This window comes from Narcine bancroftii, chromosome 3 (assembly GCF_036971445.1).
Source record: "Narcine bancroftii isolate sNarBan1 chromosome 3, sNarBan1.hap1, whole genome shotgun sequence".
Classification (NCBI taxonomy): domain Eukaryota; kingdom Metazoa; phylum Chordata; class Chondrichthyes; order Torpediniformes; family Narcinidae; genus Narcine; species Narcine bancroftii.
The window spans coordinates 103,123,526-103,195,614 of record NC_091471.1 but is presented as its reverse complement, the minus strand read 5'-3'; the positions used below and the strand labels follow the sequence as shown (position 1 = coordinate 103,195,614).

At 39.7% G+C, this 72,089-nt stretch overlaps 3 protein-coding genes and 1 long non-coding RNA gene across 8 annotated transcripts in view; 2 read left to right on the top strand and 2 right to left on the bottom strand.

Annotated features, from left to right (window-relative positions):
* The window catches only part of dcun1d4 (DCN1, defective in cullin neddylation 1, domain containing 4 (S. cerevisiae)), a 108,423-nt gene extending 108,312 nt beyond the window's left edge, over window positions 1-111 (top strand). For all 5 annotated transcript variants that reach the window (XR_011353589.1, XM_069924681.1, XM_069924679.1 and 2 more), the window contains one exon: window positions 1-111. This exon is cut by the window's left edge. The gene's annotated coding sequence lies outside the window, so the exon portion shown is untranslated.
* A 16,458-nt stretch (window positions 112-16,569) lies between these two features.
* LOC138756181 (uncharacterized) lies at window positions 16,570-28,204 on the bottom strand. Its single transcript, XR_011352833.1, has 2 exons — window positions 27,820-28,204; window positions 16,570-16,772 (listed from the first exon to the last, which is right to left on the bottom strand). It is a non-coding gene; the product is annotated as an uncharacterized lncRNA (long non-coding RNA).
* Window positions 28,205-37,570: 9,366 nt separating this feature from the next.
* On the bottom strand, window positions 37,571-55,738 carry sgcb (sarcoglycan, beta (dystrophin-associated glycoprotein)). Its single transcript, XM_069924676.1, has 6 exons — window positions 55,667-55,738; window positions 48,466-48,672; window positions 46,860-47,045; window positions 44,005-44,196; window positions 38,438-38,569; window positions 37,571-37,945 (listed from the first exon to the last, which is right to left on the bottom strand). Exons 1-6 carry the CDS (start codon window positions 55,688-55,690, stop codon window positions 37,742-37,744), a joined length of 945 nt encoding a protein of 314 aa, XP_069780777.1. The 5' UTR covers window positions 55,691-55,738; the 3' UTR covers window positions 37,571-37,741.
* A 15,215-nt stretch (window positions 55,739-70,953) lies between these two features.
* The window catches only part of spata18 (spermatogenesis associated 18), a 72,469-nt gene continuing 71,333 nt past the window's right edge, over window positions 70,954-72,089 (top strand). Inside the window, exons 1-2 of the mRNA XM_069923090.1 lie at window positions 70,954-71,040; window positions 71,179-71,233. Coding sequence (XP_069779191.1) covers window positions 70,954-71,040; window positions 71,179-71,233 — 142 coding nt within the window. The remainder of the gene's footprint in view (window positions 71,041-71,178; window positions 71,234-72,089) is intronic.

The following is a 72,089-nucleotide window of genomic DNA, read 5'->3' as shown; positions in this document are numbered from 1 at the left end:
GCTGCTTCGCTGCACGAATGTAATGTGGCTTTGATTTGGACATTGGATTGAGATTATTGTAAACTGTAACATGATGGTGCCATTAAAGCTCATTTTTGACCATGTCAGCAATCTGTGCATCTAAAGCAGGTATTTTTCATTTGCCTTAGAAAACTTCTACCAAAGTTGATGATTATTGCTTATCTAACCAGATGCAGAAAAGAAATAAAATCTGGAGACGTTGAACTGCAATTTTCCTATAACAATTGATTATAATATGCCTTAGTAACTGCATTGTAATTTTTTTTCATCTTGTGCATTTGAAAAGTGATTTTTAAAATATGTGGGGGATTGAGAATGCATTATTTGTAGTGATTTAAATATAAATAGTAAGTCGCCCAAAATTTAAATATTTTATTAAGAGTATAATTTGAAATGTGTAAGGACTGGCCTTTTCCAAAGTAGCGAATGTCAACAGTGATATTCTACAAAAAAATCAATCAATCTAGTTAAATCAGTTATAGTACACCAAGTTCTTTACTTTCAGTCTAATTTTATAAACAGGATGGTTAATATACTTTCCTCAAATGAATATTACCTTATTTGGTCAATAAATAGTACAGTACAGTCTTGTGAAGCTTTTTGGTATTAAAAGTATCCTTCTAATTAATGCATTGTCTTGGTTTTGAAATTTGATAAAATGTATATCAAATTGCAGTCTTTTAATAGGAGCTTTGTGAAGCACTACTTATTTTTGTTATCGACTTTCTCTTCCAAAAGCATATAAATGGAAAATTAAGTTTCACTAATTTATAACATGAAACAAAGGCTATATAGTTTCTGATTTGAAATAAAAATATTGCTAAGATCAACAAGTAATGCATCTTTTTCAAAATTGTTATATGAAAATGCAGTTTAGTAAGAAAACATTTTTGGTTTTTTTTCTCACTTTTTTTTGGACTGGATCTATAATGAAGATGAATTTTGCTTCATGCATCTTTAGATTGTAGTTAACTTTACCAGTTTAGTTTTCTTTCCACTCTTTCAATAAAATATAATCTACCACTCATTGCTGTCTTGGGACATGCTCATGAAGTTAAATATGTGGATTTTAAAGGTTTTATGTCAGTATTGAATTGTGTAGAGTGTGCAGAAACACAGCTGAAATAAATACCCTCCATAATGTTTGGGACAAAGACACTTTTTTCCCCCTTTATTTGCCCCTGTGCTCCACAGTTTTCAAATTGTAATCAAACAATTCACATGTAATTGTAGTGCACATTCCAGATTTTATTCTAGGTTATTTGGATACATTTTTGTTTGACCATGTAGGAATTACAGCATAGTCCCCTCATTTCAGAGCACCATAATATTTAGGATATTTGGCTTCACAGGTTTTTTGTGAGTACTCAGGTATGTTTACTTGCTTCATTGATGCAGGTATAAGTGAGCTAGGCTTGCTTTTAAGCTTTTGACCATTTTTGGAGTTGAGTTGCCATTTTTCAATACGAGGACCAGAGTTGTGCCAACAGTTTGGGACACATTAAGAAGAATGAGGATACTTCGGAGCTCAGTAATTACAAAGGGACTGGTATTCCCAGGAAGACTTCCACTGCTTATAACAGAAGAATTCTCATTGTCATGAAGAAAATTCCTCAAATGCATGTCTGACAGATCAGAAATACTCTTCAAGAGGCAGGTGTAGACATGTCGATGATTACTGTCAGCAGATGATTCCCAATGATCACTAGTTCATACACATCTGGTTTTTCCCCTCCTGAAGTCAACAATAAGCTCCTTGGTTTTGGTGACATTGCATGTGAGGTTATTGTTGTGCACCATTCTGCCAAGATTTCAATGTTCCTTCTGTATGCTGACTCATTGTCCCTTTTTATATAACCCACAACTGTAATCAGCGAATTTATAATTTGTGTTGAAAGATGCTCAGTGGAAAGAGACTGGCCACGGAATGTAGATAAATAAGTGTTTTTTTTTAAAGGGGAAAGGTGTCAGAATGTAAATAAGAACTACATTTTTCAGCATGCAATGTGCACGGGTGGGAAGTCAGTTGAAGCAGCTCAAGGAAAATTAAATTGGTGCTAAACCCACATAAAGTCATTCTTCTTGTAAGAACAAGCATCAGTTATTAATGACAGGTTTCTGGTTGGTGCAATACAACATACTGCATCAACTGTACCTCACACCACAAAAAATTATATAAATCTAAATCTGAAATCTTAGATATGTGCTTTAGGTGAAGTGTGGAGATTAGAACTTTTATCCATTCAACCTGCCTACAAGATCTTCTCAATGGAAACACTAGAGACATCTGCCCATTTGTAAAAAATTTAACTTGGGTTTTATGGTAAAGTGTCCTAACCTAATTAATAAATGTTTGTTCCAGACCAAATTTCTCCAATACCTTGAACAAAAATTCCTACTCCAATCTGACAAAGACTTTTTTCTGCATCCAGAGCTATGGCCACTACTGGATCCACCCCTGACTGTGCCAGATGTACTATATTAAGCAATCTAACTATGTTGTTTGCTGATTGCCTCTTTTCTACAAATCCAGCTTGATTGGATTTGTTCATTTTGGCAAATATATCACCAACCTATTGGCCAATGCTTTTGCTATGATTTTGTAATCTGCATTCAATAACGAGATAGGCCTATAAGAAAGGATTCAATGGGTCCCTGTCTTTTTTCAGGATCTTCGTGATGATTGCTGTTGAGAAAGACTTTGGGAGGGTATGTGTCCCCGCTGCCTGATTGACCACCTTCATAACAAGGGGCATTAAGAGATCTTTGAACTCTTTAAAATTTCACAATGAAACCATCCTCCCCCAATGATTTGTTAGCCTGCAATAAGCCCAAGGTTTTCAATCTTCTCTCTGGAGAAGAAGGTATTCAGCCCCTCCCAATCTTCCTGATCCAAATTTAGTAGTTCCAGTGTAAGCAAGAAATCATGTGTTTTAGTGAAGTTCTTCTCTCCCCCCCCCCCCCCCCCCCCGACTCTGATTTATACAACCTTTTATAGAAATTTGTAAATGTTTCATTTATTTCCTTTGGTTTATGTTGTTCTGTAATAGGTTAATAAAATTATGATAAAATATATCTTAAAAAGATATAGATTGTGGGAGTTTAGCCTACACTTCACAAACAGATCTCTTAGTTGCATTTCAAATGAGATGTTTTGTTTGTGAAATGTAAAAAACCTGTGAAGTTGGAACCTTCATGTCTCCTATTGACTTTACAGAAACCACAAAGAGTGCCTGTGAAGACTTCACAAGTAGGTGTTAATTGAATTTATGTGGTAGAATTGAAACGGACTATTGTCATGAAAGGAACAGCATGAATGAACAGATATTAAGGCTCAGAAACTGATTAATCTTTTATTGCTAAATTGGTGCCAGTGATAAAAGCTTTGGAATTTTATTTTTCACATTTTTTGGGTTATCTAAAGAGATCCAGAGTGATCAACGAAGTAAATTCATGTCAAGATTGTTTCAGCTGTTGATTTTGAGCTAGGAATTAAAAAGATCACTTCACCTGCATACCACCCTGAATCTCAGGGAACTTTGGAAAGATTTCATTCTACTCTTAAAAATATGATGAAGATTGACTGGAGAATAGAAAACATTGGGATAAAGGTATTCATTTATTGTTATTTGCAGCAAGGGAGGTTGTGCAGGATTCATTAGGTTTCAGCCCTTTTGAAATTGTGTTTGGACATCAGGTTAGAGGACCTTTAATGTTGTTAAAAGAACAGTGGGTTAATGAGGATTTACAGTGGGTCTTGTTGGATTATGTTTCTAAGTTTAAAGATCGATTTAAAAGAGAAGTTAAAAATGACTCAGGGTAAAATGAAGTGATTATTTGACAGGAAGACTCAAGTGAGGAATTTTAAGCCAGGAAATAAAGTGTTCATATTTTTCCCAACACATGACAATCCTCTTAGAGCAAAATTTTATGGACCATACGAAATAAAATCAAAGCTGAATAATGTAACTATGTGATTAAACACTCCAGATCGTAGGAATAAATCTTGGGTTTGTCTTATCAATATGTTAAAACCTTATGAGAAAAAAAGTACTGGAGAACAGTCTGTATCAGAGGTGTTAGTGTTGACAGGGTTGAGAAAGTTATGGATCATAAGATTATGGAAACAGAATCTTGTGAGGTAACTTTAAAGAAATCAGAGTTCCTGTATGCCTGTCTAACGCCACAATTTTGGAAAATCTTAATTACCAAAACAAAAGCAGTTGCTTTTGAAATGTGCAAATTTATTTCATAATGTGTCAAAAAGGATATCAGTGATATGTCATGATGTGGGAGAGACAAGCCCCATAAAACAACACCACAGTCAGAAGAGTAAAATCATGGATCAGGAGGTGAAATATATGTTGAAAAATGAAATTATTAGACCTTCAAACTCATTGAGTTCTCCTTGTATTCTGGAACCTAAAATAGATAGAACTGTTAGGTTCTGTACAGATTACAGGAAGGTTAATACAGTAACCAAAACAGATGCTTATTCTATTCCTAGAATTGATGATTATATTTATAAAATTGGGAAAGCTAAATTTCTTAAAGTGGATCTGTTGAAGGGTTACTGGTGAGTGCCTCTAACAGAGAGAGAGGAAGGGATATTTCTGCATTTGTGACACCATCAGACTTGTACGAATATAATGTGTTACTTTTGGCATGAAAAATTCCCGTGATGTTCCAAAGGATGATAAATTTGGTAATCCAAGGATTAAAACATGCAGATGCTTATATAGATGACTTTGTCACAAAAAAAGTGACAATGGGAAGAGCATCTGATGGAATTGGAAAAATTATTTACCAGATTATCCAAAGTAAACTTAACTGTCAACTTAGCTAAAAGTGAATTTGGACATGCTGCTGTGACATGCTTGGGACATGTAGTTGGTCCAGGCAAAGTTGCACCAATTCAAGCAAAAGTGCATGTGATTTCTGAATTTCCTACTCCCAATGGCAAGAAAACAGTGAGAAGGTTTTTAAGAATGGCAGGATATTATAGGAAGTTTTGCAAGAATTTTGCAGAAGTTGCTTTTCCTTTAAACAATCTTGAAGAAAAAGAAGAAATGTTTGCAGATGAAATTTTGTCAGAGCTTTAGAGAATTTAAAGGAGATACTATGCCATTACCCAGTTTTAAAGCCCTCTGATTTTGACAGACCATTTTCTTTAGCAGTGGATGCCAGTGAGTGCAGTTTTGTTACAAAAACATGATGATGAAATTGACCATCCAGTTACCTACTTTTCAAAGAAGTTCAATGTCATCAAAGGAAATATTCCACTAATGAGAAGGAATTGTGTCTCTAATACTCACTCTGCAGAATTTTGATATGTACCTGGGTACCACTAATGAACCAGTAATGATATTTACTGACCACAATCCTCTGGTGTTTTTAAATAAAATGAAGAATAAAAATAGAAGATTATTAAACTAGAGTTTGATCTTGCAAGAATATAATCTGCAAATTAATCATATCAAAGTACAAATAATTTGATAGTAGATTGCTTGTCTAGATGTTAAAAAGGTCATGTAAAATAAAAACTCATGATTGGAATTCATTGATGTAACATGTTACATATTGTGTATTGTTATCACTGAAGTGATTGTAACAATAGAAATTAGTTTAGTTGTAAAAGAATTTTAACTTGAGTTAAATTCCTTTGTGGGGGAGAGTGTTACAGAATGGGTTAATAAAATTATGATCAAATATATCTTGGAAAGGTATAGATTGCGTGAGTTTAGGTTGCACTTCACAAACAGACATCTCATTTGGAATGCAAAAATCAGTGCAGGTGGTGCCTTCATTCTGCCATTGACTTTACAGAAACCATGAAGAATGCCCGTGAAGACTTCACAAGTAGGTGTTAATTGGATTGATGTTGTAGAATTGAAATGGACTATTGTCTTTAAAGCGTTCTAGGAGCCTAGAACGCTTCCACCAGCGTTGTCTCCGCTCCATCCTCAACATCCATTGGAGCACTTACACCCCTAACGTCGAAGTACTCGAGATGGCAGAGGTCGACAGCATCGAGTCCACGCTGCTGAAGATCCAGCTGCGCTGGATGGGTCATGTCTCCAGAATGGAGGACCATCGCCTTCCCAAGATCCTGTTATATGGCGAGCTCTCCACTGGCCACCGTGACAGAGGTGCACCAAAGAAAAGGTACAAGGACTGCCTAAAGAAATCTCTTGGTGCCTGCCACATTGACCACCGCCAGTGGGCTGATAACGCCTCAAACCGTGCATCTTGGCGCCTCACAGTTTGGCGGGCAGCAACCTCCTTTGAAGAAGACCGCAGAGCCCACCTCACTTATAAAAGGCAAAGGAGGAAAAACCCAACACCCAACCCCAACCAACCAATTTTCCCTTGCAACTGCTGCAATCGTGTCTGCCTGTCCCGCATCGGACTTGTCAGCCACAAACGAGCCTGCAGCTGACGTGGACTTTTTACCCCCTCCATAAATCTTCGTCCGCGAAGCCAAGCCAAAGAAGATTGTCTTTAAAGGAACAGCATGTTTGAACAGATATCCAGGCTCAGAAACTAATTAATCTTTTATTGCTCAACTGGTGCCCACAATCCAAATTTCTGGTTGAAGTGAAGTCTGCTGCTCTAAGAGGGGTCATGTTTTTCCAAAAGATAACCTCTTCTCCCAGATGACCTCACAGAGTTTTTCTTTCCCCTATTTCAGGAGAAATATGTTAACCAGCCTCTTGTAATTGACTACAAGGATTTAGAACACAAAAAATGGATTTGAAATGGAGTCTTGCAGCAGGTCTACAAACATCTATATGCAGTGGCTTGCTTATCTAGCATTATGATGGAACATAGGAAGTAGGAACAGGAGTAGGCCAAAAATGGCCCATCGAGCCTGCGCTGCCATTCAATACGATCATGGCTGATCTAATTTATGACCTAACTCCACCTACCTGCCTTCTCCCCATATCCCCTAATTCCTCTATCATGTAAAAATGTATCTAACCGAATTTTAAATATGTTTAATGAGGCAGTCTCAACCACTTTCCTGTATAGAGAATTCCAAACATTCACTACTCTCTGGGAAAACTATTTTTCCTCATCTCTGTCCTAAATCTACTCCCCCGAATCTTGAGACTGTGTCGTCTCATTTTAGTTTCCCTGGCCAGCTCAGAAAACCTTCCTACATCTATTCTATCCATGCCCTTCATAATCCTATATGTTTTTATAAGATCTCCTCTCATTCTGAACTCAAGCGAATACAATCCTAGATGATTTAATCTTTCATCATAAGTCAACCCCTTCATCCCAGGGATCAACCTAGTAAACCTCCTCTGGACCGTCTCCAAAGCCAGTATATCCTTCCTCAAATATGGAGACCAGAACTGGACACAGAACTCCAGGTGTGGTCTCACCAGTACTTTATACAGTTGCAACATTACCTCCCTACTCCTGAATTCAATTCAATTCCTCTAGCGATGAAGGCCAACATTCCATTTGCCTTCTTAATAACCTGCTGCACCTGCAACCTAACTTTTTGCGATTCATGCACAAGCACTCCCAAGTCCATCTGCACAACAGCATGCTGTAGTTTTTCACCCTTTAAATAAATGATGGACAAAGTAGAGGGTGAAAGGTCTGACAGCAATTGAGCCATGCACTCAGTCTCCGTTATCCTATCTCTAACTGGGCTGATGCCAAAAAAAAAATCAATTCTGGTGTAGGAATAGTGTTGTTTCGAGTAAAAGAAATAATCCCTTTGTCTGAGATTCTGTCATCTCCAGACATGTATTAAATTTAGCTCTTTCATGAAGGCCAGGGTAGACTTAGCCACCTTGGCCCTCATTACTTTCTTTGCTGACTTCTCCATGACTGGATCCAAACAAAAATTGAAATCCCTCCAATCAAGACATTCCTGCACCTCTCTTATCTTCAAGAATGTCTTGTGGTGGTTGAGGGGGTGGGGGTGGGGGTGTGTTGTGACAGTATAGGTAGAAGATGTTGGAAGACACCTCTGCCTGGCAGAACTATTCAAAACCCATTTTAAAGTTTTAAAAATCTTTTTAAAATCTGTTGATTATATTGTTGAAGTACTCTGCAAGCAACTATGAGGAAAACTAAACATTAACCAGCAAAGAAAACGGCTATTAAACAGTTAACAATTACTGAAGAATCTCAGCCTATCTTGCAAGTGGAGCCTCTGGACTCCATTTCTTCTCAGCCTAGATTGCAATGGCAGTCCTTTGGTAAGGTGCATACTACACCGACGTGGACTTCACCCATTGCTGTGGAAGAGGCCGACATCGACTTCCTCCTGATCAGAACTAACAACTGCGCATGCGCAAAACTTCATGCATGCACGTTAACCTGATATGGCCCGGGCTACGGGGGGACCCGACCTCCCTCGGTCCAGTGATCCTGGACTGATGGGGGGGAGGGGAGTCTGTACCTGTAGTCAGGTCGAGGTGACCTCCATATCGACGGAGGAGGAAGAAGTGGTTATTACTGGATTGGAGGAGTAGGAGGAACAACCTATGGAGGAGAAGAATACAGTTCTATACAATGGTAGGCCTATGGTGAGGCACACTTTAAAGTTTAAGTTTGACCCTCACCATTCAGAACCAACTTTATCTATTGATCTGTCTAAACAAATGGAGAACTTGGCTGTTCAAATGAGTCAAGGATTTTCAGTTATGAAGGAACATTTTGATGAAATGAAGGGGGAAATATCTTCTATTAAAATGGAAGTGGCAAAATGTTTGAAAGCAGTGAATAAGGTTCAAGATAAATTTAAGTAGATTGAAGAAGAATTTATTGATTGTAAAGATGATATGGACCAATGTAAAGAAAGGATGGGTCACAGGGAAGATTCGTTTACAGGTTAGGAAATTCAGAAAAGTGACTTATTGAAGAAGATTGATGCTTTGGAGAATCAGAGTCGGAGAAATAATATTAAAATTGTTGGTCTTCCGAAAGATTTTGAAGGTCCGGTTCAGATTTTTTTAGAAGTAGATTCCCAAGGTTTTGAGAACAGCTTATTTCCAGAATGGTCTGGAATTGGAAAGATCTCATTGAGCAATAAGAAGGAAGCTGCTTCCTGGTCAAGCTTCAAGTTCTATTTTGTTGTTTGCATTATCATGATAGATAATTGATTTTAGGACTCTCTTCACAGAATGTGAGAAATGATCAGGACCCTTGTTAAAAATAATAGGGTATTTTTCTATGCTGATTTGAGTCAAGCTGTAATTAAACATCGTAAAGAATTTACTTCTGCTAAAGCTGTTTGATGAAAGAAAGGATATAAGTTTGCCTTTTGCTATCCTGCTATGCTTAAAGTCTTTTATGGAGATTATCAATCTCTTTTTTTTTTACTGATGATGCTGAAGCTCTTACATTTGCTAATTCTTGGTGCAAAGTCAAGAAAGGTTCCCTCAACAGCTTTTTTTGGTTCCAAAAGGGAAGAATGGAAAGTGAGAGATGGAATCTCAACAGTTGATTGATATTGGAATTGATGATGAGCAGGTTAATTGAGACTTGGAAGAAGCATTTCACACTTGTGTTACAGCGTTCTGTGTTGTGATTTGACCTATGTGTTGTGTGGTTTTATGTTAAAAAGTGACAGTTTGCCTTAGAGAGCCAAGGTGAAGGTGGACTGCTCAGAGAGTGGGAGACAGACTGAGGATGTGCAGAAAATAATTAAAAATTTCTGGACTTGAACGATAAACCACCACTGGGGGTGCGGTGGAGTGGAAGAAGGCCCAGAGCATGAGTCATGGTCTGGAGAACAGTTTAGAATGTTGGGATTTCAGAAAGGATGAACATTCCGAAGGCAGCCAGAAGGATCCGGACCAAGCCAGTTGTTCCTCTCTGCAAGCAACACAAGACAACTTTGAAATTTGTGCTCTCTCTCAAAGATCTTTTAGCCCCAGTTTACCAAACAAACTCAATTTTGTTTATGATCTTTGCTTTGGTTGAGATCGAAGTTTTGTGAGTCTTATGTGTTTTGTGTATAAGTTTTTTTTTTGTGGGCTGATTGGAAATATAACTTAGACTTTAATTACATATGTTATATTTAGGCTGGGGAATCTATTAGTTTTACACTGTTATCAAAATTTGCATAGTACACTGTTAATAAAGTAATTGTTCATCTTTACCCCTGTGTGATATGCCTTCTTTGTGGTTGCTGGTTTAATCTTGTAACACTTGAAATGATTTTCATGTCTTAATTTTTGTTGTTCTGTTTGGGGGAGGTGATTCAACTACCAATTCTTCTGAAGTGTTTTTTATTTCTTCTTTTCTTTGAGGAGATCTTTGGTTTTGTTTGTGTTGGAGCCATGGGGAGGTGCTTTGCCATTTATGGTGGGGTGTTTATAGATGTGATTTCATGTCTAATTCAAATTTTGCTACTTTTAATATTAACATGCTTAATAATCCAATTAAGAGAAAAAGAGTATTAGCATATATTAAAAATTGAAGGTTGATTTTTTTTGCAAGACACATATTTAAAAAGTAACATCAGAAATTAAAAAAAGAGATTGGGTTGGACAAGTTATAGCATCTTTTAATTCTAAAGCAAGTGGAGTCGCTATTTTGATTAATAAATAGTTACCTTTTAAATTGGATTCCATTTTTGAGTCAGCTGGTAGGCTTTTTATTGCTAATTGTTAAATCTTTTCCGAATCTTGGACTTTAATAAATGTTTATCCTCATAATATAGATGATGATTTATGAAAATTGATAATTAGAACAATAATGGCTAAACAGTTAATGATGTTAATGAAAGATATGAATTTTGTAGATATATGAAAAAAGCTAAATCCTAAGGAGAAAGATTTCTCATTTTATTCATTCCGTCATGATTCTTATTCAAGAATAGATTTATTTTTAGTATCCGCACAATTACAATGTCAACTTTTGAAGGCTGAATAATAAGAGTAGGATTTTGTCTGATTATTCTTTGTTTTTAATTGTGTGTACAGGTTCCGAGACAGTGGACAATGTTTATCATTGGAGATTTAATTCTTTATTGTTTAAAAAAATTCCTGAATTTAGTAAATTTATAAGGGATCAAATACAGTTTTTTAAAAAACATAAATATAGGCTCAGTTGATAGTAAATTCGTTCTGTGGGATGCTTTGAAAGCTTATTTACAAGGACAAATTATTAGTTATACTACTAAAATTAAGACACAATATATGGCTGAGATTAGTAAATTCGAGGAGATAGAGATTTTGGAAAAGGATTTACAACAAAATTTTATGGAAGTTAAGAAAGCACAGTTAGTTTATATGAAATTACATTATAATTACAAACATATAAGTTTGGAAATTATTATAGAGAACTAAACTGCAATATTGTGAGTTGGGTGAGAGAGCTCATAAAGTTTAAGCTTGGCAGTTAAAGATGGAGCACGCTTCTGGAACAATAAATGATATTAGACATGATTCAATGATTACATATAATCCTTAAAATTAATGATGAGTTTCATACATTTTATGAGAAATTGTATATTTCTGAAGTATTGGAAGATGAAGCTAAAATTGACGATTTTTTTTGCCTGATTTAGTCTTAACTTTGAAGGATATGGATATTAAGGATCTAGATGTTTCTTTTACTGTTAAAGAAGTGATGGAAGCACTTCGATCTATGCCTGGTTTTACTTCTGAATTTTATAAAGAATTTCAGGATTTATTAATCCCTTTATTGATGGATGTATTGAAAGAGGTGTTGGAGATTGGTTCTTTTCCGGATTCTTTTTCTAAAGCAATTATTACAGCATTTCTTAAGAAGGATAGGGACCCATTAAATGGAGGATCTTATGGACCTGTTTCATTATTGAATGTAGATAATAAAATTGTTGCCAAGGTTCTGGCTAATAGATTAGCTAAATATTTACTAGATTTAATTCATGTAGATCAGGCAGGTTTTATTAAAAATCGATACTCAGCAGATAATATTGTAAAGTTGATTTCTTTAATTAATATTTCTCGGAAGCAATCTGACCAAACAATGGTCATTTCTCTCGACGCAGAGAAGGCTTTTGATAGAGTGGTATGGAGTTTTTTGTTTAAGGTTTTGGAGAAATTTAATTTTGGGCCTTTTTTTAATTGGTTGGATTAGGCCTTTACATAAAAGTCCTACTGCTAGAGTTGTGACAAATGGACAGGTATCTTTACCTTTTATGTTATCTAGATCGACTAGGCAAGGCTGTCCTTTGTCACCAGCTCTATTTGCATTGGTTATTGAACCTTTGTCTCAGATGATTAGACAAAGTAGTAATTATGGCAGGCTGCACCAAAGGAGAACAGGCACATACTGTTTGGGGCATCACAGCTTTATTCCACTCACATAAATATTGAATTGGCTGCTAGCTGTGCTTACAGTGATCTTGGGGGGGAAGAGAGAGAGAGAGAGAGAGAGAGAGCACACAGTCGGGACCTTGGCTTTATACCATGGGCCCCTTTGGCCCGCCTGGTGGTCGTATGTCATTAGGCCAGGTGCCGTGTCTCTAGGCCACCTGTTGGCTGAGTGATGTACCACAGTGTATCATCACATTCACTCCTTTTTAAAAAAAGGTCCTGGTATTGTGGTATTGCTCACAAGTCCAGGCATACTGTTGGTTTCTGCACCCTCTGGGACCCCCTAGGGAGGGTGTGTGGTTTGGGCCCCCCAGACAGTCATTCAGCCAGGTTTTGTGGGTTTACTGGGTGGGTTGGGGGTCCCCAGAGGGTGGCATTTGTCCTCCACAGTGCAGCTGTGTGGGGGGGGGGGGGTTGTGGGTGCTTGGAGGGGTGTCGACGGTATGTCCATTGGGTCAGGCTGGGGTTCTTCTGGTTCTTCCTCTTTTTCTTCTGCCAGTGCCAGGTCCCTCATGGAGATGAAGTCCTCCCTCCCATCGAGGAATGTCACCAACGCGTAGTTCTGGTTTGCGTGGATCAGCTTTCCCCTCTCGACCATCAGGTCTGTCTTATGCATTCAGCCATGTTTCTTGATCAGCACTTGGCCCGGTGAGATCATCCAACGTATCACCTCCGAGCTCGGGGTCAATTTCCTTTTGAAAGAGAAAAATCTGTCATATGGGGTCACGTTCGTGGCAGTACACAATAACAAGCGTATCGCGTCTAATGCCTCAGCTAACACTTCCAGCCACCTAGATACCGGGAGGTCCTTTGACTTAAGTATCAGAAAGACTGTCTTCCAAATGGTACCATTCTCCCTCTCTACTTGCCTATTCCCTTGGGGGTTGTAGCTTATGGTAGCAATCCCCCTCTCTCGGTAGCATTGCTGCAGCTCAGCACTCATGAAGGCTTACCCCCTGTCTGTGTGGACATAGGTAGGGTATCCACACATTCTGAAGATGGGTTTCAGGCACTTAATTACTGTTGCTGTGGACACATCTGCATAGGGGATGGCAAAGGGGAACCGGGAGAACTCATCTATCACAGTGAGGAAGTAACAGTTGTTATTGGTGGCCTTTAAAATCGACGCTGAAACGCTCTAATGGCTGGGTGGATTTGATAAGGGCTGCCTCAGGCAGGCGGTAAAACTGTGGTTTGCACTCTGTGCATATATGACAACCCCTCGTAGTAGTCCTTACCTCTTCTGCCAAGAACAGCAGGTTGGCATTCTTAATGAAATGGAACATCCTGGTCACTCTGGGATGCTCCAGCACACTGTGGATGTTCTGCAGCTGGGACATGTGTTGAGTGGCCACGCAAACACCTCTGGACAGTGCGTCTGGGGGTTCGTTGAATTTACCGGGCGGTATCGGATGTCATACGAGTAAGTAGACAGTTCGATCCTCCAACGTAAGATTTTAATCATTCTTAATTTTCCCCCTGTTCTGGTTGTCAAACATGAAAGCTACCGACTGTTGGTCTGTAACTAGTGTAAAGCGGCTGCCCGCCAGGTAGTGCTTCCAGTGCCTTACTGTCTCCACTATGGCTTGGGCCTCTTTCTCCACTGCTGAGTGCATGGTTTCTGAGTCCTGCAGCGTTTGAGAAAAGAAAGCCACTGGGCATCCCTCCTGGTTCAGGGTGGCTGCTATGGCTACATCTGAGGCATGGCTACAGTGAGTAAATAAGGGGGAGGGCTCAATATTAAGGACCAATAGTGCACAGCACTTTTGGCTCGTAAGCACTAGTGGGGGCTGTGGGCCGTTGTGGATGACTGTGATGCTCTCCAGCTGGCACTGGATGTCTAATCCCAACAGCACAGGGGTGCGGAGCTGTTCAAGACCAGCAGATGGAAGTCCTTGTATTCCCTCCCTTTAATTTCTAATGTCACCACACAGTACTCCTTTACTTCCACTGACTGGTTGTTGGATGCTTGGAGAATCTGCCTATTGCTGTGGTATATGGGGAACCTGTGATCTTTGGCTAATTTCAGCAATTTGAAATTAGGGGGGGGGAGAGGGAGGGGGGAGAGGGGGGGGGGGAGGGAGGGGGGGAGGGAGTGGGGGGAGGGCGAGGGGGGGAGGGTGGGGGAGAGGGCGAGGGGGGGGGGAAAATTACACAGTCGGTACCTCTGCTTGATACCATGGGCCATTTGGCCCCTTGGTGGTCGGATGTCTGGAGGCCAGATGCTGTGTCTCTAGGCCACCTGTTGGCTGAGTAATGTACCACAGCTAATCATCACATGAATATAAAATAAATTTGTTTGCAGATGACATTTTGATATATTTCACACAACCTTTGAAATCTTTGGGGAGTCTGGATGATAGATTGAAGCAGTATGATGAAGTATCAGGTTATAAAATTAACTGGGAAAAGAGTGAAATTATGCCTTTAGCTGAAATTGATTATACACTTTGTTAAATATTGTTAAATTTAAGTGGTCAGATCAGATTAAGTATTTAGATATTAAGATAGATAGTAATTATAATCATTTAGATGAATTAATTATCGATCTTTATTGTCTAAAATTAAATGATTTGGATCGATGGAAGGATTTACCAATAACATTAATAGGACATGTTAATTGTATTAACATGAATATCTTTCCTCGAATTCAATATCTTTTTCAATCTATTCCTTGCAAGATTCCTCAAAATTTTTTTTTAAGGACTGTATGTTTTGGTGAGGGGGTTTCTGTGGAAAGGTAAAATGGTAAGGGTGTCATTTCGGTAGTTAGCTTGGAAGGATGCATTAGGAGATTTGCAACTTACTAATTTTCAGAATTATTATGAATCAGCACAGTTGAGATTTATTAACAGGATATTTGAAGTGGATGACCCTCTGATATGGGCTAATATTGAATTATCTCAGATTGATGAAAAGAGGATGGATCAGTTTATTTATAGATGGAATTCTCAGTTATTAAGTAATTATAATTTGCCTGTGTTGAAACATTTAATGGAACTATGGAATAAAAAGAATGATATAGGTACTCAAGGTAAAATTTTGGCTAAAACTCCTTTGTTTCAAAATAAGCTTTTTCCTTTACACTTAATAATCAACTTTTGAAGTTGTGGGAACAGAAAGAAGATTGTTATGAAGCAGGATATTTTGTTTCAAAGAATGAAAGAGAAATATTAAATTTCTCCAAATACTCCTTTTTCATACTATCAAGTTAAAACATTATGGATAATTTTGGGCATATGTTACAGCTACCTAGGCAGTCTAAATTTGAAATTTTACTTACTGATGGTGGTAAGAAAGGATTTGTATCCGAGATGTATGCTTTATTGCGGAATAAAATGCTTAAGCCCGATATTTATATATCTAAATTAAAATGGGAAAAATATTTGTCTGTATCTATTTCTCAGGATGATTGGATGAACTTATGTGAGGATAGTATGACTAAAATTGTAAATATAGGGTATAGATTGGTTCATTATAACTTTCTCCATCAGTTATACTTAACTCCAGAGAAATTAAGGAAATAATAAGTTTATTTCATCTGATTTATATTTCAGAGGTCATAAGGAAGTTGGTTCTTTTTTACATTCTACTTGGTTATGTGAGATGGTGAAACCTTTTTGGGGTAGGTTTAAGGAATTTTTAGAAGCTATTTTTAAATTGAAAATTTCACTTGACCCTTTGGTATTTTTATTGGGTTATATTAAGAAATTGAGCTTGGAGTTAAAATTAAATAAGTTTCAAATTGCTTTTTTGAGATTGGCTCTTGTTGTGGCTAGAAGATGTTTGGCAATTACTTGGAAAAATTAGACTAATTTGAGTATTCAGAAATGGCATTTGGAAATTAGATCTTGTATCCCATTGGAAAAGGTAACATAATTTATGTAATAATTATTCTTGTTAAAACCTGGAGCCCGTATCTGGAATATATGGGGTGGAACTATTAATCTTTTTCCCACATATTGATGATGTTGCTCCGAACCATGGCAAATAATTGATCTCCTCTTCTTTCTTTCCTCTTTCTCTTTTCTTCCTTTTCTTTTGGGGTAGTTTAGAGGGGGGTTGGGAGGGGTGGGGGGCTGAAGGGGTAAAAATATCATGTATGTTTTATTTGTTTGTATCTATTTATTTATTAATCCATGATTAATAAATAAAAAGTTCCAAAAAAATGTCTTGTATAAATTGTTTCTCATCAAAATTCAAGGCATATATATTCATGTGTCCATGATTTGGAGTATATTTAATAAAGCATCATCAGAAATTCTCCTGGCTGCATAGGTGATCACACCTCAGACCCTGGAACATTCTTCCTTAACAGGATAGCCACTTCCCTGGCTCTGGAACAAAAGGAGGATGGTACCATCTCGCCCACCCCCTCTTTAACTTTATATGTTCTTGATTTGTTTGGTGGATTTCCTGTAAAAAAAAAATACTTTATCTGCCTGGATTTTTTTTAAGGTGTGCCAAAACTCTTTCTCTTTAACAGTCCATTCATCACAATCACATTGAAATTTACAAATTTTATTCTTTTATCCTTGACCCCAAAGCCCCTCCATCATTTTCCTCTCCTTCTTTCTTTTATCTTCTGTCCTCCTTATCTGCCATAGATCTCTGGCGCAGATGACCAAACTCTAAACAAAACCTAAACAATTTTTTTTTTTAAAATGAAAACCAACAATTCATTAAAAAGATTTTTAAAAATACTCCCAAATAGGCACCCAACCCACAAAACCTTTGCGCCATCTCTCTCCATATCCTGGAGCATGCTCATTGCACACATCTACCCACTTCACAGGCTTCCTAACTGCCCCAGAGCTCCCAACAAATTCTTATTTAGTTTTTAAATAAGGTGTGATAGTACAGGATACTATCACCAATATATATATATTTGTATATATTTACAAATAGTGATTGGCTAAGAGCCGTAGTCACACCTACTGACAGGTCAAAGGGCTACTCCTAACCAGACCCACATCAGTTTGGACAGGTCAACCTCGATGTAATAAGTTCCAGTCTTCTGTTAATAAAAACCTTGCTTTAAGTCAACAAGTCTGAGTCATTTGATGCACTACAAAAGTAACATAATTTTTTTTGTTGTCTATAATATTTACAGGCAGATCATCCTTCATCTTTAACTTCCTCCTCAGTGGCTTTCTTCAGGGATTGTCTTAGCAGCATTCAAGGTATTAATATACCTCATTGCCTTCTTGGCCTCTATATATAAAAAAAACTTCTTCCTCCTCCACCCCTTCTCTGGGCAACATCACTTTCAGAGTCGCTGGATGGAGCAGTGAAAAAATTAATTCTCTTTTGCTTCAGGACCTTCTTGATGGGGTCAAATTCTTTGCACCTTTTTAGTAATGCTGAACTAACCCTAACCTTAAAAAATAACTTTACCCCCTTCAAACTCCACCGGACCTCATCTTTCCCTCACACCCACAGCCGCCGCTCAAAAAATCCGCTCCCTATCCTCATATCTCAGGAGTCTAATCAGGATGGAGCGAGGTCTCTGACCCGGATCCGGATGTGGGAAGAGGCCCTTTCTATTTGGACGTTCACCTCCCCAACTCTTTCCTGCCCTAACATTTTGGGGATCCATTCCTCGAAGAAAGCCACCAGCTCCCTCCCCTCAATACCCTCCCTAACCCCGACAATCTTTATTATTTCTGCAGCTAAAATTTTCCAGCCTTTCCAGTATTTCCCATATCTTTTCTTTTTTTAACCCATACATCTATCATTTTCTATTTTCCCTACCCTATCTTCCACCTCCTCAACCCTCTTCACCTTAGCTGCCCTCCCTGACAAATCCCCAATAGCCCTCCTAATCCCTCCCATCTCCATTGACAGTTATTTTTTTAAATTCTGTTTTCTGAGACCTCCATCACAGCCTCCATCCAGTCTCTTGTGGAGGGCTCCGAGCCCTCCCTCTCCTCACAATACATCTTCTTTCTCCTCCCTGCCCAAAATGTTGGGGTTCTGCACCTGTTGACCTCCTCCTTGCTGTCCGTGCCACTCCCCGACACTTCCAACGTGAGGTACATGCGCTTCACTCCTGCTGCCCATGGGGCTCATTCTGTTCTGTTGGAGGCATCGGTCCTGTCCACACCACTCACTCCGCAAAGCCTCTGACACACGACTGAGTTCACTCTTCCCGCCGACCCACTGTCCCTGCTGCTCACACATCTGCTACATTGCTCTCACGGCACTGCCTGTACTCCCCCCAGCCCTTGGATGTGGGGCCAGAATTGCCCATGCCCCTGATGACAGCACCACTGCTGGTGCTCTGCTCCCACCACTTGTAGATCTCCTGCATTGCAGGCAGCGTCACTCTCCTGGCGCCACTGGAATCACCCATACCTCCGACTCCAGCTTCACTGCTGGCCTTCTGCTCCCACCGCTTGCAGGGCTCTCTTCATGCTGCAGGCAGCACTGCCCGTATACTTCTCTGGACCTCTTGACAGGTGGGCCCCACCACCACCACCACCACCATGGTGGCCATCCCTCACTAATTTAGGTGAGATGCCTTCCCTGGAGCAAGCCCCACCATCTTAATCACCACGAGGCCACCTCTCCTGGTTGTCGTGGGACATCGAGGCCGCCAAGATAGATTTTCTTTCTTTCCTCCCCATTTCTTTCTTGCTGATGACCTTTTCTGTGACTATTTTTGTTTTCTTACTTTCTTAGCTTTCCTGACTCTTTATCTGCTTTTACTACTATTTTTCCTGAAGCTCTTGTTTCTACATCTATTCTCTCTTCTGCATCACGTGATCGCCGTGGAGGAGATGCTCTTACCAATCCTCACTGATTGCGATCCGGAAGTGAGGAAATCCATGATCTAATTACACAGTGGGGTGTTGAGTCCCAGGTCTTGGAGTTTGCTGATTAGTTTTGAGGGGATGACGGGGTTGAATGCCAAACTATAATTGATAAAGAGCATCCTGATGTATGCATCATTGCTGTCCAGGTGTTCCAGAGTTTTGAGTAGTGCCAGTGAGATGGTATCCACTTGTTGTTACGGTAGGTGAATTGGAACAGATCCATATAACCGTTCAGACAGTGACTGATATGCTTCAACACCAGCCTTTCAAACACTTATTACTGTTGATGTGAGTACCACTGGTCAATAGTCATTTAGGTAGGTTACCACACTCTTCTTGGTCACTGGTACAAATGACACCTGTTTGAAAGAGTTGAGTATTATGCTTGTTATTTCAAGAACATGGCTTTAACACCGACTTTATTTTCCTTGAGCTGCTTCAACTGACTTCCCACGCATGCGCATTGCATGCTGGGAAATTAGTTTTTATTTACACACATAATAACATATCTTTCCCCTTTTTAAAAAAAAACATGAACACAATACTATGTCTACATGACAAAAGTATCTACATTCTGTGGCCAGTCTCGAAGGTGGCTTAACAATCCTTGTTGGTCTGTTATGTGTTTCCACTGGTGTGCAGCTTGCATTTGCTGCATTGAGCTTAGTGTCCTTCTGTGGACTCTGAACAACATGTTCCTTTTCCTGTGCTGGACCATTTGTGTACTGACAGGTGACGCGCCATGACTATGGGTTGGACCTTGAGGTCGAAGATCCATGCTATTCCATGATGTCCCTCCCTCTATCTGGATCTGGTAGGAATGCAGATATATTTCCTCTTGCATATATCCTGGCATGGCCCATGTGCCAGAATTGTGACCTCAGATTCACACTGGAACTCCAGGCTTCAGGACTGGTCGGCTTTTCACAGTCTTATCATGATACTGTTTGTTTTATTTTCTCTTCCTCTTTAGCCTGTTTGAATTTGTGTGCTCCTTCAGGTGTCAACATAATTGAGACCAGTGGTTTCTAGTCTGTCTCCACTTCAAAAGCTTGTCCAAAATATATATTGATAGAACCTTTCATTATGCATAAGTGCTGGCAAGAAACACTTTCTCTAACAGGGCATAGTTGGCTTCTGCATTTGTTAAAGCCCTTGATGTATAGGCGACAGGTTGCCATGTGTCCTCATGTTGCTGTAGTAGTACTGTTCCAAGGCCTTGTCAGGAGGCATCAGCCGAGATCCTGGTATATCTATCTGGATCATAACATTTTAGTACAGGCTCTTCACTTTAGGACTTTTTTTGAGAGCCTGGAATAGGATGCTCAATCTTTCATTTTCTTAGATTACGTGGGTTTTGTATAATAAATGTTTTTCTTTTCTTGAAAATTTCAGTTTGAGCAGATGAGAACATATTTGTTAAATGTGATGTAATGCAATATGTTACATCATATGATGCCATATAGTGATATTTTTTCCCTTTTTGATTATACACTCATATGGGTTTAACACTTAACCGACTTTATTTTCCTTGAGCTGCTTCAAATGACTTCACGTTCAGATGCATTGCATTCTGGGAAGTGTAGTTCATATTGACATTCATAATAACTCAGTGGGCACCATGTCCTGTTGCAGTGAGATGTTGAAGATATCCATAAATACATTAGTTTGGTCAGCACAGATTTTCACTACTCGGCTGAGTATTCCATCCTGATCGGATGCATTCCTTGGATTCACTTGCCTGAAGGTAGCCTGCACATCATCCTTGGATAGAGACAGGAGAGGATCATCAGGGGATGTGTGGGGGGGGGGGGGGGGCAGTGGCGTCATTCTTTCTTGTTCTCGTCGAATCGGATGAAGAAGGCATTTGAGTTTATTAGGGAGTGAAGCTTTGCTGTCTTCTATTACATTGGATTTTGTTTTGTAGCAGGTTATGTCATTTTGGCCATGCCACAGCAGAGATGGCTTTCTGTAGGTCTTACCTGCTCCTTCTGTGGTGATTTAGGTCTTCAGACTTAAATGCCTGTGATCTGGCTCTCAGCAGGTTCTGGGTTTCATTGTTCATCCAGGGCTTATGGTTGGGTAAACCCTGAACGATTTGGAGGGGGATACACTCCTCCACAGCTGTTTTGATAAAATCTGTAACAGTCCTGGTGTAATCATTTGGATCCTCAGCTGAACCTTTGAACACCACCCAATCCACTGAATTAAGGAAGTCCTCTGACCGTTCTTAAGCCTCCTGGAACCACCTTCTAGCTGTCCTGATCACCGGAGCCTCTCTTTTTAGGTACTTTCTGTATGAAGGCATGGGATAATTTACTGTATGTATATATTAATATATACGCACGCGCGCGCACACACACACACACACACACACACACACACACACACACACACACACACACACACACACACACATATATACATATAGACACACACATATATATATGCACACACATATAGACACACACACACACACACACATATATATATATAAGCGGACGAAGATTTATGGAGGGGGTAAAAAGTCCACGTCAGCTGCAGGCTCGTTTGTGGCTGACAAGTCCGATGCGGGACAGGCAGACACGATTGCAGCGGTTGCAGGGGAAAATTGGTTGGTTGGGGTTGGGTGTTGGGTTTTCCTCCTTTGCCTTTTGTCAGTGAGGTGGGCTCTGCGATCTTCTTCAAAGGAGGTTGCTGCCCGCCAAACTGTGAGGCGCCAAGATGCACGGTTTGAGGCGTTATCAGCCCACTGGCGGTGGTCAATGTGGCAGGCACCAAGAGATTTCTTTAGGCAGTCCTTGTACCTTTTCTTTGGTGCACCTCTGTCACGGTGGCCAGTGGAGAGCTCGCCATATAACACGATCTTGGGAAGGCGATGGTCCTCCATTCTGGAGACGTGACCCATCCAGCGCAGCTGGGTCTTCAGCAGCGTGGACTCGATGCTGTCGACCTCTGCCATCTCGAGTACTTCGACGTTAGGGATGTAAGCGCTCCAATGGATGTTGAGGATGGAGCGGAGACAACGCTGGTGGAAGCGTTCTAGGAGCCGTAGGTGGTGCCGGTAGAGGACCCATGATTCGGAGCCGAACAGGAGTGTGGGTATGACAACGGCTCTGTATACGCTTATCTTTGTGAGGTTTTTCAGTTGGTTGTTTTTCCAGACTCTTTTGTGTAGTCTTCCAAAGGCGCTATTTGCCTTGGCGAGTCTGTTGTCTATCTCATTGTCGATCCTTGCATCTGATGAAATGGTGCAGCCGAGATAGGTAAACTGGTTGACCGTTTTGAGTTTTGTGTGCCCGATGGAGATGTGGGGGGGATGGTAGTCATGGTGGGGAGCTGGCTGATGGAGGACCTCAGTTTTCTTCAGGCTGACTTCCAGGCCAAACATTTTGGCAGTTTCCGCAAAGCAGGACGTCAAGCGCTGAAGAGCTGGCTCTGAATGGGCAACTAAAGCGGCATCGTCTGCAAAGAGTATATATATATATATATATATATATATATATATACACACACACACACACATACATACATACATACATACATATAATCATTGATTCCATAGTTGACCCCCTCCCTTTTTTGGGCCCAAAAACCTGATGTTTTTGTGTAACCTGTGTAAAAGTCAACTTGTTTATTTTTGTCCCCAACCATCCATCTATCTGAGCTCTCGACGCACTGATCACACCCATCTGAGCTCTTGTCCTTGGATTCTTGCTCCATCTGCCTGCCAATCTGAGATCCCAACCATAGATCCTCACTCCTACTGCCCACCCATCCCAATTCCCAACACCCTGGCCACCTGCCCCTCCAAGCTGCCGATCGTGGACCCTCACCCCAACCACCCACCCTTCTGAATTGCCAACACCCTGGCCACCTGCCCCTCCAAGCTGCCGATCGTGGACCCTCACCCCAACCACCCACCCTTCTGAGTTGCCAACACCCTGGCCACCTGCCCCTCCAAGCTGCCGATCGTGGATCCTCACCCCAACCACCCACCCTTCCGAGTTGCCAACATCCTGGCCACCTGCCCCTCCAAGCTGCCGATCGTGGACCCTCACCCCAACCACCCACCCTTCCGAGTTGCCAACACCCTGGCCACCTGCCCCTCCAAGCTGCCTTTAATGATGCAGGTACTTACCGAGGTCAAAAGTTTGACCTGTTTAAAAGTTGACCCCTCCTTGCTTTGGGCCTGAGAAAGTGGTCCAATATTTCAACGATTATATGAGAATTTACGATAATTCAGTCAATGTTATGTGTGAAAATGTTGAACTCATGAATCTTAGTACACTAAGACTTATCCTAGATGGCAGTGTGCTTCTATCTTTGACTTGCATTGTAAATTATCTGATTGGTTTACATTGTTAGTATCATTAATTGATGTGAGACTCATCAAGGATGCCTGTTAATTCCTTTATTATTTGATCTGGCGATCAAACCATTGGCAATTGATTGCATTTTGTGAGTGCAAGGACATTTTTGGGATATGGAGACAAGGGTTTGAACATAAGGATTCCCTTTATGCAGATGATCTCCTACTTTTCGTTTCAGATTCAGTTTCCTCCCTCACCCAAATGATGTCATTGCTTTCACAATTCAGTCAATTTTCAGGATATAAATTGAATTTTTCCAAAAAAGTGAACTTCCATTGAATTCTCCTGTATCACTGTGCGACGGTTTTCCTTTTAAGATTGTTAAAAATAAATTTACCTATCGTGGTATTACAATGACAAAGAATCCTTATCCTAGTCATTAACGGCCAATATACCAGTTAAAGGGCCAGTGCAAATGCTTGCGAATTGACAAGCAGGCGTAAAATCACCCCGAGGATGAACTGCCTATGTGAGGTGTTTCATCCCCGGGGTCATCTGATGCCTGCGTGCCGATTAGCCCAGTGTGAGAGACATGGACTATCCAAGGTCAAAATAGTGATGTGTTGATGGCGTTTTTGCAGGAACATGAAGAAAACAAAAGATTAAAAAGTTGTAAACTTTGTATTCAATTTACCAAATCCTGATCAAAGTATTATGATGGTGTATTTAAACCAAATTAATCAAGCCTAATTATAACATAATTAAGCATTATGTGCAGCACAGGATGAGCCACATGAAATTCTGGGAGGGCAGGTTCCCCATCGCTCGATGTGTCACTCAGACATCGGGGCCAAAAATAAGCAAGTTGACTTTTACACAGGTTACACAAAAACATCAGGTTTTTGGGCCCAAAAAATGGAGGGGGTCGACTATGGAATCATGATTGTGTGTGTGTGTGTGTGTGTGTGTGTGTGTGTGTGTGTGTGTGTGTGTGTGTGTATATATATGTGGAGGATAGGTGCACCTCTTCCCAGAGATGCCTGGTGGTGAGTGTGAAAGGACGCAGAGAACTGGTTAACAGTGGTCTAGTGTGAATGGGAAAAAAACAGCTTCCTTAACCGGTTTATTGAACAGCCAATTTACAATGTGAAAAGGGCTATAAACATCCTTTTAAGGAGAATTATTTTGCTACGTTCAAATAAGTGAAGCAATCTCTGACTCAATGGTCACTTTTGTCTACAACCTTAGTTGGCCGTATAAATTCTATTAAAAAGAATATATTAACTAAATTCTTTATCTCTTTTTTAATCTGTTTCAATTTTTGTTCCTAAATAATTTTTTAAAAAAACTTGCTTGATTTGGCTATATCGCCAAGCATATGGAAGGGTAAGCACCCTCACCTTTAAAGTTCTTCTAGAGATTTAAGAGAGATGGTGGTATGGCTCTGCCTAAATTTAGATTTTATTATTGGGCAGGTAATATACGATGTCTTACATTTTGTTTTTTTTTCCCACAATCACAATCATTCTGACCACCCATTGTGAGTATCAGTGAAGCTGAATTCTTCCTCCCCCCCCCCCCCACAAATTTTTTCAAATGTAGCGCTTCTTGTCTCTTCACTTCTACTTTCAACTAAGTTAATAGACAATCCCATTCTTAAACATTGTGAGAATTTGGGCACAATTTAGAAAACACTTTGCATTCATTATATGCTCCTATTTTTCAGTTCATTTTATTTGTGTGGGACTGTCACTTTAAGCGAACAGATTTGATAAAAACCTTGCAGGCTTTGGAGTGTCTGTGAAGCTGACTGCAGGCTGAAGACAGGATGTTCCTTAATTGGATACATCTGAAGGGGCCTGGAAAAACTAGGTGTGGAGACCATATGACCAACAGATTAAGACTGAGTACACAGCTTTGCTCAGCGGTCATTTTAAGGAGACAGCACAGGAGCAAACAGCTCTTGGAAGAAACTGTGCTGGATTGGCCTCATGTGGATATAGACAATCTGCCTGATTTCCTCTTGTCTGTTACAGAGGAATGAGAATACCACTCTGTGACCAAGAGTGAAGGTCACTTTTGCTCAACTGACCCATAGAAAGTGTTCTGAAGCCAGAAATACTGTGCTTGGATAATGACCAGAGTGAAAGTTACTTGAGTTCAGCTGACTCACAGAAAGGGTTTTAGAAGCTTTGTGAGCATCACTTGCTTAGTGTTCTCTACACCAAAAATGAGGGGAGCTTTGGTTGGCCCTCATCTAAAAAGGGCATTTGACTGGAAGCACCTTAATAAGGGTTTCATGAGTTATAAACATTCTGTCACCCCCGGTCTCTTTCACCCACTTCATGAACTAATTTCATCTAAAGCCTGCACGTCTCATCCATCTAAGGCCTGCATATTTCAAGCCTATGTGTCATCACTGAATTTCTGAAATTCACACACACCAGCATGTTTGTGCAGAGTTGGGGGTTAAGTTAGGTAAGTGTGGAAAAGAGTAGTTAAGTTTAGGAAGTGTTAATAAATTAGATAAGGTGTGACATAATTATTAATTTGGGCTAATTTCTATTGCTGCTGTCTGTAACTTAACACATTTCATAATTCCTCTCTTTCAACCCCTATTGCATCTAATCACCTTTTTCAACCTTCTTTACATGACACTATTTTTCAGAAATGGTATTGACAGGGTATTCAAAGTTTTAAGGATATGTTCATTGATGGATACTTTGCATCATTTGAGCAGCTTTATGATAAATTTATCCTGTCCAAACCTCAATTTTTTAAATCCAGCATTTTCTCAAATCAGTTTTCTGATTTTCCAAGAGTGTCTGAATCAGATTTTGTAAATGAGTTTTTTAGTTTAATGCCTTCTTGTAAAGGTTTAATATCTATTATTTATGAGAAACTTTTATGTTTAAAACAGTCATTAGTTAAAATTAAAAATTCTTGGGAACAGGATTTAAATTTGACTATACTGGATAATTGAGACACAATTCTTAAATTTGTTAATAGTATTTCGTTATGTACCCATCATTGTTTATTAAAATTTAAGGTGGAACATAAAGCACATATGTCTAAGGTTAAATTGTCTCACTTTTACTCTTGATATGAGTCCCTGTTATGACAGGTGTAAGAGTGAAGAAGCTTCACTAATTCATATGTTCTAGATGTGCTAGTCTAGAAAAATACTGGAAAGAGGTTTTCTGTTCTTTGTCAAAAAATTTTAATATAGATTTGGTACCAAACCCTTTGGTGGGCCTCTTCGGTATAATGGGAAGGAATGATTCTTTTTTGTCTCTGGTTCAGTGTTGTGCTACCTCTTTTGCCTCTCTTTTGGCGAAACGTGTGATTTTACTTAAATGGAAGGATGCTCCCCCACTCATGATCAGTGGTTGCGTTACATCGTGCCTTGTTTGAATACGGGAAAGATTCGCTGTTCAGTTAATAATTCATATATAAGATTTTAGACACTCTGGGGTCATTTATGACTCACTTTCTTATTTTATAATTTCATTTCAATGTACTATAATTGAATTGTCTGATTTTTGTCTTTTCTATGTTCTCTTTCATATTTTTTTCTCCATTTTTCTTTTAATGCTAATCATGGCATCTGGCAATGCCGTTATGATGGGGTACTGAATTTTTCTGTTTTGTTCCTCTTTTTAATTTGTTTCTTCTATTTATTTATTATTTTTTATTGTTAGATTTTTGTTTAAATAATATTAGTTTGACTACGAATTATGGAAATATTTTACAATTTGCATTTGCTTTTGGATATACTGATTGTTTTATAAATTATTTGTTTGACATTGTTGATATTTTGAACTGAACCCCTTTATTGCAACTGAATCTCAATAAAGTCAATATTGTCTCAATAAAGGACTTCGACTGGAAACATCTACTTTATTAACGTAATTCATTTTTCATTTTAAAGAATGTTTAAAAATGTATTCACTGGAACAGGAAAGGGTTAGAGGAATATAGGCCTTGCATGGACAAGTAGGTCTAGCAGCTTGGTCAACAGGGTCAATAAGTGTTTCTGTGCTGTACTGTTCTAGCAATTTATAATATTGATTGCCAACAGTGACAAGCTTACTGCATATTAATGTTTGCTTCTTGCACCAATTTACTATAAAGGCCGAGTATCTCTTATCCAAAATGCTTGGGACCAGATGCTTTTTTTTCCACATTTTGGAACAATGGAACGAAGTAACACAGTACCATCAGCAGAATATCTGTATCGACAGTTAAACAGCAACAACAAACAAGGGCAGTTTTTTGAGCACTTACATGACGCAAGTGTAAAATTCCCATGAAATAACGTTTAGCACTTACCAAAAAAATTGATCTCAGTTTACCAAAGAAGACCACCTCCACACCACCACCGCCGGTCCTCAATACTGCCCCATCGCCGCCAGTCGTCAACACCTCCTCACTGCTGTGGCTTGTCCCTGAGACCTCCCCCACTGCTGTGGCCAGTCCCTGACACCTCCCCTCCACTGCTACTAGTCCCTGATCCTGCCTGGGAGCCCAAGGTCTTTGCTCCTGTGCGGGAGCCTGAGGTGACTTCTTTGATATGGATGGTACTGCACTTGATATTGAGAATGGAGTTGTTGTCGCTGAATCTGGCTGCAGCTGATGCTGAAGACTTGGACCCAGCTCTGTTTGGCATCTTCTCGGCCAGAAGCAAAGATTTAGTGTTTTTTTACTGTTATTGTAATCAAACTTGTGCAAACAGAGCTTCACAATGGCAATGGTGATGTCATAATGGTGCAAACATTTTTTCGGATTTGGATCTTTTCAGTTTTTGGATCTTTGGATAAGGGGTACTCAATCTTAACTTTGTTTGATAATAAGGCTCTTCTGCAGAAATACTGTTGTGCATTTATGAGATCAATGTTAGTGAAAAATCACTAATACATAATACTTGAATGTCAACATTTCAAAAGGTGATTACATATTATTGTGAGCAGTAGCATTTGTAAATTGAATGGACAATCCTGGACGTTGTAATGGTCTCTGACTGTATCCAGGAGTGACTTGTGCTTTTATCATTTCAGTGAAAATGTCATAAGTGGGAAATCTAGTGTGAGAGGATACAGGTTAGATCATTGGGAGTTGGCCTGAAGACTTGCACAAAATATGGAAAGTTAAAATAACTGCTCTCAAACTTCCTTGCAGGGTAAGGTGTACACAGTGACATGAGAATCCTGGGAGTGTTGTAGAACAGTGATACCTCAGGCAACAAATACATTAATCCTTGAAAGTGGTGAAGACACATGGAACACTTGCCTTCATCACATAAAGCATTGAGTATAGGAGTTAAGATGACATGTTACAGCTGTACAAGACCACACTTGTAACATGGTGTGCATTTATGGTAATCTTATTAAAGGAAAGATATGATCAAATCGGAGAGGATGCAGAAAGATTCAAGAGATGTTGCTGGGCTGGAGTTAGGAAAGACAAGATAGACTGAGACTGTTTCCCTGCAGTGGAGAAGTAGTGGTGATATTTCTAGAGGTTTATAAAATCATAAAGTGGAATCAAACTTCAGATTTATTGTACATCCATGACATGCCATACAGTGCCCTCATAATGTTCGAGACAAAGACACTTATTTGTCCCTGTGCTCCAGTTTTACATTTGAAATCAAACAATTCACATGATTAAAGTGCACACTCCAGATTTTATTCAAGGTTATTTGTATACACCTTAGTTTGACCATGTAGAAATTACAGCACTTTTTATACTCAGTCTCCTTATTTCAGGGGAATAGAATATTTGGGACATAATGTATATTAGTCATGTTTAGTATTTTGTCGCATCTGCTCGAAGTCTGTGATTTCAAAGACATCACAAAGATGTCTCTGTCTCTGATTCTCTGGTGATGCTCTGCCTGGCCTCTATTTCAGCCACTTCAGCTCCTGACTAACTTGGCCTTTCAAGAATTTTCTAATTTTAGCTTTGAAAAACTCCTTTGTTGGCTTTAGCAGTGTTTGGAACCATTGTCTTGTTGTAGGATGAAGAGCCATCCAATGAGTTTGGAGGCATTTGCTTGAACTTGAGATATTTCTATATACCTCAGAATTAATTTTGCTACTGCCATCAGCAGCTACATCAATGAAGTCCACAAGTTCCTGTGGCAGCCATACATGCCCAGGCCATAACACCCCAACCAACTGTTTCACAGCTGAGGTGTTATGCTTTGGATCTTGGGTGGTTCCTTTACCAAAAGACATTTATCCAGAATTCTGCAGGGTCTTTTAAATACTTCTTGCCAAATTGTAATCTGCCCATCCCGTTTCTGTGGCTAACTAATGGATTGCATCTTGCAGTGTAACCTCTGTATTTCTGTTCAAGCAGTCTTCTGCGGACAGTAATCAGTCACATTCTTTTGAGAGTGTTTCTGATCTGTTGGACACACATTTGGAGATTTTTCTTCATTATGATGAGAATTCTTCTGTCACCAGCAGTGGAGATCTTCCTTGGAAGACCAGTCCCTTTGGTATTCCTGAGCTCACCAGTACACACTTTCTTAATGATATTCCAAACTGTTGATTTTTGTCCATTGATTTTGATGATCCTAAGGTTTGGACGATGTCTCTTCAATGTTTTATTCTTGTTTCTCCACCTCATAATGGCTTCACTCTCTTTCATTGGTCCTCGTGTTGAAAAAGGGCAACTACGGACTCCAAAGGTGATCAAAAGCTTAGATGCAAGCCTAGCTGTCTTATGCCTGCACCAATTAGGCAATTAACATCCCTGAGTAAGAAAAAACACTTGTGAAGTCAATTTCCACAAATATTTTGTTGCCAAGAAATGAAGGGACAGTGTATAAAAGTGCTGTCATTTCTACATGGTCAAACCTAAATGTATCCAAATAACCTTGAATAAAATTTGGAATGTGCACTTTAATTACATGTGAATTGTTTGATTACACATTTAAAACTGTGGAGCACAGGAAAAAAATGAAGGTAAATAATGTTTTTGTCCCAAATATTATGGAGGGCACTGTATAATCCTGAGATTCTTTTTCCTGTGGACCAGGCAGAATTCCTAATTAATCGATAGTGTGAAAAACTACTCAATAAAAGATGCATATACAAGAAAGAAATGTGAACAAACTGTGCAGTTCTGAGTCTCTGAATTTTTTTGTTTAGAAGTCCAATGGTGGAGGGGTAAACACCTGTTCCTGAACCTGGTGGTACGAGTCTTGAGGCACTTACACCTCTTTCCTGATGGCAGCAGTAAGAATGGAGCGTGTGTAGATCCTCGATCATTGCTGCTGTTCTCCAATGGCAGTGCTCAATTTTCCTCCGTGGTGAGGAGGGTTTTGTCTGTGATGTACTAGGGTGTGTCCACTGTGTTTTGTAGGACTTACTGCTCAGAGGCATTGGTGCCCCCCATAACAGGTCATAATGCAGCCAGTCAGTACTTTCCTCTACACATCTAGAAGTTTGCCAAGATGCCATACCAACCCTCTACAGATTCCTAAGAAAGTAGAAGTGCTGACATTCGTGTGTTGGGTCTCGGAAAAATCCTCAAAGATGGTGATTCCCAGAAATTTAAATTTGCTTGCCCTCTCCACCTCTATTCCCCCTATGATCACTAGATCGTAAAGACTGGATTGTCAGTCTTTGTCTCCAGAGTTAGAGGTCTAAAATTAGAGGGCATTAATTTAAAGTGAGAGGGGAAAGGCACCAGTTTTTGCAGAGTGTGATGGATATGTGAAGTGAGCTGCCTGGGGATGTGATAGAAGTGAGCACGTGTTTATCGCACCAGCAATGGAGTTTTGAATCCACTGCTACTTGTTAGGTGCTTGTGTGTTCTCCCTGTGACAGGCTGGTGGGTGTAATCGGATGGTGCAGACTCATGGGCCAAAGGGCTTGTTACCATGCTGAATCCCTAAAATTAAATTGTAGTGTTCAATTACATTTAAAGGACATTTAGACAGCTATATGGGTAGGAAAGGTTTGGGCCAATGTAGGCTAATAGGAAGGGCTGAGAAAAACACATTGGTTGGCATGGACGAGAGACTGGAGGGTCTGTATCTATGTTGAGTGAAATATTAAAGTATGGAGACACTCATACCTTGAAGGGCTCAGGCCTGAAATGTCAGTTATATATCTTTACCTGCTGTGGAGGCTGTGTGACCTGCTGAGTTCCTCCAGCATTTGTTTTTACTGTGTCTGTTATACAACTCTAGCTCTTTAAAATAAAACAATGTATACCAGAACAGCAAATTAGCACAATATAACTTTTAACAATCAATTTGTTCCTATTTTAGCTTTTTTAGTTTATACTCCAATACGGAGTCATTCATTGGATGCTGCCATTGAGAATTCTTCCAAAAAAAACTTTGGCTCCAACTATACATTTCAAGTCAGAGCAGTAAAACACTCCTATAGTGTCAAGAATTTAAAACCACTTTCTTCATCTGGTACTCAGACTTGTCACAGAGGTTGGTTTCAAATCATACAGCCCAAGGCCTCAACATAAATGTTTATGCAAACAAGATATTCAAAGGTTTTTCAAAATGTTTTTTGAAAGGTGCATTTCTTTTTTTTCATCAGTTTTGCTTATTTAGGTCAAGTAAAGGGTATTCAGACCCTAATGTTCAATGAAAGCCATTTACAGAAATGTGTTTCTTGGAATAAATGGTGCTGGGGGTGGCTGAAGAAAATAGCCTCAGGATCATTTTCAGACCTGTTTTGTGTAGATTATGCTCAAGTTAAAGCAGCCTATTAATAATTTTTAATGAAAAGGCTGAACGGTTTAATATTTAACCGTTAATAAGTTGACATTTACAATGTTCCTTTCATAAAATTCCAGTTCTCACAGTCAAGTCCCAAGGGAATTCTTCACATACTGTTTATTCCGTGTTACAATGTTTTGTTAAATAATTACAATGGCAGTTCTTTGAATTTACAATTACTTGCAGAAATGTGCAATGTAGCCAAAACAAACTCAACATTTCAAATCTTTAAGTGAAACACAAAGGTCTGCAGACATCGTGATTGTAGGAAAAACACAAACATGCTGGCGGAACTCAGCAGGTCACAATGTAAAACCAATCTTTTTTGGGCCTGAACCCTCTTCAAATTAAGAGGAAAAAAAGCAATAAACAGTTGGGAGAGAAAAGAATAAAGGGCTGGGGGCAGAGTGCAGGCCAACAAGCAAAAGGCCATAATTGGACCTGGTCAAGATGAGAATCGATTGGGGAGGAGAGTGTCTGTACGAATGCAGATCTTGTGGAAAGGGGACAGGGAAAGAGAGAGGCAGAGCTCGAGGAAAGGAGACATGGGATAGGGGCTAACAGAAATAGAGGTCTTAGTAAGTGCCATTGGATGGGAGGGCCCCCAGATGGAATAGGAGGAATAGTTCTTCCAATTTGTGAATGGTCTCAGTCTGGTAGTACATGAGTCAATGGACAGACATGTCGACCTGGGATTGGAGCAGGAAATTGAAATATCTTGCTACTGAGAGATCCCTACTATTGCGGACAAAGTAAAAGTGCTCAAATAAAACCAATCTCTCTGATGTAGGAGAGGTCACATTTGGGAGCATTGGATACAATTGATGACCCCTGCTGTTCATGAGTGAAGTGTTTCCCCAAATGGTGGTGATGAAGGTGTGGGCATGGACAAGGTGAGGGCAGATGGGGCCAGGGCAGATGTAGAGTAATGGAGGATATATGGGTGAAGGTTGAGTTGATGGTAGTAGCGGGAAGCCATATTTTCTGAAGAAAGACAACTCAATGATCTCACATGGATGACTCATCCTGAGATTAGATGCAAATGAGTCAGAGGAATTGTGAGAAAGGAATGGTAGAAAGTATCTGTCAAGAGTTTGTCTCCTGAGATGGAGACCAAGAGATCAAGAAAGGGGCAAGTGTTGCAAGAGGTAAACCAAGTTAATTTGAGGTAACGTTGGAAGCAAAGTGGATAAAGTAGATGAGCTCATCATGGGTGCATGAAGCAGCATCAATGTAGTCATCAATGAAGCAGTGGAAAGGATGAGAAGCATGGCCTGTGGAAGTTGCAGCATGGATTGCTCTGCACAGCTGCAGCCCACATGGGTACCCATGGCTATCCCTTTGATTTGGAGAAAGTGGATTTATTTAGGGTGAGGACAACTTCTGCCAGCTGAAATAGGGTAGTGTTGAAGGGGGACTGGTTGGTTCTGTTATCTATCTATGGAGTCGTGCACTGCAACACTGAGACCACCCACAAACTGGAGAAACAAAACCTCATTCCATCTGGACATCCTTCAACCAGACAGTATTAACATCGACTTCTCCAGTTTCTGTTAGCCCCCGTCTCTCCCCTTTCCCCCCCAACTCTGTATTCACAGAGCCGCTCCCTCCCCTGATCAATTCTCACTTTTCCTTTTCTGTCCTCCTCTCCATATCCAATTATGGCCTTTTGCCCTTTTCCCTGCATTTCTCCCCTTCTATTCAGGCACCTGCTTTCATTTTGCACATACTTTGTAGAAGTGCTAAGGCCCAAAGTGTTGGTTATATATATATTTACCTCCAATGGATGCTGCTTTCCTCCAGAATTTTATTTCAGATATTTAACACGCTCCATGCATTTGCAAACAATCACACCAAACCCATTATCTACTCTTGCAAATATTCTGGGAAAAAATCTATTTCTAATATTCTTTATTCACACTCAAGATTCTCTTGACATTTTCTGCTTGCAAGTTAGGATTTAAATCTCCTAGCTTGGATTGTGTCGTACAGTACAAGTTTCAGGTGTCTATTTTTATTGTTTCCTGATGAAGGGCTCAGGCCTCAAAATTTAGTTACTTTTTAAACTTGCTATGGATAATGGGTTACCTCCAACAGGTGTATTGCAGTTAGCCCCAGCAGATTGTCTTGTTTCACCTCGTGTAAGCTATCCACCTTTAACACATGCTTCCTGTTCCAGAACTAGTTCAAATGCGCATAGAAATGCAAGCCTCTCTCCTGCGGCCCTTCACCAGCCAGGTTTCAATTTGTTTTACCTTTTCAATATTTTTATTATCAAACATAGGGATAATCAAGGTTTAATATTTGAGTAACATTCAAAATGTGTTTTACAATTAAATGTCAGTTTAAATTTTTGAATCAATTTTCACAGCACAGTATAATTGTAAAAGGTGTGCAGGAACATGGATTAGTGCATAAATCCTTGAAGGTGGTGGAACATGTTGAATAAGTCAATAAAGCAAATTGGATACAGAAATGGTGGCATAGATTACAAAAGCAGGGATGTATTATTGAAACTGTAGAAAACACTTGGTTAAGGCAAAATTGTGTATTGCATCCAATTCTGGTAGCCACACTTTTTAAACAATGGCTGCAAGGAGGATTTCAGCTGCAATATTAAACTGAAAAAGCTGGTGAGCTGGGCAATATTGTCACTGGTTTAGATGACAAAGAGAAAGTGTTTCCAAGATGGTAGGCACAGTCACTAAAATTTAGCCAAAAGGAAGAATCTTTTTACTCAGTAATTATGATTGAGAAATTTGAAAGAAATGTTCAGGGGGAATGGGGGGTTGGCATGAAATGGATTGTTCTAGTTAACTGTGAAAATGGTATTATTTCCACTACCTTAAACAAGTCTAATAGTACAAAATATTGTTGTTTCCATTAGTGATCATTCTACTTTTTCCAATGAAGCCTAGATTTAGTTTTTCCAATTTTAACTCTTTAAACAGAGTTGCATATGGAAGGCTTTAAGCATTCAGTTCCCATGTGCCTTTTCACAATGCAATATTTTTCAAACATGTTATTTTTTCTTGATATTTCACAAGTTAAACCTATCTAACCATAAAAACAATTTACAGTACGGAAACAGGCCATATCGGAAAATTTAGACAGAAATTATCACATGAAATCCCCCTCTAAACTTGTCATCGTAGAAAAGTTGGATGAATAATTAAAAAGCAGAATAGCCTTTCCAAAATTGTTTTCACAGTTATCTATAAGATTAGCTGATGTGAACAATTCCAGTCGATGGGATTCACCGGTCTTTAAGATTTCATGCATTATATGGCCAATATTTTAAAAACAAATATACCAAAGAATAATTTTTAAAAATATAATTAATAACCCAAATGTTAATTGAAATAATCTTATTATGTACAGATTCAAACTTTTGATCTATTGAGCTGTAATAAAATACAGTACAACTTCATTATCCAAAATCAGATTCTCCAAAATCATAATTTATCCAAAATTTAAAAAACATTTCAGATAAATGAAGATATCCAAAACAGATCAGAAATCCTCACTTATCTGAATTTTTTTTTGGAGACAAACTAACGTGGGACGTCTGGCAGCAGCACAACGGACCTCGTTGGGGAGGTGTTGGTGTTTGGCAGCGGCCAGCATTTTTTTTGGTGAGAATTAAACATTATTTTAATGCTTATAAAGCCATTTCTTCTTGTTTGTTGTTTAAACACTGTTACAAGTGATTTGCTGTTGCCACAGGGCTGTTGTTTTAAAAAAAAGACCAGTTCTGCAAAAAAACTGTTTATCTGACAAAGGCCAGGTCATGACGATTTTGGACAATCAATGTTGTACTGTATATGAAGACCGTAAGATATGCACTCATGCTTATCGCCAATAACCAAATCTGTTCCATAATTTAGCTATCCAAATAAAAATCGCTTTGATTTTTAAAAAAGATCAATTTAAAGAACAGCAAAGAAGCTGCACCATTATATAGCTACACTACACATTACATTTTATGGAAAATACTGAATGAAGGAATTGACTACAAACCAATGATCTCAGAATAACATTGTTATACAAGAATGAAGCACAAAAAAAAATTGATTATTGAATATAAGTATAATTTTTAACTTTTTTTGTTAGTAACTTGTGCTTGATAGTCTGGAATCACTGGTCCAAACTGAATGGACTGGAAAAAAAATTAAGAATTTTCTGCAGTTACAAAAAAAATGCAAGCAAGTCCAATTTTATCAGATTGGTCTCTGGTTTGGAATATTTTAACTGTCCAAATCCAGTGGGAAAGAAGTCATTCAAATGAATAGGGGCATAACAGCAAGGATCAAGCAATGCCTGTGAGTATACCCTTTAGCAAATGAGGATTAGATCTTTTCTTTAATGTGATTGTGCTATTTTACATTTTGTTTCAATTTTTGTTTACGAAGATGGATCTTGTATGTAAACTGTAGCAAGATATCCATTTTCTGTAGTTTCAATAATTGAGCAATGTCCCTATTATATAGGAAACTTCATGACCTCTTCCGAAATACAAACCGAGTTATAGTCAAAAAGAACCGTACTCCAGTTCTTCTGCCATTCAACCAATTTTCATTAGAATTCATGGGAAGAACTTAAGTTCACATTAGCTCTGGCCAAACCCAAGCTCCTCTTCTCCTAAAATATTACATTTAGGATTTGCAATAATTTTAAAATGACCCTGTACAACAATGTTGATAAACCACATACAGCAATGGCAAACTCAGAAGGGATACATAATTTCCTTCAGAATTTGTTTGAATTTTGTTGACATTGCCATTTTCCATTTGATTAATAGAGCCCACCTCACTGACAAAAGACAAAGGAGGAAAAATCCAACACCCAACCCCAACCAACCAATTTTCCCTTGCAACCGTGCCTGCCTGTCCCGCATCGGACTTGTCAGTCACCAATGAGCCTGCAGCAGACGTGGACATACCCCTCCATAAATCTTCGTCCGCGAAGCCAAGCCAAAGAAGAATAGATTTGTACCATTTTGTGAAAAATCTAACAATTAACTATTGAAACCTTGCTTTTGTTTTGACAATATTTCCCTCTTAAATTCTAAAATTAATATTAATTGCTTTCACTCAGATTTTTGTATACATTTTAACATCTGTTACTGTTCTTGAAATAAAGTCTGACTTTTGGAAAACTAAAGTGTTACTGATAATACTCAAGAAAAATGGTTGTTAGAAAGGAATTTAATTTATAGAAATTAAACCTGTTGGTTAATTCTAAAGGAAGTTTTTCCTATTTAATAGATAAAGATTCGTTAATATATATAGTTCATTTCCTGATTTAAATCACCAATCTGCTGGAAAATAAGAGCAAACCTTTTATTGAGAACATTTTCGTCACTATTCACAAACGACGATGGCTATAATAGAGCAGTTAGTGATCATAATAAAGCATTAAATTGACCTCTTTTCCCATGAGCCACTGCAATAGTGCACAAGAGTCATTCATTCCTCAATTTCTTGTAGATTTTAATCCTTACAGCATAATTCCACAGGGGTTATTGGACGTTTGACAGCCTGTATTTTTGCTTTTCACCTGGACTCGGAAGAGTGTTCCATCCGCACACATGCAGAGTTTGTACCGCTCCCAGCCATCGTCTACCAGGAACTCACCATTTGATGAATTTGGAAGTCGTGATGTGTTGATCATCACAGTCCCATTAAGAATAATGCTGTTTACCTGAGTAAGGAAAGTCATTGTATTGTGCTTCAGTATAACCAATCATTTTGGAAAATATTAGGAATACAGCATCTACATTATGAGAACAAAAATTACTAGTGTGAAGCTATGGAGTTGTAAATCAATAAAGCGTTCAAAATTTATACTTGTATTTTCATTTTGCCAATTCTCTCTTCATTGCATTCTTGATGCTTCTAACAATCAGACACTATGTAAAATCAATGGACTGTCAGTTTTTTTGCAATGATCCCACAAATTTCTTTCTTTCAGCTACCTAATTTATATCTCCATTACAAACCATGGTGTAAATTACTGGCCGATCTAGTAAGAGTTTAACATTAGTTAAGTAAACATTCTCATTTTGGCAATACATACTCTGAATGATTTTGAAAATGTTTAATTCTGCACAAACTGTCAATTAAAAGAGTGATTCAAGTGATTTTCCACACAAGTTATTATTTAGATAACATTACCAAAAATCTCTGCACTTACTGCCTTGAGTTCCATATTATCCCTCATGCGAAATTCAATGGTCTTGCCCATGATAAAAACCCCTTCATTTCCACGTACAATCACCCGGCCACCAGAAAGAATATGAAGATCTGTGCTATGATTGCTTGTTATCTGTAAAGTTTAAATTTCAAATAATATTGCATATTTTTATTCAATGTCAGCATTGAGTATATTTATTTCCTGTGAAAAAATATTAAAATTTACTAAAGTGTATGGCCAATCTGGTACCAACTTCTGCAATAATGACTACAGAATTAATAGATAATTTTCTTCTATTGTGATCCATCAATAAGTGTCCATAAACATAGAGAAATGTGATATCCACAGTACATCACATGACATTGTAATTTATATGTTAAAATAAACATGCATACTTGTCAATTTACTTTGTGTCAATATCGATATATATGCAATAGATAAATGCCAAAACAGTGATACAACTATTTGGACACTATTTTGACAAATTAGGTCAACAGTACATCAAACATAGGTGAAATGCAATTGATTTTGTTTTAAGAACAGCTATTTTATATATTGTGGAAAGAATGGCATTAGAGGAGAAAAATCAGTAAGGTCAGAACCTGCTACAAACAATTTCTAATTACGTTCCATTATTTCATTAGTTAACTATCTTACAGAGTGAATAAGATTAGAAGCAAGTTGCAAGATGAGATTGTCTATTTTTAATGGTATAATTAAGACTAGGATATAAAATGGTCTGCATATTTATACCATTTTTCAAACATAGCAGAATTTGTCTATGTGCTTCACGTCCACTTGAATTATAGTCTCAAAATTGATGGTTATTACTGAAACAGGATCTAGAGATACAACATGGAAGCAAAAAAATATAAAGTTTCATAAAGAAAATGCAGCTTGAAACCTCTACTTGAAAATTAAGTCATTCCAGTAGGAAGAGCATGGCTGTGATACGTGGAATAATGTACTGCATCTATTTTAATGCAAGGAGTCTGACGTACAACAGATCAAGACAAGGAGTTAAAAAGCAAATAGGAAAACAAAACCGTTGGAGGAATCACCAGATTAAAGTTTATTTACCATCTGATTGTACAACAGCATTCTCAGGTCCTCAGTGCAAAAACACATCTAAACACACACACACACACACACACACACACACACACACACACACACACACACACACACACACACACACACACACACACAAAAGCAATACACATGCATATACACAAATAAATATTTAACAATAAATAGTAGCATCCCAGAGGATTTGTATGAGCAGTTCATTTCAGCCATGCAGCGCCCATATAACTAAAATTTCAGGTCTGAGCCCTTCTTCAAGGTATGAGTAAAAATGTGCCTGAATTGAAAGATTGGAGGAGCACAGGCCAACAGGCAAAATGCCATAATTAGACATGGCTGGAAGGTCAGGAAAGATGAGAATTGATCAGGGGAGGGGTATGGCTCTGTAAATGCAGAGCTAAAGGAAAGGATACATTGGGAAAAGGAGATATGGGGGCAAGGGGGCTAACAGAAACTGGAGAAAGATGATAATGCCATCTGATTGGAGGGTGCACATACAGAATGAGGTGTTGTTCTTCCAATTTGCAGGTGGTTTCAGTCTGGCAGTGCATGAAACCATGGATTGATATGTCAGCATGGGAATGGGGTGGGAAATTGAGATTGTTTACCACTGGGTGATCCCAGCTATTGCAGTGGAGAAAGCAAAGATGCTCAACAAAGCAATCTCCCAGTCTCTCTGATGTAGATTCGGCCACAATGAGAGCATCAGATGCAGTAGATGACCCCTGCAAATTCATGAGAAACTTTAATTCTCTTAGAAGGACTGTTTGGGCTCCCAAATGGTGATGAGGGAGGAGGTGTGGGTGGAAGTAACAGTTTTTACACAAAAAACAAAAATATATTCATACCCCCCCCCCCCATCCCCAACCTTTAATTGCGCTGTTACTCCTGGGGGAGGAGGGGGTTCATACAGCTGTCTTTAAGAATGGCTGCTTTAGTTTGAAGAGAGACGCAAAGTGAAATAGGGGATGGAATTTCTGAAGTGATCCAAGAGGGCTGGTTAAAACTCAGAAATGCTGCAGGAACTCAGCAGGTCTCACACCATCTATACCAGGAGGTATAGATATATAACTGATGTTTTGGGCCTGACTTTTGTGATTCACTCCCAGTGCTAGACCCAATCTTAAGGAATCTAAGAAAGCATGTCTCTGTGGTACAGCATTTGGTGCCTGTAACTCTAGGTTTTAAGTTAATTGGGAAAAAGGGAGAAGGATGGTCTGGGAATTAAGGTCTTGAATTTGAGAAAGGCCAATTTCAATGTCACAAGAACTTGCAGAAGGAGCAGATATTTGCAGAGTAATTCAAAAGTGAAATGATGAGAGTTAAAGTGTGTTCCATATAATGGTGGAAATGCAAGGACAACAACTCTCAGAGATAGCAAGAGCAGGATGAAGAAGCAGCATGTGGTAAGGAGAGAGTAAAAGTAAGCTATGTGACCACAATTCATGTGTTAAATGTGCACAGTCTGAAGTCGATGTTATATGTAATAAAAATGCAGCAATGATTAGGTATATAAATTTACATCCACTATTGTGAAATAAAATAATTGTTTTCTATCATTTTGGGATATTTAAAATTTATTATTAACAAATTCTAAGCACACATGGCTCCAGTCAATAAACAATAGACAATAGGTGTTGGAGGAGGCCAATTGACCCGTCGAGCCCAGCATTTATCGGATCATGGCTGATCTTTCTCTTTCAATAACCAATCCCAGCCTTATCCCCAACACCCTCAACTCCCCTGCCCGCAAGAGCCTTATCCAACTCTCTCTTAAATCTATCCAACGAATTTGCCCCCACTACCCTCTGTGGCAATGCATTCCACAGACCCACAACTCTCTGGGTAAAAAAAATTCTCCTAATTTCTGTCTTAAATGGCCTTCCCTGTATTCTTAAACTATGCCCTCTAGTTCTAGTCTTTCCCATCATTGGTAACATGTGCACTGATTTCACCCTGTCAAGTCCTTTGATAATCCTAAATACCTCAATCATGTCTCCCCTTCTAAACTCCATCCACGTATGACAATCCTGCCATCCTGGGAATTAACCTCATAAATCTGCGCTGCACTCCCTCTATAGCAAGAATGTCCTTTCTTAAATATGGGGACCAGAATTGGATGCAATACTCCAGGTGAAGTCTCACCAGGGCCCTTGTACAACTGCAAAGGGGCTTCTCTACTCCTATACTCCAATCCCCTCTTTATGAAAGCCAACATACCATTCGCCGTCTTCACTGCTTGCTGAACCTACACACTAGTTTTCAATGACCGGTGAAGTACGCCCAGATCCCTTTGCATTATTCCACTCCCTAGCTTAACACCATTTAAATAATATTCTGCTCTCGTTTCTGCCTCCAAAATGGACAACCTCGCATTTACTCACATTAAACTTTATCTGCCATCTTTCCGCCCACTCCCCTAAACTGTCCAAGTCCCCTTGCAATTTCCTGACATCCTCCTCGCACTTCACACTACCACCCAGTTTAGTGTCATCTGCAAATTTGCATATGTAGTTATTAATCCCCTCATCCAAATCATTTACATAAATGATAAACAACTGAGGACCCAACACCGACCTCTGCAGGACCCCACTTGTCACATCCTGCCATCAAGAAAATGACCTGTTTATCCCAACCCTTTGTTTTCAATTTCTCAACCAAATATCTATCCATGACAGCACCCTACAACCTTGATTTTGCAACTAGCCTCCTGTGTGGGACTTTATCGAAGGCTTTCTGAAAGTCCAAGTACACCACATCCACTGGCTCTCCCAAGTCCATCCTCCTTGTTACGTCCTCGAAAAATTCCAGGAGATTAGTCAAGCAAGATTTTCCTTTAAGGAACCCACGCTGACCAGCACCGAGACTATTATTCCTTCCTAAGTGTTCTGCTATTTCTCCTTTAATGATGGATTTCAATATCTTCCCCACCACCGACGCCAGGCTCTCTGGTCTATAATTTCCTGTATTCTCTCTCCCTCCCTTCTTAAAAAGGGGTACTACACCAGCCACTCTCCATGCAGGCACTTCCCCCGAATCCAAAGAACTTTGGAAAATGTCAACTAGTGCTTCCACAATTTCCAGAGCAACTTCTCTAAGCACCCTGGGATGCAGCCCATCAGGCTCAGGGGACTTGTCAGACCTCAGTTCTAACAATTTGCTCAAAACCACCTCCTTCTAGATCTGAATATCCATCAGATTCTCTCTTTCCTTAGGTGATTTCACCAAGTCTCTAGATACTGCTTGACCCCTACCCCTTGTCTGATAAGAACCTTTATCCTCCTTGGTGAAAACAGATGCAAAGTATTTGTTAAATTCCTCAGCCATCTCCATGTTCCCATTGATAATTTCACCTTTCTCCATTTTTTAGGGCCCAATTTTGGCCCTAACCAATTTCTTCCTTTTTACATAACAAAGAAGCTTTTGCTATCCCATTTCATATTACTTGCCAATTTACTCTCGTACTTCATTTTCCCCTCCCGAATGACTTTCTTAGTTTATCTCTGTTGTTCTTTAAAGGCTTCCCAATCCTCTAACCTCCCACTCTGCTTTGCCATCTTATCCTTATTTCTTTTGGACCTGATACTGCACTTGATTTCCTTTGTCAATCACAGCTACCATTTGCTCTTCGTAGAGCCTGTCCTCCTCCTTGGAATGAATCTATTCTGAATCCTGTGAAAAATGTCTCGAAATACCTGCCATTTTTGCCCAGTTGTCCTCTCAGCTAGAATGTCCTTCCATTTTATTTTGGCTAGCTCCTCCCTCATAACTGTATTGTCACCCTTATTTAGCGGTCGCACTAATGTTTCTGAATACCTTTTCTTTTCCCTTTCCATTTGCAGATTAAAAGTAATTATACTATATATAGTTACTATTACCTAATGGCACCCCTACCTCAAGGTCCCTTATTAACTCCACGTAATTTCACAGTATTAAGTCCAGAATCGACTTCCCCCTGGTAGGTTCCATCACAAGTTGCTCCAAGAATGTATCTCGGAGACATTCTATAAACTCATTCTCTAGTTTTCCCACACCTACTTGATTTTCCCAATCCTAGAAGTTACAATGAACACTCAGCCATATTACAATGCTGCAAATAGTAGAGGGAAGTAATGGGGTTGAGAGAGGACTCCTGGGTTCACAAACCTTTTCTATGACCCAAATAGCTTAGATTCACTCTTGCAGTCCTCAAGAACCCCCTCATATACTAGCACACACAAATGTGGCTGCATCCCACAACTTGCATGCACAGGGAAGCTCGGTTTCCTCCAACCCTATATTCCAACTCGGACATATGCACATATGCTCATGTGCACCAATAAATGGGCAAAAATACCACTGATCCTCTTATTGTGAGTCTATTGTGTTTTATCATGAATATATTTGATCTACATTTGTGTAATGCCATAAGTGCAATGTCATTACATTTATGGCTGATGCTCTTTAAAAGGTAGGGGAAAACTCCCAAGTTGAATGCTCACCCTTTCAGTAGATGCCTTCAGTACATTTAGTGTCTTCACACCTTTAGGCAAGTGAAACTCATGAGTATCATAGTCAGTGCTGAACACAGTCTTCTGGGTCCGGGGATCAACGAAAGACATGCCAATATCACTGGTAATTGAAGTTTTGTCTTTCTCTACACTAAGTTTGGTTGTTCCCTGCTGAAACACTACCTAAAGGGACATAGAAATAAACATTATTAACACAAAGGCACATTAATAGGCAAAGCAATCCATTGCACACAAATTTGGATTTAATTTTGTCACCCTTCAAGTTACCAAATAAATGCCTAAATATCTTGGTTGATACAAAAGCACCGTTCTTTTGAGTAGAATCCACAAGTTTTAATTTACAGCTATCAAGCTGGGCTTATCTTACAGGATATAAAAAAAAACACTCCATGATACTCCTGCCAGCGCACATGTACTCAAGAACTATTAGGAAAGATAAGGATGCAGATCAATGCTAACAGGAGAGGGAGAGATACAGTGCCCTGCATAATGTTTGCAACAAAGATACATTTTTTCCTTTATTTATTCCTGTGCCCAACAGTTTTAAATTTGTAATCAAACAATTCACATGTGATTAAAGTACAGATTCTAGATTTCATTAAAGGGTATTTGTGTACATTTAAGTTATAACATATAGAAATTACAGCACCTTTTATACAGAGTCCCCTCATTTCAAGGCAGCATAATATTTGGGACACAGCAATGGTATGTATATTAGTCATGATAGGTATTTTGTTGCATATCTCTTGCATGCAATGACTGCTTGAAGTTTATGATTCATAGACATCACCAGGAGCTGAGTATCTTCTCTGGTGATGCTTCTCTAGGCCTCTACTGCAGCCATCTTTAGTTCCTGTTGTTTTAGGAGCTTTGTCCCCTGAAGTTTTCTCTTCAGCATATGGAAGGCCTGCTCAATTGAATTTAGATCAGGTGAATGACTTGGCCATTTAAGAATTTTCCAATGTTAGCTTTGAAAAACTCCTTTGTTGCCATAGCAGTATGTTTTGGGATCACTGTCTTGTTGTAGGAATGAAGAGCCATCCGATGAGTTTGGATGCATTTGCTTAAACTTGAGATGTTTACAAACACCTCAGAATTAATTTTGCTATTGGCATAAGTAGTTACATCATCAATGAAGATAAGTGCACCAGTACCTGTACATGCCCAGGTCATAACATTCCCATCAACTGTTTCACAGATGAGGTGTCATGTTTTGGGTCTTGGGCAATTCCTATATGCCTCCAGACTTTGCCCTTGCCATCACTCTGATACGGGTTAATCTTGATTTCATCTGCACACAAGATCTTTTTCCAGAATTCTGCAGGCTCTTTTAAATACTTCTTGGCCAACTGTAATCTGGCTATTCCTTCTGTGGCTAACTAGTGGTTTGCATCTTGCAGTGTAGGCTCTGTATTTCTGTTCATGAAGTCTTCTGTGGAGAGTAGTCATTGACACATCCACACCTGCCTCCTGAGGAGCATTTCTGATCTTTCGGACAGGCGTTTGATGATTTTTCTTCATTATGATGAGAATTCTTCTATCAGTGGCTTACCAGTCCCTTTGCAATTACTGAGCTCATCTGTACACTCTTTCTTCTTAATGAAGTTCCAAATAGTAGATTTTTGCTAATCCTAAGGTTTGGGTGATATTTCTTACTGTTTTATTCTTGCTTTTTAGCCTCAAAATGGCTTCTTTGACTTTCATTGGTATAACTCTGGTCCTCGTAGAAAAATGGGAACTACAGACTCCAAGAAGCATGCTAAACTTGCTACAAGTGCTGTACACGCCCATGAAGCAATTAACATACGTGAGTATTCACAAACACCTGTGAAGCCAAATATCCCAAACATTATGGTGCCTGAAATGGGAGAACTATGTATTAAAATGTGCTGTAATTTCGACATGGTCAAATCAAAATGTATATAAATAACCTTGAATAAAATCTGGACTGGACATTTTAATCACATGTGAATTGTTTGATTACAAATTTAAAACTGTAGAGCAAAGGGGAAAATAAAGGAAATATCTTTGTCCCAAACATCATGGAGGGCACTGTACACTTGGTGGTCTCATCAGCATTCAATTACAGTGGGTGATAAGTATTTTCCTTTTGTATTCTGTTGAAGCATTTGATGAGTATTTTCATAGTCTGTCTAATTACAATATAATTTTTTTAAAACCTTTAACACATGTATACAGGTGAATACTTCTAGCTGATGGATCAGAATAGAACAAGGAACAAATTTTAAAATATTTTTCCTACTATCACTTCAATAAGTTTGAGTCTTTTTATGGGCTTGACTTAAAAATATTTTTAAAATTCAACTAGAATGTACAAATACGTTTCCTTTGTTGTAGTAATAATTTATTTTAATCAGGAAATCAAACCATATCAAGTGTTATTTTTAATTCAACAAACACTCTCTCGGACATCTACACAGATAGTGTACAGCACTTGTTTCTAATACGAGTTAGTTATTTATTTGAGACTGCAATCATAAATGTTACACATGTATGTTATCCACCAAATCACAGCTCCATATGGATGGAATTGCCTTGGAGGGTTGACAAAATAAACTTCCTCACAGTTGACTAGTAAGAACATCACTGTTACTGATTCGCTAGAAAACTGGTTGCAGTTAACTTCACTGTATATTTTCATAATAATGCAATGGATGAACAGACCAATGCTATATTGATTCATGTGTATGCCAACTCTCCATATCCATTTTAGGCTTTTGATAGTCTTCTTGCTTAATTAAACACTACTAATGTTGTTTATCCTTCATTCGACTAAAATACAGAATATTAAAATTTCAGCTTACTGGCTGATTGTTACCAGTGATCAACAAGTCTTCATCTCTTCTGCCTCCCACTGTACTCTTGTGCATGGGATACACGATTCCCATGTCAGACTCCTGTTTGAACCGCAACAAGCCTTCCTCGTGGAACTCCATACTATCACAACCATTTGGGCCAATTCGAATTACAGCCCAGATAACAAGTGTAATCTGAAATATTAAGAATTTCATTAGCTTTGCTCAAACAGACTAATGTATCTATGGAACAATTATCTTTTTAGTCATGTAACTAGTTACACGAGTAGAAAGATAGTTTTGCTTTTCTTATTAAACAATTTTAACTTACCGCTTCTTTGCTGATTGTTTTTAAACTGAACCCCTGAAAATACATTCTGGAATGGCATTTTTTCTGGCTTCCATTTTAAGCACTTCTTGCAATTGAGAGCCCCCACACATACAAGCTACTAAATTGTCTTGCAAATTGGTTTCCTAGCAACACAATTATTTAACATAGGTAATGTCATGACTTTACAACTCTTTAAAACATTGAGAAATTATATATCAGACTAAAAACTAGTGGATGATCTTGAAGTAGAGGAAGTTGTATGAACAAAGGAAAAGCAAAACATGAAGAGTTTCAAATGGAAGGGATGAAAATTTTAAATGCCTGTTTCTTCTTACTCTCGAATGAATCCAATATTCTACCAGGGCTGGAAATATAATAAATGTGTAAATAATTAAACATAAAATACAAATATAACAAAGGGCATTATGTCTCAGGTTACAGAATAACATCATGCCTTATTTGTGACACTAAAAACCACTCTCACCTTACTGGTTGTCATATAACTTTAAGTAAAGAAAATCTCTTCCATAATAAGGAGAAGACCAAAGCAGGAGATAGAGAGGAAAGACAACCACACTTTGCACGCATTTATACCATGCTATAGGACACATCAAATGTTAGTGGTAGTCACTTGAATGCATGCATCAAGACAATATTCTGGATATAGAAATGAAGTATGTGCCAGCACAGTAACCATAGCTTGCAAGGAAAAATGATTTGCACATTTACTCAAATATTACTTCATTGCTACGACCGATATTTTACAGGTGCTTTTAAGGTTAAGTTCCAAATCACTGTAAGGCAAAATCACTTCAACAGGTTTATGGCAATGAGAAGCCGCAGATTTTCTAATATTTAATGGAAGTATGAGAAAGTTAACTCTTTTAAATGTAGTACCAGGATTTTAGATGCTATAAAGTGGGAAAACAGACCTTTTGACCCAGAATTCATGTTGACAATTAATCACCTATTTTTAAACTAATCCTATCTTAACCCATTGGATTCTTCTCACATTCCCATCATCTTCATACAAAGGGCAATTTGGCAGACAATCAGTCCACACGTTTGGGATGGGGGAAGAAACCAGAGTACCCGAAGGACACCAAGAAGATGACAAGAAATATGTGCAAAGAGCACTGGAGGTCAGGGTTGAATTGGGTCTCTGGTTCAGTGAGGTAGCAACTTGACTAGCTGTGATGCCTCAGAATAATTCTCAAAATATTTTCAATCTTGCATTTATATCAATGCAACTTTTTCAAAATATTGCCTAAATAAAATACTTACAATTAAGTTAATCACTGCCAGGATAAACAGAAGGGCAATTACACAAATTGCCAGATTACCCTTACGACCTCGCAACCCTGTCCTGTGCAGTCTTTCTTCATCAATGGGAACATATCCAGCCTTAAAGTTGCTGTTGTGCTCCTTATTTATAGTTCTACGGTCAACTGCTTTCTCGTGCATGGAGCGACGCACAGGGCCATTTGAACTCTGGAAAAAATAATGCCCAAAATGAACATAGCAAATAGCAGACCATTGTTTCTGAATTGTTCCTATTGTGTTTTCCTCTCAATCAACTTAGACCTTTCCTGAGCATCTTAATTCAAAATGCTCAAAATTGAGGAATATTTATTGAAGGTCCAAGTTATGGATAGTATGCTGGTCTTTACAAGTATTCAGTCTGTGTATCTTTATTCCAAGATTGTGCCATACTACTACAAAGCACGGCAATAAAGCAACATCTTTTAAACTGAATAAACAAAATATTTCTGAATAAAATTCTCCTCACCACCAAAATTTTAAAGACTTTGTGATTTAATAGTGCTAGAGAATAAGAGCGACCATGGGAATACACTTGATTGTATGGAAACAGTTTACACAGGATGCAGCTTTACAGGAAGTAAATGCGTACCACACATTTCCCCATCAGTTACCTTTTAAATCAAAATCATTCGACAATGATTACATTAACTGCCATAAAAATATGTAGTGTATCACTCCTCACTCTCACTACGAGTTAACCATTTTCTGCTCTTGGATTTTATATCTCCTCCAAAATAGTCTGCATGTGGACTGCAGTCTCTTCTAATTTATTTTTAAATCAGAATGTGTAATTCCATCACAGAAATTAGCACAGGTTCAAAGCGTTTCCCGTATGCCACATTTGGAACAAGAGTTCAAGCATGGAAGTAAGAAACCAAAGGATTACAATGAGTTGCAGGCTTCTCTTTTTTTTCCAATCTCAGCATCATGCTGTGCTTCAGTCCCCTCTGAAATAGAGACCTGCTTGGGGATAAAACTAAAATCAAACTAGAATTCTCCTGGCTATTTCCAGGCTGCAAATCCTATCGCGTTCCACAACTCTGAGTGCACTGAGCTATAAAAAGCCAGCTCAACCCAATTTGACTCCAGTCCAAGAAATTATAAATGTGCTGGAGAAACTCAGCAGGTCACACAGAATCCATTGGAAGTAAAGACTGACCAATATTTTAGGCCTGGGCCCTTCAAGATTACTTTTTAATGTCCAGCCTGACCTTTTAGATGTGTGTGCGAAATCCAATCCCCAAAGCACACAGCAGTTCAGGTGAATTTGCTCCAAGTTGCCAAAAGCTTACATAAAAACAATTTCATTCTTAAGGAAAGTAATAAGCAATATAATTTAATTATTCATCTTGCATTCCTCAAGGGCCTGACAAGATATTCTTTCAGACCTTGAAGGAAGATAATGTAGAAATTTCAGGGGCTCTGGCAGAAATATTTAATTTAGTCACGGGTGTGGTGCCAGAGGATTGGAGCTCATGTTGCTCCATTGTTTAAAAAAGACTCCAAAAGTAACCCTTGAAATTATAGGCCAGTGAGCCTCAACATCAGTGGTAGGTAAATTATTGGAAAGTGTTCTAAGAGATCAGATATACAATTATTTGGATAGCCAGAAACTGATTAGGGATAGGCAACATGGCTTTGTGCATGCTAACCAATCATATAGTTTTTTTGAGGAGGTTACCAGGAAGGTTGGCTGTGGATGTTGTCTACATAGACTTTAGTAAGGCCTTTGACAAGGCCCCACATGGGAGGGTAGTCAGGAGGTTCAGACGCTAGGTATTCATGGTTGTGAACTGGATTTGACAGTGGCTGGATGGGAGAAGCCAGAGAGTAGTTGTGGATGATTGCTTTTCAGATTGGAGGCCTGTGACTAGTGGTGTGCCTCAGGGATCAGTGCTGGGACTATTGTTGTTTGTCATCTTTATCAATGATCTGGATGATAATGTGGTAAATTGGATCAGAAAATTTACAGATGACACAAAGATTGGAGGTTGTCATTTGGTGACCAGAACTGCACGCGATACTCCAAAAGTTGTCAAAACTTACAGAGGGATCTTGATTAGCTGGAAAAATGTGCTGAAAAGTGGCAGATGGAATTTGTTGCAGACAAGTGTGAGATGTTGCATTTTGAAAGGATGTACACAGTGAATGGTAGGGCAATGAACAGTTCGGTAGAACAGAGGGACCTAGGAATACAGATACATAATTCCTTGAATGTGGTGTCACAAGTGAATAGGGTTTGCCTTCACAAATCAAAGTATTGAGTATAGGACCTGGGATGTTATGATAAAGTTGTTTAAGACTATGGTGAAGTCATTTTTCGAGTATTGTGTGCATCTTTGATCACCTAACTACAGGAAAGATATCAATAAGTTAGAAAGAATGCAGATAAAATTTACTAGCATGTTGCCCAGACTTCAAGAACTGAGTTACTGAGAAAGGATAAACAGGTTAGGAATTAATTCACCACAGGAAAATGAGGGGAAATGTGATAGAGGTATTTAAAATTATGAGGGGGATAGACAGAGTAAATGTAGATAGGCTTTTTCCATTGAGGGTAGATGAGATACAAACAAGAGGACATGGGTTAGGAGTGGAAAGGGGAAATGTTTAGGTGGAACTTCTTCAGACAGAGTGTGGTGGGAGTGTGGAACGAGCTGCCAGCTGTGGTGGTGAATGTGGGCTCAATTTTAACATTTAAAAAGAATTTGGACAGGTACATGGATGTGAATGGTATGGAGGGCTATGGACTGGGTGCAGGTCAGTGGGACAAGGCAAAAAATGGTTTGGCACAGACTAGAAGAACCAAAGGGGCCTGTTTGTTCTATGTAGTGTTCTATGTTCTAACATAAGATTTGGGGGGAGACATCAAGGGTGGGTTTTTTTAATATATAAACACAGAGAGTTGTGGGTGCCTGGAATGCCTTGCCAGGGATGGTGGTGGAGGCTGAAATAGTAGGGACATTTAAGAATTCTTAGGCAGGCACATGGATGAAAAGAAAATAATGGGTTATGAGGTAGGAGAGGTTTCTTTTTTTAAAGGAACACATGGGGTCATAGGTAGACAGTGTTATGAAGGAAACTTTTGGCATCTTGGCCTTCATAAATCAAAATATTGAGTACAGGAGTTGAGATGTTATGGTGAGGTTGTATAAAACATTGATGAGACCAAATTTGGAGTATCGCGTGCAGTTTTAGTCACCAAATGACAGGAATGATATCAGTAAGATTGAAAGAGTGCAGAAAAGATTTATTAAGATGTTGCCAAGTCTTCCGGAGTTGAGTTAAAGGAAAAGATTAAACAGTTTAGGACTTTATACCTTGGAACGTACAGGAATGAGGGGAGATTTGATAGAGGTTTACAAAATTATGAGAGGTATAGACCAGTGGTTCTCAACCTTTTTCTTTCCACTTACATATCACTTTTAAGTATTCCCTATGCCAAATGGTGCTCTGTGATTAGTAAGGAATTGTTTAAGGTGGTAGGTGGGTGGAAAGAAAAAGGTTGAGAACCACTGGTATAGACAGTGTAAATGGAAGTAGGCTCTTTCCACTTTGATAAGGAGAGATAAATAGAAGACAACATGGCTTTAGGGTGAAAAGGGAAAGGTTTAGGGGGTAACATCTTCACTCAGTGCTGGGAGTGTGGAACGAGCTACCATCTGATGTGGTAAATGCGGGTGCACTCTTAAGTTTTAAGAATAAATTGAATAGATACATGGATGGGAGTGGTCTGGAAGATTATGGAATGGGTGCAGGTCAGTGGGACTAGCAGAATGATGTTCAGCACAGACTAGAAGGGCCAAATGGCCTGTTTTCTGTCCTGTAATGTTCTATATGGATTGGCACAACATCGAGGGCTGAAGGGCCTGTATTGTGCTGTAGTGTTGATAACCTGGCATTTCCAATGATCCATAGAGAACATGAAATGTATGTGCTAGCCAATGACGTATGGGAGAATTCATCATCTCTATTTGAAGATTCCTTGATAAACTTTACAAGATGAGCAAATAGCACGGTATTGATCATCATTTGCCAGGTCTTCCGGAGCTGAGTTATATGAAAAGGTTAAACAGTTTAGGACTTTATACCTTGGAGCGTATAGGAATGAGGGGAGATTTGATGGAGATTTACAAAATTATGAGAGGTATAGACCAGTGGTTCTCAACCTTTTTCTTTCCACTTACATACCACTTTTAAGTATTCCCTATGCCAATTGGTGCTCTGTGATTAATAAGGAATTGTTTAAGGTGGTAGGTGGGTGGAAAGAAAAAAGTTGAGAACCGCTGGTATAGACAGTGTAAATGGAAGTAGGCTCTTTCCACTTAGATAAGGAGAGAAAAATAGAAGACAACATGGCTTTAGGGTGAAAAGGGAAAGGTTTAGGGGGTTTAGTCATTTGGTTTGAAGACACTTTGTTGTGCACTTCATCTGTGGACTCAAAAGTGACTTTGCAGTCCTAGTCTGGAAGTGCAGTCTAGCACAATGGAAGTCCGTTGTAATAACTGTGGCTGCTGCTCTGCGACGCTGTTCATGGCCTTCCACCAGTTTTTTGGCAGCATCTGTCTTCGAAAGTGGTGAAGGTTTCATTGCACAGGGCTCACCAATGGGACCTGTCAGCAGTTGCAGCTTCTAGTTCTCTTGGCAGATGCTACAGTAGTGTAGGGTTTCCTTCACAGCATCTTTACAGCGCTTGCATGGACGACTTTGAGGTCTCTTTCTGGTCTTCAGTTCACTATAGAGCAGCTGGCGAGGCAATATGGTGGTCGTCCATTCTGATGACGTGTCCCACCCACCATATCTGGGCTCTGATGATCAAGGACTCAATGCTGGTGGATTTTGCACAAGCCAAGACCTCCAGGTTAGAGACACGGTCTTGCCAACAGATACCAAGAATGGAACGGATGGCGTGAATGTGGAATTTCTTCAGTTGATTGATGTGACGTCTCACATCCATATAGGAGAGAAGTGATGACCACAGCTCTGTAGGCTTTCAGCTTTGTGGAGATATAGACATTGTGTTGATGAAGCACTCTGGTACACAGCTCCCCAGAGCCTGGCTAGCCTTGCTAATGCTGGAGTCAATTTCTTTGTCCAAAGACCCATCACTCGAGATGATGCTCCCCAAATATTTGAAGCTGTTTACATTTGTCAGCTGGGTGTCAGGCTAATAATGCAAAAACTGTAAAGTGGGAGGCAGCTTGGAGGTTTTGGAAACCAGATCGAGAAAAGCAGTCCATTTTGACTTCCCCTTATTAAAGCATCATCAACTATGTCTCAGGATTTCACTGCTGACATTAGATAGGCTCTCATAACAACAAATATTAGTATTGTTCATAATGGCATACTTCTCTGGACCATCCTTTTCAGATGGCTGGAAAAAAAAGGCAGTTGGAACCATTCAACCCAATCAACAATTTTAGATCAGCAACAAATTCTTATGAAATAACGGCCACATCAATCTCACAAGATTCCTAATGGAAGGAAGGAAGGAAGGAAACAGTCTCCCTCAATCTTTGCCATTTCACCAATGCTTAAAGTACAAACTCCCAGAATCTTCAAACACCTGTCTTCCAATTTCAAAAGGCAAATTTTGTTTATCATCTTAAAATTAATGGGATTAACAAGGAATTTTTTTTCTTGTTAAATCATCATACATTATATTATGAATTTAAGAAATGAAATGAATTATTTGATTCTATATCCACCACATTGCATTCCAGATCACCACCGTTCCTGTGGAAAAATGTTTACCACATGCCACTGAATTGCATTTAAGTACACTACAAAATTGCAGTGAAACACAAATGTCTGCACACTGTGACTGTAGTAAAATCACAAAAATACTGGAGAAACGCAGCACCATAGGAGGTAAAAATATATAACCAATATTTCAGGCCTGAGCCCTTCTTCAAGGTATGAATAAAAAACAGGCAGACAGCTGTACAGAAAGGGCTGTGGGAGGAGTGAAGAAAGGGCAGTGGAGGAGCAAAGGAAGGGTAGGGGAGTAGCAAAGGAAGGGCAGGGGAGGAGCACAGGCCAACAAGCAAAATTGCACCTTATGGCTGGCAAAAGGAAATTTTGTAATATTACATTTTCTGTATTATTTTATTATATGACAATAAAGGAATCAAAGGCCATAAATGGACATGAATAAGAGGACAGGAGTGGAAAGGTGAGAATTGATCAGGGGAGGGGGTGCCTCTCTGAATGAGGAGTTGGAGAAAAGGAGACAGGAAAAGGGAGAGACAAACAGAGCTAGAATAATGAAGAGATAGGGAAAGGGGAGGGGGAGATGAGTGGGGGGGGGTGGGGTAGGCCAACAGAAACTGGAGAAGTCAATGCTATCTGGTTGGAGGGTGCCCAAACGGAATACGAGGTGTTGTTCCTTGAATTTGTGGGTGGTCTCAGAATGACAGTGCATGAGACCATGGCAGCATAGGAATGAGACAGGGGAATTGAAATGGGTGGCCAACGGGTGATCCCCGCTATTGCACCGGACAGAGCCAAGGTGCTCAATGAAACAATCTCCCAGTCTGCACTCAGTCTTTCTGATATAATGGAGCCACTTCGGGAGCACAAGATCACCTCAAAGATTGTTGTTTCACATGGGGCCCTGAATGATGGTGAGGGAGGAGGTGTGGGCACGTACTGCATTATCTGCGATCACAGAGGTAGGTACCAAGGGGTTGATTGGTGGGAAGGGAGGTGAGTGAGGGAGTCACGGAGGGAGGGGTTGGATGGAGAAGTTGGTGGGGTGAGGAATCCTGACCTTGTGCGTGGAGGAAGCCAAGTCAAATGCGTGGGTAACGGAGCTGATGGGATCAATGTCAACGAATTGTTCAGATTTCCCTTCCCATCTTCGCAATCCTCTCTCCTCACCCCCAGACAGCTCCCCACTCTGCACCCCCTCTCTACCCCCAGCGCACACCCACTTCTCTCTCCCCCACCACGCCCACCTCTCCTCAACCACGCCCACCTCTCTCCCCCACCCCTTTCCCCCACCCCGCCCACCTCTCTCTCGCCCTACCCCAACCTCAGCTCTCTCTCCCTAACCACCCCACGAAATCCTTCCCTTCGCTGCATGGTCCTGTCTCCCTGGCACACATCTCTACGCCGTGTTCTCACTCCCACTCCTCTTTGCTGCAGCTTTCTCCCCCACCTGCTCCGCCGCCATCTTCTCCATCCAGCAGCCCCGCCCCGGCCGGTACCACCAGCCGCCTCTGCCGGGGGGTGTTCGGCCGCCTGGACCGCCCCGGCCGGTACCACCAGCCGCCTCTGCCGGGGGGTGTTCGGCCGCCTGGACCGCCCCGGCCGGTACCACCAGCCGCCTCTGCCGGGGGGTGTTCGGCCGCCTGGACCGCCCCGGCCGGTACCACCAGCAGCCGCTGCCAGGGAGGGGAGGGGGTGACCTGAGTAAGAGAGTATTTCAGTCCGAAACCTACTTCCAGGGCTGAAACCGGCCTTTCCTACTCGAGGTAACACTGGATTAAAACCATTTTGACCGGGATGAAGGCGGATTTGCTTCCACTCCGGTTCTGCGTGCTCTGGGCTGGCTAATGGGACCAAAGTGGGAACCAGCCTCCAGCTGAGGCTGTGCCCATGGGACCAGGGTACGGCGACTGCGCTTCTGATCGGGGCAACAGGTGCGTGACCTGCAGGTTCTATTTCTTCACAATTCCCCTCCTAATAAGAGGTTCTACTTCAGTGCAACGAGGCAACCACATGGTTGATCCTAACTTATCCCTCAAATATGCTCTTAATTGAAAATAACAAAAGAGTGTTTTGAGTTATTCCATAGTTATATCTCAATTGCTTAAATGACATTAAATGACCCCTTTCTTCAACATTCATAATCCCCTTGCGAAACCAAATATCCAAAAATTGATTATCTTTTGAAAAGAATATAAAAGGATTTTGAATCAAAGGCATTTTGGGTGCTCTTATGCCAATTTCCTCATTTATTTTTTTCCAAATATTGATCAAATGCTTCAGCCATGGTGTTTCTTTATCATCAACTCTTCTCATCCTTTCTTCTCATCAGGCTCCAAATACAGCTGTAGGTAGTTTATCTTTTTTTGGAGGCATTTTTACTGTAAAGTGGAAGTATTTAAAAATATTTTAAAGGTATTAATTAATTTAAAACATTACTTAAAAGATTTTTAAAACTAATTGACTAAAGGAGTCAGGTCCATGCATGTTGATCCCCACCATGGTGATGTTCCCCCCCTCCATCCCCCCCTCACCCTTTAACCTCGATGATTACAATGTTGCCTCCACACAGCAGGATACCCAGACCAGATGTGCGACAATTATTCCTCCCCACTCCCCCCCCCCCCCCCATCGATCATGCCAATAACCCATGGGGCTACCATTTTGACCACCTCCAATAGTTCTTGAGGTCTGGCATCCATTCTCTTGTATGATTGTCTCTATCTCAGTGACTTTGGCAAGGTATTGCAAGGTTTTTACACATTGTGTAGTGCGTTTAACACTCCGCATGTTGAAAGTCGCTATTTTAATCTTCACTGTGGTTTATTGGAGTCTCCAGTTTGAAATCCTTACAGTCCAGTGCCAATCCACCTGAGACCTCATGCCCACTGCTTTGGTAAACTGCATCACTGTTTTTGAGCTCAGGTACAGGAGGTGATCTTGTTCTGGGAGCTGGTGGTGTCAATGGGGGGGTGGGGGGTGGATGCATCTGTGCTCCTGCGTTTCCATCTCCTGACTGACTTGTATTTTCCTTCTCCTGAAGCTGAGGGGTGATAGCTTCTGTACTGCTCCTTGTCTCCCTGAGCTGGTGGAGGTGGTGTTGACAATCTCTTCCCAGCTTTTGATCTCAAAGGGCTGGGGAATGCTGGGTGCTGTACATCCCTCAATCGGGCTTACTCATAACCCAGTGTCCTCCTTCTTTCCACTTCATCTCGGTGTCTCCTCTGCCTTTGTCTGGCAATTGTGCTGGCTTCATCCTCAGATAATAAGAGGTTTCTGGCTTCTGATTATGCCAAGATCCATTATTTTCCTGCTGTTTGTGGTATTGGTTGCCAGTTTCTTTCATGGGGATTTTTGGGTTTTCTTTCTTTTCTTGACAATCTGCCACTTTTCCTCCTCATCTCTCTTCTCCATCGACTCTGCCTCCTCGGAAAGGGCCTCTGGTCTCGTGGCTGTGGTTGGAGAGTTGAAGGTGAATGTGCTTGGGGGTCTCCTCACTCCCTGGGGTCTTGGTCTCTTCCTGGGTCTCTTTTGCAGTTGAAGTTGAGGGGGTGTTAACCTCGCTGGAGGTGGTGATATTGGCTATTTCTCCTCTTATTGCCTGTGCATGATTGGCTACAAGTTTTGGTCAGGCTCTGTGGAGGTGGCCTGGTTCCCGACACAAGTTTCAGGGCTTGCTTTCTGTACAGTTCTTGGTCTGCTAGCCTTCCTGCTGGCATTGGACTGCCACATCCTCAAGTTTGCTGCAGGTCCTGCACACCCTGGGCTGTCCAGTGTAGACCAAGTATCTACAGGTCTCTCCAATGTGAATACCAGGGAGGGTGGATGATAGTCCCTTTGCTGTCCTCTCTCAGCTTTACCTTCATTTGGTGTTTGCTGCTCCACATTCCAAACGTGTCTTTGACATCCATGCAAGTCCCTGGTTCCCTTGATGTAATGGCCTAGGAAGGTGAGCACGTCCATTAGTAGCATATGGGGATTGAACATGTGCACCATTATCACTTGTTTTTTCTTCTTTGGAAGGGTGAAAAGTGGCTGGACCTTAAATAGTGAGAATGGAGCCATGGTTCCTTTCTCCTGGAAGTCCCAGAGCATCCTCTGCTATCCCGCCAGGGTCTTGAATGTTACATCAAAGTGATTGCTACCTGCAATGTCCTGGAGGCAGTAATGTCCATCACCTCAAATTTGCAGCATTTCTTCAATATTTGTCTGATAAAGAGGTCCCGGGAAAATAGGAAGCCTTTGCTCATGTGCTTCACTGTCATCCTGAGAGTGTTCCTGATTTTTTGCCTTCCTGAGGTGTTTGTTGTTGTTGCCATCCTCATGAGGCTGGTGGAGATGGGTTTACTGCTGGGAAGGCTGTTACATTGGTCCCCCAATCAGCATGGATTTGCTCCTGCATCAGTAGGCCTGCTCACACCAGATGATTACTTCTTCTCCATTGGCCCACGCAGTTGTCTTCCTCTTCTTTTCTCTGCCTTCTTGATGAGATAGGTTGTCATGGATAGCTCAGAATGGATGAATTACATGTGATCTTAGCCAAAAGGCTAATTGTCATTGAATAAAGGCAACTAGGATAGCTTGAAAGAGGAGTTGGCCAAAGTTGATTGGAAAAGGACCATAGAAGGGCAGAGCAGCAATGGTAGGAGTTTTTGGGAATAATTAGAAAGATTCCAGATAATTTATTCCCAAAGAAGAATAAGGATCCCAAAGGGTGGATGAGGCAACCATGGGTGACCAGAGAAGTCAAAGATGGGATAAAAGCAAAAAACATAAAGCAAAATTAGCAGGAAGCTGGAAAATTGGCAAGCTTTTACAACCGACAAAAGGTGACATAAAAAAAAACTAAGAGGAGAAAGTATGAAATATGAAAGCTAGCCGATAACATAAAAGAAGACACCAAGATATTTTTCAAATATTTAAAGAGTAAAAGAGAGGAAAGAGTGGTCTTTGGACTGCTGCAAGATGGTGTAGGAGAACTGGTAATGGTCATTTTGCTATGGAGGACACCAGTTTGTGCCAGAAATTTGAGAGTCAGGGGGCAAAAGTGAGTGCAGTCACCATTTCTAAGGAGAAGATGCTGGGGAAGCTGAAGGTGGGTAAGTCACCTTCTCCAGACAGGCAACAATGCCGGGTTCTGAAAGAGGTAGATGAAGAGATGTGAATGCACGAGAAGTGATTTTTCAGGAATCGTTCAAGTCGGGAGTGGTCCTAGAGGACTGGAATATTGCAAATGGCACTAAATGCTTGAAGAAGGGAAAGAGGCAAAGGACAGCAAATTATAGGCCCGTAGCCTAACTTCAGTGGTTAAAGATTCTAGAGTTCATTATTAAGGATGAGGTTTTGTGGTACATGAAAGCACAAGGGAAAATAAGTGAAAGTCAGCATGGTTTCCTTCAGGGAGATCTTGCCTGACAAATCTTTTGGCGTTCTTTGAGGAAGTAATGGGCAGCACAGATGAAGGAGAGTCAGTGGACGTTGTTTACTTGGATTTTCAGAAGGCCTTTAACAACATGCTGCACATGAGATGACAGCAGTCTAGGGAATTACAGGGAAGGTACAATCATGGATAAAAGATTAGTTGACTAATAAGAGGCAGAGTGGGAATAAAGGGGGCCTTTTCTGTATGCCTACAGTGACCAGTGGTTCTCCGCTGGGGTCAGTAGTGGGTATACACTGCTGTATTTCGCACTTTAGGTAAAGGATTTAGGTGACGAAATTGGTGGCTTTGTGGCCAAGTTTGTGGATGCTACGAAGATAGGTGGAAGGGCAGTAGGTAGAAAGTAGAATAGGGAAGTATATAGTCAGGCACTTTGATAGAAGGAATAAAATAGACTTTTTTTAGAAAATGGAGACAGAAGCAGATGTTCAAAGGATTCCCTCAAGGTTAACTTCCAGGTTGAGCCAGTAGTAAGGAAGACAACTGCATGTGAGCATTCATTTCAAGAGGTCTAGAATATAAAAGCAAGAATATAACCCTGAGTCTTTGCAAGGCATTGATCAGACCACTTTTTTGAGTATTACAAGCACTTTTGGGCCCTATATCTATCATGGCAGTGATGGAGAGGGTTCAGAGTAGGTTTACGAGAATTATACCAGAATTGAGAGGGTTAACATATGAGGAGCATTTGATGGCTCTGAGCCAGTAACTCACTGGAATTTGGGTTGATGGGAGATGTCATCAAAACATACCAAATATTGAAAGGGCTGGATAGAGTGGACTTGGAGAGGATGTTCCAGGAATAGAAGATTCTAGGACCACAATCCACTGTCTCAGAGTAAAAGATCGTCCCTTTAGAACAGAGATGAGGAGACATTTCTTCATTCAGAGGGTGTGAATCTGTGGAATTCGTTGCCACAGTCAGCTGTGGAGGCCAATTCATTGGGTATATTTCAAACAGATTGATAAGTTCTTGATTAGTAAGTATGCCAAAGGTTATGGGGAGAAGGCAAAGAAATGATTTGAAAGGAAAATTATATTAGCCATGATTTGAATGGTGGAGCAGATTTGATGGGATAAATAGCTTAGTTTTGCTCCTAAGTCTTATGGTCTTATGATATGCAAACAAATTGACAAGACTGACAGGCCTTCGTGCTGGGGATGTTGTTGTAAGAAGAACTGTGACATTGGTTTACTTATCCTATCAATGGATTCAGGGGATTTTGCAGAGACCAATTTTAAAAAAAATTATTTTGTATTGAAGTTTAAACAAACATTTCCATAAGTTGTATCTCAGATATTATACATATATGTCCTATATTTATATTTTCCGCATTATATTCATCTGAGAGGTGGAACAACAGAACAAGAAAAAGGAGAAAACTATATACGAGTAGGGAGTGTTTTTTTATGACACAATCATTGATCTGTAAGAATAATGTCAGACCTATGAAGTATTATATAGTTAAACATTTTTTCCCAGTATGTTCCAACTTATAATTAACAGATGCTTTTATCTTCTCCTTTTTATAAATGTCCATTATAGTTTCCTTCCATGCGTTTAAAGTTGGGCTCTCCTGTGATAACCATTTCCTGTGTTACAGGCCCAGAGGACCCTAAAACCCAGCAGCAACAGAAATTCACCAAGACAAATGGTAACTTAAACAAAAATTACTTTTAATGTTCTTTAAACATAAAAACAGGATCAAACTTTTTTATTATTATCATAATGGGATTTCTGAGAGGATTTAATAAAATATAATTATTTTTCCACCCAAACTCCCTCCATTTCTGTGAACTGGAACTCTTCCATTGATACCTCCATATTATTGTCCATTCTTACTCAGATATCGTTATCCCTCCTTCCTTTTCCCATTTTGTTTTAATGTATGAAGATGAGTGTGTTTTAAGATTTGACAGACCTTTATATATACTTGAAATGATTTTACTATCATTATCTGAATTATATGCTTTTCAAAACAATTCTTTCAAACGTACTTGCTTTGGTTACATTTTTAACTCTCCTATTAACATAATGTTGCATCTGCAAATACCGACAAAAGTAATGTTTTTCTAATAAGTGTTTTGCTTTAAGCATTTCAAAACTGAATAGTCTTCCTTCTTTCATTATATTACAAAGAACTGTTATTCCTTTAGTTATCCAGTCCTTAAATCTAGCATCCAATTTATTCGGTGTGAAATCCAAGTCATACACATATGTAAAGGTTAAAATCCTGTGGTTTTGATTCTTAGTTAATTTTGTGCCTATCTCTTTAAGAAAAAGTATTGTTTGTCATATTACCATGGTAACTATGATAATATGTCATAATATCTGGCAGACTAAGAGCTTGCATCTCATTCTTCAATGAACTATGAAGGAGATGTGAGCTCAAGATCATTTTCTTTGAATTTGTCTTATTTTGTCTTATTTCTTGTATATCTCTTTAAAATTAAATAGTGTTATATCTTTAAATATAACCAAATGCTTTGTTTATTCAACATTATCTTAGTGCTAAGTTATGCAAAATGTTTATCTGTTTTATCAGTTAATTAAAGGTACTTAAAGTTGCATTTACAAGTTTGGTTTATTTGATTAATAAGATAGTAATTCGGATTATCATCCCCACATTTCCTTGAAGATGACATGTTTTGAAATTAGGAAATACTAGATCCTGGAAATTGTTGTCTATAACATACCATTTGAGAATTGCAATATCTCCCTTTTATAGTAGTTTTCCACATTTTAAGAGTTCATTTCACCCATGGATTATCAGTACTATTTATGTATCTTTGTAGGTTGTTATCAGCCAAAATTGCCTTCATGGGGATGGAAAGTATCTTTTCTTGAGCATCATATGTTGGGTTACACCAGAGTATCACAACTCTCAATTGTGCTGCAAAATAATAATCTTTAAAATAGGCCCCAACCTCCTCCTTCCTTGGCTAATTGCTGTTTCGTGATGAACTCTAGGCCTTTTATATCTTTTTAAATATTATTTTATTTATATTTTCAAATCAACATGAAAATATGAAATTCATCAAATACATAAGAGAAACATAATCTTAACATTCGATGTTGATTTTGAATAAAAAAAGAAAAAAATAACGAAAAAGAAGAACAAGCTCTAACCCTCATCCAGGGGGAAAAAAAGGGAAAGAAATAGTCAATAGAACTGAAGAGAGAAAAGAAAAAGGGACAAGAAAAGAAAAAAAAAAAGGTTTCATTGGATTCATTAATCTCCTGCCAAGGGATGAATATCCTGACTTACCCGGAATACCAGGTGGTTCCCAGATGCAGGGGGCTGAGGGGTGGAAGGCATCATTAAGAATGTACTCCTAAGTGTTGAAGATATGGACTCCAAATCCTTTAGAAAAACATTGTATTTTTTCCTAAGGTTATAAGTAATTTTCTCCAGGGGAATACAAGCATATATTTCTGCTTTCCAATGAGTCATATCTAGGTGGATATCAGATTTCTAGGTGACCACTATATACTTCCTGGCCACTGCCAATGCGATCTTTACAAATTCTAATTGGTGTTTTGACAGCTTCATTTTAGGTCTTGCATCTGCTGTATATCCCAATATAAACAATTCCGGTATCTGTACAAATCGAATCTTAGTGATTTGTTCAAGATTTCCCAAAACTTCCCAGAAAGGCCTCATCTTGGAACATGACCAGGTTGAATGCAAAAAGGCTCCTGTTTCTTCGGGGCATCTAAAACATTGATCTGATATTTTTGATTTTAATTTGTGTAATTTTTGCAGTATAAGTTATAGTTGGTGCAAAAAATTGTATTGCGCCAATCTATACCTTGCATTAAAAGTATTGGTCATGCTGTCCCAACATGTTGAACCAGATTTTTTCATCAATCAGTATACCCAAATCTGTCTCCCATCTTTGTCTAGATTTATGTAACCTCTGCTTCAGGACACCCATTTGAAGTAGGAAATACGCTTTTGAAATAAATTTCTTTGTAGTCACCTTCTGAACCAGAGTGATCTTGGCATATATATCTTGATAATATTTTATCCCATTCATTGAATCAATTTTGGTTAATCGCTATTGGTAGGGTCTGAGCTGAGATTAAAGAAAAATGAATTAAGTTCCATCTTATAATATCTTTCTTATTTGTTTATATATAGGCAGATAATTGCATTCTAATAATTTTGCCAAATCTTTTGGCATATTAATGCACAAATACCTAACAGAATCTGTTTGCCATCTCCAGAGATATCTACTTTCAATTTCTTTTGGCGGGCTATAGTTATATGCTAATCTTGCATCAATTTAGGTAAAGAGTATGTTGGTTGTCCAAAATTCATCAAAATTTCATCTGCATAACAGGGCAATTTATGCTCGGTCCCTTTAATAGTAATTCCTTTGATATCCTCATTCTGCCTGATGTATTGAGCTAATGGTTCCAAATATAATGCGAAGAGTAGTGGTGACCATCTACAATCCTATCTCGTACCCCTTTCTAGTATACAATTTGATAAATATCCATTAATTTTAATCCCAGCAGTAGGATTGTCATACAGTGCCTGTATAGTTTTAATAATTGTATCATTTGAAGACTTTATTTAAAATTTTATAACATGAATACAATAGAGAATTACATTTAAAGAAAAATTTTAAAAAATTAAAATGATATGATTACAATATTACATCAGAAAACTACACAAAATAACCCCCCCCCTGTTAATTGTAACACAATATTAATAGTCTAACTTAAAATTAGTCCAACCCTCCCCCTCCAAAATAAAGAGTGAAGAGATAATAAAATTAACAATATTATATATGGAAAAAAATACCCACTTACAAAAAAAGAGATAAAACTTAACCTAAAAAAAATTCTAACAACAAAAAAAAATTGTCAATACTAAAATATCACGCTTAAACATATATTTAAATCAAACTTAAATGCATATAATTAGCAAACGGAGTCCACTTTAACTTATAAAAAGACATCTTATCCTGAATTGAAAAAGATATCCTTTGCATAGTCAAACAAAATTTCATTTCCAAATACCACTTATCTAAAGTTAGTATATTTCTATCTTTCCAAGTAAGTGCTATACATTCCTTAGCCACGACTAAAGCTAAATAGATAAATGAAATCTGATAATCCTCTAAACCTAAATCAATTAATGATTGCATGTTCCCTAATAAAAATATATCGGGATCTAATACAAGATAAACTGTTAAAAATAGATTGAATACCTTTCCAAAACTGTTGCAATCGATCACAAAGCCAAACAGTATGCAAAAAAGTATTGGCCGTCTGATCACATCGAAAACAAGAATCCAACTTACTAAAACCAAATTTTTAAATTTCTCCGGCGTAAAATATAGCTGATGAATAAAATTATAATTAATCATCGCTAGTCTAGCATTAATTAATTTCCGAATACTATTCTGACAAATTTCCATCCAAGCTTCTTCAGCTATTTTATGTCCTAAATCTTTTTCCCATTTCAACTTATCTTTATTCCAGTCTTTTTTACTATCAATTTCTTGTAAAATACAATACAAATCAGATATATATCCCTTTTTTGGTATTGAAAGTACATATTCTTCAAAACTAGATTCAGGCAATAAAATCATATGTCGACCACATAACTGTTTTACAAAAGATCTTAATTGATAATATACAAATATAGAATTTGCACTAATACCATATTTCCTTTGTAATTCGTCAAAGGAACAAAAACATCCCTCAGAAAAACAATCAGATAAATTTTTTATTCCCTTCTTTTCCCATTGTTTCAAAGTGGCATTGGAGACCGTAAAAGGAACAAGTTGATTATTATATAATGGCAATCTTCCAGAATATATATTTTTAAGTCCCAATTTTTAAAGTTTACTTGTCCATAAATTCAATAAATGTTTCAATATTGGCACATCATAAGTTCGTAATAAATTTTTATTCCATCGAAACAAAAACTCATGAGGAAATTTTTCTAAAATAACCGCCATTTCTATCTTTACCCAACTAGGTGGGTCGTCCATATTCATTAATGCACTAAGAAATTTGAATTGAGCTGCTTCATAATAATGCTGAAAATTCAGTAATCTTAAACCTCCAAATTGAAAATCCCACATCAATTTTCTCATTGCTACTCTCGGAAATTTTCCCTTCCATAAGAATTCTCTAATCGCTTTATATAAATCCTTAAAAAAACTTTTTAAAAAAAAATAAGGAATTGATTGAAATAAATATTGTATTCTAGGAAAAATATTCATTTTTATAGTATTAATCCTCCCTAGTAAACCCAAAGGTAGATCCACGATATTGGTGTATAAGAAGAAACCTGTAAAGGATCTTTATCTTTTTTTGGTATAATCGTAATTATTGCGTTAGAACAAGACTCAGGTAATTGAAAAGTATTGTAAATTTGTTGTAATACATTCTTATAAATAGAAAATACATCAGCATAAAAAACTTTATAAAACTCTATAGAAAACCCATCTTCACCAGGTGCCTTTCCATTCGGCATGTCTCTTATTGCCCTTTCTATTTCATCTTCTGTAAAAGGTTTATCTAACTCTTGTCTGTCTTCTTGATTCAATTGTGGCAAGTTAATATTTTTCAAGAAAGAATCTATTGCATCTCCAGTTACATCTTTACATTCCGAAGTATTCAATTGTTTATAGAAATTACAAAATTCCTCATTAATCTCCTTTTGATTAAAAGTAATACCTGATTTCTTTTTAATGGCTGGTATAATCCTAGATAATTGTTCCTTTTTTAATTGCCATGACAAAACTTTATGAGCTTTTCACCCCATTCATAAAACTTATGCTTAGTTCGATTCATTAAACATTCAAACCGATATGTTTGTAATTCATTATATTTAAATTTTAAATTAGTTAACTGATTCTTTTGCGATTCGGTAGCATGTTTTTGAAATTCTTTTTCAGTAGCAGTTATCTTTTTCTCTAAGTCTTCAATCTCTTTAATTCTCTCCTTCTTTACTTTAGAGGCATAACTGATAATTTGTCCTCGCAAAAAAGCTTTCATTGCATCCCATAAAACAAAATGACTAGAAAAATAATTGTATCATGTAAACTAAATCAATGTAAAACTCTGAAGAAAATTCCAATTAAACCAAGTCAAATGCCTTTTCTGCGTCCATGCAAATAACTATTGCTTTAATTTAATTTTTTTTGTATATGATCCATAATGTGAAGTGCCCTTCATATATTGCCTTGTGTTTGGTGTTTCAAAGTTTTCTACTGCCTTGAGGTGCTTTTATAAGTCAACCAAGTTTCTGAAGTTTGCAAGAATTACTGCTCTCATGAACTTTGTGCCATTTTGCATTCGTAACCATACAAGATGCGCATCCTCAAACCAACACAGTCCCCGTGCACTGAGACACTAATGAGTTGTGTCATTGTTGTCTGCTTTCTTCAAGTGGTGGATCCTGGGAATATGGAAGTTGTCTGTGTTTTCCACAGGTTTCATCATAGACCATTATTGTCTGAGGTCAGAAATGTACAACATGGGGAGGTTGGTAGAATATATTTGTTTTGTGCCCATCATCTTGAATGTTTCAGTGAGTGAGCAGACAAAGTTTGGTCAATAATTAAGAATTAAGAACTATAAGGTTTAATTTGGGTTAGCAATTGAACAATAAACTAGGTAATCTCTTGACAGAGCTTGGGTCCAATGGTAAGGAGCTCCCAGATAAATGAACACTTTGCTCTACACACACACAATCCAGCCAACTTGACTTCCCTCTTCTACCATAGTCATTGATAAATATAGCATAGATGCAACCCATCACCCATTATCTGCATCAGCTACATATTTTACACTAACTCAATGTTGATCCATTTTCTACTCTCATGTTTTCATCATCTCTCCCCAGATTCATCCACCTCACTCCAGGGGCAATTTAAAATGGCTAATTAACCAACCAACATGCATGTCTTTTGTGCTCTGATGCACTCAGGAAATTGGTGCAACCAAAGGAAACCCATGCAGTCAGGAAAGGAATGTGCAGCCTCCACAGTGGCACCTGTGGGTAATAGCAATGCAGTTTATTGCTATTTTAGCAAAGGTGATAAGCCAGTTTTTCTAAAGAATGATAGTACACGCTGTTTCAGACAATTGCAGAGAACCAACAGAATGGGACTGATTTACTTGCATAAACCATCATTTGAAAAGAACAGATAGAAACATAACTGCAATTTATAACAGTGAAGATTCAATTTAAGTATATGGAGGATTTTTACAATTCTCAATAACATCTCTAAATTTCTCATGCATCAAGGCATGGTTAGCATTGAGGTTAGTGCAACGCTATTATAGTGCCACCAATTCGGACCAGGGGTTCGGATCCTGCGCAATCTGTAAGGAATGCTCTCCCCATTTCAGTGTGGGGTTTCCTCTGGGGGCTTCGGTTTCCTCCCACCATTCAAAACATACTGGGGATTGTAGGTTGATTTGGTGCAATTGGACGGCATGTTACCGTACTATTTATCTAAAAAAAATTGCTCTTCTTCATTTAACTTTGCACTCGAGTAAACTTGTTGCAATAATAACTTTTGAATGTAGTTGGATATTCACTTAGAAATGTAAGGAAGGAGTGGAAATAGAACAATTTGTGTTTAACAAAATCCTGGCATGATCACGGAGGGCCGAAAGCAGTATTGAAATTGCTCATTAATGCAGTGTATCTCTTGATGTTATGAACGAAATATTTGTTTTTTTTTCTGTATTGTATAATGTTGCTACCATAAAGACAATCCCTAATTTGTAATGAGATAACGAAAATACAAGGTATGCGCTGCTTAACGTCCGCTCGGGCAACATCCGACGGCATATACGTCCATCCATTTCCCACACTAATCCTACTGTCCTGCTCCCTCCTCACAGTCCTGTGTCGGTCCCAAACTGATCCCACTGCCCTGCTCCCTCCTCACAGCCCCGTGTCGGTCTCCTCACTGATCCCACTGCCCTGCTCTCTCCTCACAGCCCCGTGTCGGTCCCCTCACTGATCCCACTGCCCTGCTCCCTCCTCACAGCCCCGTGTCGGTCCCCTCACTGATCCCACTGCCCTGCTCCCTCCTCACAGCCCCGTGTCGGTCCCCTCACTGATCCCACTGCCCTGCTCCCTCCTCACAGCCCCGTGTCGGTCCCCTCACTGATCCCACTGCCCTGCTCCCTCCTCACAGCCCCGTGTCGGTCCCCTCACTGTACCCACTGCCCTGCTTTCTCCTCACAGCCCCGGGTTGGTCTCCTCACTGATCCCACTGCCCTGCTCCCTCCTCTCAGCCCCGTGTCGGTCCCCTCACTGATCCCACTGCCCTGCTCTCTCCTCACAGCCCCGTGTCGGTCCCCTCACTGATCCCACTGCCCTGCTCTCTCCTCACAGCCCCGTGTCGGTCCCCTCACTGATCCCACTGCCCTGCTCTCTCCTCACAGCCCCGTGTCGGTCCCCTCACTGATCCCACTGCCCTGCTCTCTCCCCACAGCCCCGTGTCGGTCCCAAACTGATCCCACTGCCCTGCTCCCTCCTCACAGCCCCGAGTCGGTCTCCTCACTGATCCCACTGCCCTGCTCCCTCCTCTCAGCCCCGTGTCGGTCCCAAACTGATCCCACTGCCCTGCTCCCTCCTCACAGTCCTGTGTCGGTACCAAACTGATCCTACTGCACTACTCCCACCTCACAGTCCTGTGTCGGTCCCAAACTGATCCCACTGCCCCGCTCTCTCCTCACAGCCCCGTGTCGGTTGCAAACTGATCCCACTGCCCGGCTCCCTCCTCACAGCCCCGTGTCGGTCCCCTCACTGTTCCCACTGCCCCGCTCTCTCCTCACAGCCCCGTGTCGGTTGCAAACTGATCCCACTGCCCTGCTCTCTCCTCACAGTCCTGTGTCGGTCCCAAACTGATCCTACTGCACTACTCCCACCTCACAGTCCTGTATCGGTCCCAAACTGATCCCACTGCCCTGCTCCCTCCTCACAGTCCTGTGTCGGTCCCAAACTGATCCTACTGCCCTCCTCCCACCTCACAGTCCTGTGTCGGTCCCAAACTGATCCTACTGCCCTGCTCCCTCCTCTCAGCCCCGTGTCGGTCTCCTCACTGATCCCACTGCCCCGCTCTCTCCTCACAGCCCCGTGTCGGTTGCAAACTGATCCCACTGCCCTGCTCCCTCCTCACAGCCCCGTGTCGGTCACCTCACTGATCCCACTGCCCCGCTCTCTCCTCACAGCCCCGTATAGGTCCCAAACTGTTCCCACTGTCCTGCTTTCTCCTCACAGCCCCGGGTTGGTCTCCTCACTGATCGCACTGCCCCGCTCTCTCCTCACAGCCCCGTGTCGGTCCCAAACTGATTCCACTGCCCTGCTCCCTCCTCACAGCCCCGTGTCGGTCCCCTCACTGATCCCACTGCCCCGCTCTCTCCTCACAGCCCCGTATCGGTCCCAAACTGATCCCACTGCCCTGCTCCCTCCTCACAGCCCCGTGTCGGACCCCTCACTGATCCCACTGCCCCGCTCTCTCCTCACAGCCCCGTGTCGGTCCCAAACTGATCCCACTGCCCCGCTCTCTCTTCACAGCTCCGTGTCGGTCCCAAACTGATCCCACTGCCTGCTCCCTCCTCACTGATCCCACTGCCCTGCTCCCTCCTCACAGCCCCGTGTCGGTCCCAAACTGATCCCACTGCCCTGGTCTCTCCCCACAGCTCCATGTCGGACCGAAACTGATCCCACTGCCCTTCTCTACCCCCACAGTCTTGTATCAGTCCCCTCACTGATCTCACTGCCCTGCTCTCTCCTCACAGCCCCGTGTCGGTCCGCACACTGAACCCGACTTACAAATAAAAAGTTTACACTACAATCTCACCTATAGCTTTGCTAAATATAATCTGGTGTTTGCACAACATCCAAATTTCAGCCCAATTTGAGCGGCGCTTACTGGCTGTGAGTAAAACGGGAGATGCATAAGCAATCTATAGATCTGAGTTATCTTAGTGTAATTACTCATTTTGTTGGTAAATCGCATATTAGTTTGCTAAAAAAGAATGAGTGGCGTGTGCTGTTATCCACGGAATGAGGATGGGACAGGACAGATCGTGACAAGTTTGCCCGCAGCGAAGTAACGTTGCTACAACTAAAAGGCGGCAGTAACACCGCGCACGCGCAGCGTCCCTGACACCAAATACTATTTTTCCCCCCAATCCTCGGATTGAAATTGAGGAGAACTTTCTGGTGCAGGTGGGGTTGGGATCGTGTGTTAAAGTTAGTGGGCAAGTCATTCGCAGGAAATGAGAGGGCTGCCCGGCGGCCATGGCTGATACTTTGCGAAGGCTGGTCAAGTCAGTCGTCTACAAACTGATGCAGAACAAGCTTGAATCTTGGTACAAGGAATATCACGTGAGCTTTGTTTTTATTTCCGTGCTTTTGAGTTTGGACAATCCAGAGAACTATACCAGATGATCTTTGCAGAGATGTATTCAGGATGTCGCTGTACAGATTTCGGAAGCCTCTTTTTGCAAAATTTAAAATACTTAGTTACAAAGCAATTGTGTGTTTTGGAGAAATATTCAAAAACGGACTTATTTGCAACGTGAGTGGTGCGTATATCCTCAATTTGATGCGTTTATTAACAGCAGGGTAACTTGATTTACTCCAAGTATTGCATTATTTTTATATTGAATTGAATAGACTGAACTGCACCAGCAAAGAAGTCTTTAGTGGCGCGGTGAAGTATCTAGAAATTTTGCACCATAGCGTGGTTTTCCCGGGAGTTTGGTAACCAAGGACGCTCGTGGCTATGGCAATGTGGAAACCAGCTGGATGAAATTCTGCAAGTTTACTTTAGCAGCTTTGTATTCGTCATTGTAAAAGCAAAATTGAAATGAATATTTATCCTGTATAAATGTTTTCTTAACTGATGTTTACATATTGGTGAATCGCGACATTTTGTAAGGATTTGCTTTTAGGTGACCAGCAATATTGCATTTAGACTGGAAATAGTTATTTATTGTTTTGTTTCATTGGCTTTCATTTCTAAACTGCAAATGGAGAACAGAATTCATCACCATCAGTTTCAAATCGTAAGGAATTGCATGAGAAAGAGTTGATTTGTTATTTAGAACTTTATTCAAAGGGAATAAATAAATTAATGGTTTTACATTTAAATAATTTGGAAATGAACTTTGAACGATCATCTTGGTAGCTTTCATTAAGTTGCATTCAATTGTCTTCAACAAATTTGGTCACAGGTAGAACCATATAAATATTTGACTTCATTCTTGCTATAGCTATATATATAATTATATATATTATATTATATATATATATATATATATATATTATATGATAGTTTCTCCATCAGCCAGCCAGCTCCCCACCATGACTACCAGCCCCCCCACATCTCCATTGGGCACACAAAACTCAAAACGGTCAACCAGTTTACCTAT

Coding starts and splice junctions, on each gene's coding strand:
- sgcb (XM_069924676.1), bottom strand. CDS start 55,690: ATGGAGAAGATGGCGGCGGAGCAG. Junction 47,046..48,465: donor TGGCAGTGATTAACTTAATT/GTAAGTATTTTA, acceptor TTAATATTTCAG/ATTACACTTGTTATCTGGGC. Junction 38,570..44,004: donor TGAAGGCATCTACTGAAAGG/GTGAGCATTCAA, acceptor TAAACTTTACAG/ATAACAAGCAATCATAGCAC.